General features: G+C 40.1%; 1 protein-coding gene across 1 annotated transcript; it reads right to left on the reverse strand.

The window, feature by feature from the left end:
• Positions 1 to 3,499: 3,499 nt before the first annotated feature.
• MEP1B (meprin A subunit beta) lies at positions 3,500 to 30,973 on the reverse strand. The gene is made up of 15 exons (XM_029230038.1): positions 30,839 to 30,973; positions 28,778 to 28,796; positions 27,881 to 27,925; positions 27,754 to 27,797; positions 24,517 to 24,595; positions 17,506 to 17,623; positions 16,605 to 16,783; positions 14,612 to 14,830; positions 13,759 to 13,911; positions 12,204 to 12,419; positions 9,770 to 10,213; positions 8,086 to 8,265; positions 7,197 to 7,323; positions 6,371 to 6,572; positions 3,500 to 3,660 (listed from the first exon to the last, which is right to left on the reverse strand). The coding sequence occupies exons 1-15, from the start codon at positions 30,899 to 30,901 to the stop codon at positions 3,646 to 3,648; spliced, it is 2,103 nt and encodes a 700-aa protein (XP_029085871.1). The 5' UTR covers positions 30,902 to 30,973; the 3' UTR covers positions 3,500 to 3,645.
• Between the last annotated feature and the right edge of the window lie 41,116 nt (positions 30,974 to 72,089).

The raw sequence follows: 72,089 nt of genomic DNA on the forward strand, positions 1-72,089 counted from the left end.
CAAACCTTTTATAAAAATTAACTCAAAATGTATCACTGAGTTAAATATAAAACAAAAAATATATAAAACATCTTTTTAAACAGGAGAAAATATTCAGGATCTAGGGCTAGACAAAGAGTTCTGAGACTTGGGTATACCAAAAACACAATCCACTAAAAGGAAAAACTGATAAATTGGACTTTATCAAAATTAAAAACTTTTGCTCTGCAAAATATCCTTTTAGGAGAATGAAAAGACACGCTGCAGAGTGGCAAAATATGTTTCCAAACCGTACATTCAACAAAGGGACAGATCTAGAATATATTTAAAAGTCTCAAAACGCAATGGTATAAGAGCAAAAAATCCATTTAGAGCATGAGTAAAAGATGTAAAGAGATAGTCCACGGAAGATGATATAGAGATGGCAAATAAGTACATGAAAAGATGTTCAGTATCATGCATCACTAGGGAAGTGCAGACTAAAACCACAATGAGATATCACTACACATTTAATCAGAATGGCTAAAATAAAAAATAGTGACAAGGGACTTGCCTGGCGGTCCAGTGGTTAGGACTTGGTGCTTTCACTGCTGAGGCCCGGGTTCAATCCCTGGTCAGGGAACTAAAATCTAAGATCCCACAAGCCATGCAGCGCGGCCAAAAAAAAAAAAAATAGTGACAAGTGAAAGAAGCCAATCTGAAAAGGTGACTTACTATATGATTCCAACTAAAAGATGTTCTGGAAAAGGCAAAACCATGGAGACAGTAAAGAGATTAGTGGTTGTGGGGAGGGGCGGGTAGGGAAAGGGGTGAATAGGCAGAGCACAGAGGATTTTTTAGGGCAGTGAAACTATTCTACAGGACACTGTTGTAGTGGATACATGTCATTATTCACCTGTCAAAACCCACAGAATGTAGAACACCAAGAGTGAATCCTAATGTAAACTATGGACTTTCAGTGATAATAACGTATCAATGTAGATTCATCAATTATAACAAATTTATCTGGTGGGGATATTGATGGTGGGAGAAGCTTGTGTGTATGTGGGCACAAGGGGTATAGGGGATATCTCTCTAAGTTCTGCTCAGTTTTGCTGTGACTCTAAAACTACTCTAAATAATGGAATCTATCAGGGAAAAAAAAAGCGATAACACCCAAGCTGGTAAGGATCAGAGAAACTGCATCACCACTGCTGGTGGGAATGTAAAATGGTATAGGCACAATGCAAATCAGTAGCAGTTTCTTAAAAAACTAAACATGCAACTACCATATGACCCAGCAATGCTCTCCTGGGCATGTATCCCAGAAAAATGCAGAGTTATATCTATATGAAAACCGGTACCTGAATATTTAGAGCAGCTTCATTTGCAATAACCAAAATCTGGAAACAACCCAAATGTCCTGCAACAGGTGGATGATTAAACAAACTGTGGTGCATCCATGGCATGAAATTCTATTCAGCCATCAGAAAGGAACAAATTATTGTACACACAACAACCTGGATGAATTACAGAGAATTATGCCGAGTTAAAAAAAAAAATTAATCCCGAAAATTTCTATACTGCATGGTTCTGTTAATATAACATTTTTAAATGACAAAACTATAAAAATAGAGAACAGATTAATGATTGCCAAGGGCTTTTTGTCCCCCCCCACCCCCCGCCCCGCTCCACTCGCTTGGCATGCGGGATCTTAGTTCCCCAACCAGGGATCCAACCTGCGCCCCCTGCAGTGGAAGCTTGGTGTCCTAACCACTGGACAGCCAGGGAAGTCCCAGATTGCCATGGTTTAAACAGGAGGTGGGAACGAGACAGAAAGGGACTTGGTTATATGAAGGCAATTTGATGGATTTTTGTGGTAATGAAACTGTTCTGTAGTTTGTATCAATATCAACATCCTGGTTGTGACACTGCACTAAAGTTTTGCAAGTTGTCACCGTAGAGGGAAACTAAGTGAAGGGTACACAGGGATCTCTGTATTATTTCTAACAACTGCATGTAAATCTACAATGACCTCAAAATAAAACTTGAATTTTAAAAATTCAATGAAGTCATGTACCTGTCATACAGGGAGGACAGTACTTATTGCCAATGATGAACTTTAAGCTTTCAAGCAAAAATTAGCATTTTGGAAAATTTGTTTCTGACACCATGAGCATCAACTTCCAAGACTTAAAAAACTTTTTTAATGAGACGAGTGGTGACATTAATGTTATGTTTTGATACTGTGTGATGAAATGTACCAAAAGTTGTAAGAGCTACATAAGTCAGTGAACCAATATTTTCTAAATAATCAATGCACGATATGACAAAATCATGCATAGATGAAAGATCCATTCAAAATATGAGATAGACCAATAGGTTTACTGGATGGAGTACCAAAATTCATTGATTTGTTTTCAGATTCCAATTGTATCTAACCTTTAAGAAATTACCATTCGTCCACTTTTAACAAAGGATATTCAAAACGAATATCCGTAATGACTTGGAAAGCTATTCAAATATGCCTCCTTTTTCCAACTACATATCTGTGTAAGTTTAGATTTTCTTTATATTCTTCTACAAAAATAATATATTGCAACAGACTGAATGCAGACACTTATGTAAGAATTCAGCTGTTTTCTATTAAGCCAGATATTAGAGGTTTGCAAAAAATGTAACACAACACACACTCTTTTTGCTAAATTTTCTTTTGTTTTGGAAAATATAGTTATTTTTCAAGAAAATAGTATTTATGTTAACACGTATGGGCTTGTTATTTTTCAAGGATTAATAAAGACATAGTTTTCAATTTTCCTCGTTTGAATGTCTAGTATGGTAAGAACTGATAAATGGAATATTCATATGCAAAAGCTCTTTGAGGCCCTCAATAATTTCTAAAAGTATAAAGGCTCCTGAAACCCAAAACTCTGAGAACTGTTCTAGGAGTTTAAAGTGTTCTTATTGATTGTAGTTGTATGTTCAAACAGATTCTTAACCAGACTCACATACTGTGAGGCTTAAGTCAGAAAAGAAGAGAGGGAATTCCCTGGTGGTCCAGAGGTTAGGACTCTGCACTCTCACTGCTGAGGTCCTGGTTTTGGTCCCTGGTCGGGGAACTAAAATCCCACAAGCCACAAACATGGTCAGTAATAATAATAATAATAAAGGAAACAAGAGAGTGGCCAGTTTTAGAGCTGTGGGGGGCACATTTCCCCAGGGAGAAAGGAGCTGCCCTCTGTCCCTCCCTACATCGGGACAGGACAGCATGGAAATGCTGAGATTCCACATGGAAGATCATTCCCATTGGGTGTGTCCAGTGGGTTTCTAGGGAATCACCTGTGAGGCCAACACACTTGGCCCCCAAAGAGAAGGCAGTCATTTGAAAGCTACCCCCAGTTCTTGCTCTCCGTCTTATAGACAATATTATGCTTCCAGAACAGCCTGAATTTCTTCTCCACCTTTATCTATTTTTATTTTTTATTTTCTTACTCCCCTCCTTTAAAAACAAAAACACAAGCAACATTTCACCAATTAGACCTTTACCAAAATAATGATTTGTAGTATATCCAGCTATGTACAGAGAAGATCCGTCTATAGCAGGTGAAGTGGTTGTAATATATTGTAGGTGAAACCATCATGAAGAATTTTTCATTTCATTTGTTGGCTGTATTGCTGAGTTAATCTTCAAAGTGCATATTGCTAAAAGGGGGAAGAACAATCGATCACTTAATTTCTAAATTTAAAAACTCTCATTGAAATGAATCCAACGAAACAGTCTAATGTTTAAATGAAGTGCCATGAGCAGTCTCCTGGCATCCCTCCCAACTGGCAAGGGGACCCCAGGCTTGTCTCCAGGAACATGCTCTGGCCTATCCCACTTTATTCAGATGCTAAAATATCAGGGTGAGCACAAACTTCAGTCTCAGGAAAAAGGTCATTCCGATTTAAGATTTAAACTAGAGCTGGAGTTTCTGCTATCAGTAAATTTACTGTAGAAATGCCTAGACTAAGGAAAATGTAAGTTGACTCCTTGCTCTTGGGCATGTTTAAATGACCCAGAGGCAAAACAGTTCTGTTTTTATAATATGGTGGCTGTGTGTGTGTGTTTCCACTTAATGGCCCTACCATGTCCCTGATACTCTAATAGTTCTCTCCTTGATTGAATTAACTTCCTTCTTTCTCTTCTCTTTGTTTTATCATTTTCTTTAATTCCAATTTTAGGTCAACAAATCGGCCTTTATAATAGCACTTACATCTACCAGTTTCCAGAGGAATATCTTGGCAGTCCCATCCACCAGCTAACTGGTCCTCTCCTCCCTAACCACTCCCCCACCATTCCTACTCCAGCCCCGGAGTACATCCCTACTAGCCCAGAGGACCATGCCGGTGGGCACAGCTTCCACCAGGTTGACCTACTGGGTCATTGACTGATCTGTCCCTTTTATTTTGAGCCATAGAGTAAGCTGGAAATACCTGTTTTAAAAAACAAAAAACAAAATATATATATATATATATTTTTTTTTTTTTTTTTTTTTTTGCGGTACGCGGGCCTCTCACTGCTGTGGCCTCTCCCGATGTGGAGCACAGGCTCCGGACGCGCAGGCTCAGCAGCCATGGCTCACGGGCCCAGCCGCTCCGCGGCATGTGGGATCCTCCCGGACCGGGGCACGAACCCGTGTTCCCTGCATCGGCAGGCGGACTCTCAACCACTGCGCCACCAGGGAAGCCCAAACCTATATATATTTTAAGTAGTTTTCTAATAAGCTTGTGAAGTAATTGCTCCACTGCCTATGACCAGCTTTAAACATCTTCCTGAGGTTGAGGAAACATGACAGCAGTGTATGAGAATAAAACTATTTGCTTTCTGTTCATTATCATTGTTCATCTTTTGAATAACTTCACAAATGTATTGTCTTTAACAAACAAGTGTCTTTAAACAAATAAGTTTGTCTACTAAAAGAAATCGAAAATTTAAAATACAGCATGCTGGGCTTCCCTGGTGGCGCAGTGGTTGAGAGTCCGCCTGCCGATGCAGGGGACACGGGTTCGTGTCCCGGTCCGGGAAGATCCCACATGCCGCGGAGCGGCTGGGCCCGTGAGCCATGGCCGCTGAGCCTGCGCGTCCGGAGCCTGTGCTCCGCAACGGGAGAGGCCACAACAGTGAGAGGCCCGCGTACCGCAAAAAAATTAATTAATTAATTAATTAATTTAATTAAATACAGCATGTCTTGAATAATCATTTTTTTAAAGAAAATATCCTCACGCTTAAGGTAATTGCAGTATTTTCGGTTTCAGAGATGTGTTAATCGGGCGTGTTTTGTCTTCAGTTTTGCTAGGAATTTTCAGAGACCCTGTTTTGAATGAAATAGAACTGGAAGAATTTTTAAGTTTCACTTTTAAATGATGCTCAGATTTTATTCCATTAGAAGTGCTCTTTTATGAGTGAGAATAGGAATCTGCATATGAAACTGTGCTCTCTGTGACTGGGGTATGTAGTGGGTGCTGGGGTTCTCTGTTAGTCCTGCCCTTCCAAATGAAAGCTTTCCTGCAGGACATGCCCTACCCCAAAGGGTGCTGCCTTGCTTAATTTTCTGCTCCCTCCCCGGGGACAGCCCCAATCCAATGGCTGTTGATGTGGGGAGTACAATGGCCTGGCCCCCTTGCCTCAATTCAGGGCACTCTAAGGGCCCCCCCAGCTCCAGAGCTCGCTGCAGAGGATGCTGAGGCCTCAGCTGCAACCACAGCACAATCCAACCTCGCCCTCTGCCTGGTCCACCTTCCCTCACTCCATCACTGGTGTTCCCAAGAGCACGCACAGTGAACGTCCTGTGTGCAAGTATCCATCTCAAATAGTCCCCAGGGTAATTTCAAGAGTGTATTGCCATTCTAGAGACCTTCTGAGGCAAGACTTTAAAACTTCTACTTGAAAATCTTGCCTTAGAGTTAGTTACCACACATGAAGCCAGAATCATTTGGAAACTTCTTTAATGCAAAAGCCCCAAATGTGCCTAGCACTCCCTTCCTACAAGCCTGAGCTCAACCTTTAGAATGATGACACTTACAGGTCACCTCTCCCCTTAACCAGGAAGGTTGAAATGTGTAGGCAAAATCAGTTGTGCCTTTCAGGAGGGTCACAGACTCCCACCCCAGAAAATTGCACAACCACACAAAATTCTGGGTACAGTTCCAGAAGGATAATAAAATCCCCCGTAAAACCCTCCATGGATCCCAATTTAAGACCTGTTGCTTTATAGTGAACATAACAAGAACTCATAGTCTCAAAGCTGTTGTCCCCAGCATAGGGAGTAGAGAAAATTTTTTTTTTTTTAGTATATATAAAAAGTCCTAATTTGTCTTTATATAATTCCATCAATAGGTTTTGAATAACCAAATATGAGAGTCAACTTACATTTTCCAGAGTCATATTTGTTGTGTTTGAACTTGTCTCTTGATACTTTTTCCTGGTACAGTAGACACTGACAAGGGTGATGACCAGCATCACAGCAAACACAGCAACAGTGGAAGACACGGCAATCACAATGGTGTCTCGAGTTGAGCCTCTCTTTTCACACCTTTCTCCCATGTACCACCAGTCTTCCCCTGACGGACACCTACATGTTCGGAACATGACTCAGAGTTATGAGTTGATATTTTAATCTGAAAATCTTCACCATCGAAGGTGTGAGTCAACACTCAGGTCATTGGCAGATAGAACTATTTGTCACCCATTCTGGACTAGAAGGGTTGGTTAGACTAGCACAGGCAGGGCCAACGGAAAGGAGCAATGGAATTACTCCTAATCTGGGACTTAACACAGCAGCTCCCAGCTGGGAAAGGAAGGTAGCATAGGTACTGGAGAAAATTTAGTTCTCGGTGTCCCAGTCCCTCCACATCCCAGCTATGACCGTGGCCAAGCTCTTCTTAGAATTTAGGTATCTACATCTAGGAAACGAGGACAGTCACAGTAACCACACCAGACCGTTGTGAGGACCTAATAAGATGTGTAACTCATGAGGACTGTTTCAGGCAATTAGAATAACGTGCTACCTTTGCATAAATAATTCTGTCGTTCTGCTGGCAACACAAAGTCCCAAATGGAGAGCAAAAGATAAATATCTTATGAACGGTTTTGAGATGAGAATCAACTGATTTCATTCATATGAAATATCATATGAATCCTACATTGTGGGAATGAAAAAATATGTAACAAAAGAATGGGTAGATTGTATCCTTACCTGCACTCAGCTTTGCCATGATGGAGAATGCAAATGCCATCATTCTCACATTTAAAGTTTGTGCAAAGGTCATTGACGCCCAAGGTCGGGATTGGCTCATTTTGTGTAGTATTAAGGTGGGATATGTCTAAGGAGGGTGAGAGGAGAGCATGGAGGGAAATCAGTTGGGGGTTTAACAAGCATTTGATCTTTAAGTTTCAAAATAAAATGTTCAGGCTTCAGGTTTGTGAGAAATTCAGGTACTCTTGAAGCACCATTCAGTAACGTTTATAGGCAGTGAAAAAATAAACAGGCAGGCTGAAATCTAGAAACAAAGGGAAGCTGAACCAGCCTGCGGGACTACAACTGAACACATGCTTGCCTGGGCCTTGGCATGGAAACAAACAGTATTCCTGGGAAATGTAATTATTGGCTGCCATGGCTGAGAAATTTTAGAAGACAATAGATTAATGCTATTACTGACAAGATATATGTGTGTGTGCACACATCTCTATATATGTATGTATACATATCTGAAAGAGACAATAAAGCCGGATCATTTCCACTCTAATTTTATGTGTTTCTGGTATATTTTTACTTCTGGAGTCCTAGAGTTAAATTCTAGGGTATAATGGCTATACTTCAGCTTATTTCTAAAGAAGTGTTCTGGACTAAAGCTTTCCACTATTGCTCCAGGCAGTGTTAATTAAGTTCTTTATCCTGGAACTGTCCCTGTTTTCATTTAAATTATTTTCATATTGTTAATGATTCATACTAAAAAAAATCTCACTCATGTCCATTCCCTCCCACGTTTCTAATATATCTAAACACGGAATCCAGAAAAACACAGTAAATAATCAACGACCACAAAAAAAAAGCAGCTTAGATAAAATGACTTTTATTGACATACCTTCCACTGTCAGGAGGATATAAACATCATCTCCTTTCATAAAATCTCTGCTTTTCAGCCTCTCATGGGTCATAAAGACACTGTATCCATAGCCCCTACCTCTTTGAAACTGAGTTCCATTAGGGAAAAAATCTTGTACTCCCACTTTGGAAGGCCTGTCCCAAAAATAGTTTCCATTACCTGAAAAAGCAATTTATATTAATGGATTGTGTTTAACATCATCATAGCTTTTGGTGTAGGAAAGCACAAGCAATGTGAAGCACAATTAGGACAGAGCTCAAAATAATTCAGTGATGCTATTGACCTGTAATGTATTCCCTGGCAAGTCACTGGAGTTTCTTCATTTAGACTGTCCTAAAGAAATGAGATGCCATGGCAGAGAGGAGCACATTCTGGAATATGAGTGGAGAGGTATCAAAAGCTTCCTGCATGGGGGTGTCACACTTCTACTGAACAAGCAGTGTAGAAACTCCGTTGCCCATTAGAATCATTCTTTAGTGGCCTTCTGAGTTACAGGTAGTCCTTTTAGCTGAGTTAAATCAATGTGTTACTGAGAGAGTTTTTAATATTAGCACTGAACAATTCACCTCAGTAATTGAATTATTCACCTAACAGAGTAAAGTCCTTCAGGAGTAGAAGACAGTGAGAAGCACTGCTTCTGGGAAAAGGTGGTGACCCACCTAAACTTGAGCCATTTTCAATATCATTCAGGGAGAAATGTTTTGGAAAAAGGTAAAGAAATTCTGAACATCAAATCCCCACACCTCTTTGTGAATACTATTTTTTTTCCTATCAGATTATATATATATATATTTTCCCCAAGCCACTCAGGTCCATTCTTTTCATATACAGAATTCAGATTTGGCAATAATATTCACCTTGCCACAATTCCATTTTTCGCTTTATTATGTTCCCAGAGGGCAAAGGATTATTACAATTAGAAATGTGATCATTGCTTTCTGGGTGCTCTTCTTTTTCAGACTAGAAAGAGGGGGGATGGTGTCACCATTGGCAAGTCCTCCAGAATTCTTTAATAAGAAGTTGCAATCCATTCCCATACCCTTCCCAACACTACGGAGCACCTACTCAACATCTTCGTTCTGATCAAAAACCACCCCCATTACAAAAGCTGAACTGTTTTTGACAATTCAGAGGCAAGACCAGGACAGCATGGGTTAGGAGAACTCAACATCTGAGAGCCTCGCCATACCAGGCCCTTCCACAAACTTCCCTACTTGATCTGTAGAGATACTTTTAACAAATGTGTGGGGTTTTTATTACTGTCCCAGTTTTACTTCTGAGGACACTGGTGTTCCAAGAGATTACCTGCTCAAGGTTACACAGCTAATGAGAAGCAAACCTTGGATTGAATCCAGGTGCGTCGGACTCTAAAACTAAAACACTCCTCGTACAACCCTGGGAATTCAGGTATTGTCATCAGTTTCCAAAAATATAGCCAATATCTTCTCAATTTGTTGGCATCTTTGCTGACAGTTCTGACAGTCTCCTGCCTGGGAGACTCTGTCCACAGCTGCTGAAGCTCTTCCCCTAAATATCTTCTGATCCTTAGATTTGGGGCTCAAAATTCCCTAGCTACCTGGCTATGCAGTCTTTCCTTCCCAAATCATCCATCCCTCCTAGAGCAGTGATTGTGTATTACCAATAAAAAAGATGAGTCACAAACCAGTGGTCATAAATGGGTCTGTAGTTATACTCCGCTTGTTGGACATACGCTGTCGAATGTCAGGATTTTGATCCAAGATGGTCATCGTGACTTGTTGCCAAGGACATGGCCACTCTAATTGATCATCATTGGCTCCAGAGATCAAGTGGAAATACATTCCTACATTAGGCAAACTACTTAGATTCAAGCGAATCTGAAAGGCATAGCCTTTAGAAGAATAAAATGAAGGACTGAAGACAGATCCGCTGGGGCTGCCAATGAGCTGTGTGAAATTCCTTATATGCCAGACATGATGAGGGCACTGTGTTTCTGAAAGATTGATGTCATCAATAGACAGGCCACCCCGTGAGACACCAGCGCCTCTGACGCCTCCAAATACCACTCTAAATTTATTGGTCACTTTCAGTGTTACGTGGTAAAGCTGCCAGCTCCCGATGGGTATATCTGCAAGAGAGACATTATTATTCCAAAGAGGACAAAGGACTATGAATCATGCGCAAATCGACATTAGAGTTCTAACCTTCATGGACAAAGGGTCTTTCTAGACCTACTGCTTCCTGCGGGTATGAGGTCTGGCTTTCTTACGCCTCCAGCTCAGGCCCAGTTACTTCAAGGCATTTCTGTGGGGATGGCGCAGCTCTCTGGAATATCTGGATGCTTATCTAGCTGATTCTTAGATAGAGCACCCTTTCCCAGAGATAGGTGAGCAAACGATAGCATCTAACTCATGAGAGCTCCATGCCCAACTTGCAAGTTACCTCCCATTCAGTTAGTTAAACAGACAAGCAAGCCCAATACTCTACACTTGTACCCCAGATTCCTGTGATACTCAGCCAAAGCCTCCTTTAATCTATTTATACTTTGATCGGAATACTTCCTTCACATGCAAAATTTTTAGTCAACTCTTTGGCAGTATTAAGTATGAATTCACCACACCCTAGAAAGCCCACATCTTGCAACTGACTCGATGTTACATATCTGATATTTGGTACCATCTCCTTTCTTCCCAGACTACACGTCCCCTCCACTATTACTCCTACCCCTAGCTAGCAGCACATTGTATGACATCTTGTCTTATTTTCTGATGTCACATACCCAAATAAGAAGCAGTCCATTTAAAAGTTCTCAGAAGCCTCCCAGGTAGAGAATAGCTCAGGAATTCATGTCAAACTAGTAGTTAACTCAATGCCTTCAAACTTAAATATATTGGCACTTAATGAGAAACATGTTGCTTGAAAATAAGTTAGAAAGATCCAAATTACAGAAAATGCTATTCTCCGTGGAAGGACCCCAGATTGAACAAAAACCTTTCATGAGAGCCTCCACTTCATTTTTACCAGTGCTTTCAGTTTAAATTCTGGACTCCTAAGCAGGTTTCTTAAGTACATTTTGTGCTATTATCTGTTAGTAATAACACCCACAGATTGCTAATATATGTGTAATCAACTACGTGTGTAATAATCTTATTTATAATCTTTTATATATGCACTCGATACATAAAATGTACATGTATAATGCGCGTATATATGTATATACATATACATATAGGAAAACATCATCTATGTTTCAGATTGTTTTTCACTGTTAAACAGGGGCAAAATGGCATGACATATGACATAATGTGGATCAGTTTTATAATAGGTTTTAGTCAATTCATTCAAACCAAGAGGTCACTGTGTGGAGCAGACAGTAATACAGCCGCCAGGCCACAGCCCTTCCCTTCCTCAGCGGACCTTCTGAACCATCTGCTTTAATATGTGATCAATGTGACCCACCTCCCGGACACATGATTAGAAGGAAGGGTGGCCGTCTAATCAGTGTTGCCCTCTCTCCACTCAGAATTGCTCCAGAAGATGCATTTAACTCAAGTCATAACAATTAGAATCCTTTGCTGGAATTTATTTTTCTAGGCTAGAAATTAGAGGAAGAGACCCTTCTCTAGTCTGATGGTACATTTGGTAAAATGTAAGCTGGGAAGTGAAACAGCCAAAGCACCAGTTTTACAGACAAAGCCCATCTGAGATAACAGGAAAGGTCCCCAACCATGTTCAGGGACAGGTCCCATCCTGCCTGAGGCCAGCTCCTCTCTTCTCCATTCTACAATATAGTTATGTTGAGCCAGTAACTCTTCACATTTTGCCTAAGCTAGTTTCCATTATATTTTTATTAGTTGCCAAGAACGGACTTCCCCAGCACCAGAGACTGATCTACAGTTTCTTAAGTGTCACATATTCTGTAGCACAGAAAGGACTCTCATTTTAGCTTCCCAACCACTGCATAAAACAAGTAGGACCAAGTTCTACATTGAAAAGTACTAAGTCCAAAAAAAAGTACTAAGTCCATAGCCCCTACCCTGTTGTAAGTGGTTTTGCATTAAGTAAAGGGTTAAGACTGACTCACTCTAAACCCAAGAATAAGAATCGTGATAGTGTACCTTTTATTTCTTCCACAAGGGTCAGAGTCCTGTTCACACTGGCCGCAGAATATTCCCTGATATAGATGTTCAGTTGGTCATATTCACTTCCACTGTTATATAAAAAAAATTGCAAGCACTGAAATCCTCGTTTAGGGTATAGTATTCTACTTCCCAGCATTGCTGTGGCCCCCTCATTTACAGAGCTCCTGTTGAAATGCATGAAGAAACCAGAACCTGTTAAAGAGGACAAAATGCAGAACTGAGAAAACAGATACCGGATACAGGAATGCGTGTCTCGCGGGCACTCTATTTCCACCTAGTTCCCACTGTATGCAGGGCACTGTTTTGAGCATTTAAATGCAGTTCTTGGAGCAGGCAGTCTATGAAGAAAAGCAACATTAGATCACTTTTTTCTTACTACACATGTTAGTTTTCAAAAATGGGAAAAAGTGTTACCTGTTTGGTTTAGCCTCTCTCTCTCTCTCTCTCCCTCTTTCTCTCTCTCTCTCCACCCGCCCCTTCCCTTCCTCCCTCCTACTGATCTATGTAGAACCACTATCCACTATTCAAATCTACATTTAAAAAATATTTTTAATTGAAATATGTTTGGCATGTACCATTGTGTAAATTTAAGGTACACAACATGTTCATTTGACACATTTATATATTGGCATCTGATTGTCATTGTAGCAATAATTAGCACTTCTATCACAATACATAATATCATTTCTTTTTGGTGGTGGGAATAATTAAGTCTAGTCTCAGCAAGTTTGATGATTATAATACAATAGTGTTGCCTATTTTCACTATGCTGTGCATTAGATCTCTAGGGCTTTTTACTAATTGTTACAAGTTTGTACCTTTAAACAACATCTGTCATGTCCCCACCAATCCCCCAAAAAAGAAAAAGGAAAAGCCCCTCCATGCTCTTAGAGATCTCTACCCCTTCCCAGGTCATCTGAGCTGTCAAGCAATGGCCCTGGGTTCTGAAGGCTAGTTTTACATATTTGCTGCCAGAAATGAGAAAATAAATTAAAATGTGGTGCTTGTAGCCAAATAAATGACTATTTGATTCAAAACAAAATTTCAGTGGAAAAGAATACTCATCTGAGTAAAATTAAATAAATTGTACTTTCTACCTGCATTTAAAGTATTTTTGTAACAGGAACGTGTAATCACAACCAGCTGAAATTCTGAAACTGATTAATTCACAGCCTGGTGCTGTTCACTGAAGTTCTCTTGGATTCTTCAGGCTTCAAGAAAACAACCCCACTTCTCCAGAGAAAAGAGTCCTTTCGGGGAGGGGCAGCCCCTCTTGCTGTGGGCACATACTATGGGTAGAGGCTTCACAGAGCCCAGCGCTGACTCATGGGGAAAAAAAGCAAACTTGGACAGTAAAAAGCAAAGAAATTAACCATATCCTTATAAGGCACAGAACCAATTCCTGAGCAGCACGAGTGGGTTATCATTAATAATTCTAATAAAAATAAGAACTCAAATCCCAGTATTTCACAGCAAAGAAAGAGGCTAGAACCACTGAGAGTAAAAGCTGGAAGTATCTCACTCCTGTTACCTTTGCACCGGCCCATGTTGGAGTGATCACTCTCTGGCCCCTCGGGAACCTGGGAGACCCGTTGCCAGTCAGCACTATCTTCTGAACTTTGAATCATACCACACACATTTTCCAGTTCAAAATCGCACGACTCCATAAAGCTCAAGGAAGAGGCTACCAAAGCAAAAAGACAATTATTGACGCTCATATATAACATGATAATCTAAGTAGTAAAAACTGAGATTATCCTGAAGCACTAGGAATTCTAGGATGACATTAAAGGGGACTTGTCACTGATTCTGAGTGATGGTGGCTTCAAGATCTCTTGATATCTGCAAAACCAAGACAATCGACCAACTGTGTAGTTCTGTATAAGCTGCCTGCCCCAAGTCTTGTTTATCAGGTTAACTAATTATAGAAACCTGAGTCTACACTCCCCTAGTTATTCAGAGTAATAAACCACAACCTGGATTATTTGATCCCATTTATATTATGACTGCACACCTCATTTGGGCTGAAAAGAGTTTTGAATATCAAGTTGGTCCACATGTGCATTAGTAACAGGTTCAAAAACTTGAGTGGGTCATGCTCATGCTGCTATAGGACTCCGTTTGTTTTTATATCTAAAGCCCAGAACTTGTGAGAAGAAAAATGCTGCTTCCATGTTGTAGTCTGGTATCTGGGGGCTATTCTGTTTTGTTTTGTTTTCTTTCTTTCAGAATATCAAACTTCAACTATCAAACTATTATTATCAAACAATTATCTAACTATAATTTCAGAAAACCCAGCAATGCTTGGCAAAATGGCACAGAACAGAATGTTTTCCTACAGAGCAGAGAGGAGGAGAAGTCATTTCGAAGAACCTGTCACATACAGCAGTTATACAGTTGATTCAACTTTAAGATATCAGAGTCACTGAAATCCATTCGTTGGCCAATCACATCCATGAAGTCTGGGATTCTTGTCACAATTGTTGGTTCTGATCCATTCTGGAATGCAGTTTTACTATAGTGCATCACTGAGCTGTAATCATAGGGAACATTCAGGGAGTCTGTTTGTCGGTCATCATAGGATTCAAAATTGCTCTTTTTGCCTAAATGATAGATAAAAATCTTTAATTACTTGATGTTCACAAAATTTAGTTTATCTTACTCCAAACACTGTTAACTTAGAAATAAAGACTATAATAAACAGTGCAACCTTGGCTACAACCGACACTCTATGGTATTTCAAGAGTGTTTCATATATTCCTATCTTAGAATAGACTATTCAAACTTAGAATTGTGATACCAGCTGTCATGCTGAACTTATCTAAGGTTTCATTTCAGCTCAAAGTTGGACTTTAGCATTTGGCCTAAGGTTCTAAGAACTGCTAATGGAAAGAAGGATTCTAAAAAGTGTTGTTGAAACACTCAGGGTCATTGGCAATGAGGAGAGGTAGAGTATCCTCAGTGGATGGAGATGAAAATAAGAGGACTTTGGGAGGTGTGGTGGGGTAGGACCTGGGAATGATAACGTGGTCATCAGAAAGGATTGACGTCGTCAGTGATTTCTTAGTTATCTTAGTTATTCTTAGTTTCTGGAACACGTGTAGATGTATGTAAATAAATACATTTAGAGAAGATTCCTGACCGCTTAGCATCATACCAATGGGCCACTGACTGCAGTGTGAAATCGAATGATTTTGCGGACACAACAAGGTAGATTTGATCAACAAAGCATAAAGATGTGTTATCAAGTCGAGGCAGAAGTTTCTAACAGAAATAAGACATTGGAAATCTTAAAGAGTGAGGCCATAGATTAAAGCTCAACACTTCTCTTGTTCTAGAAATCTTTCAGTTGGCTTCAGTGCCTTCCCCCAGACTCTGGGTAGGGGTGAGGCCAGGGGCAGGTAATGTGATGTTAGAATTGTGATGTCAGGGGCCCTCAGCGCAAAGCAGCCCTCACTGGCCTCACTTGATAGCGATGCCATCCTTCCCCTCCCCCTCCCCCCCCCACACCCCCGCCATACCCTATGGAGGCACGATGGACAGGGAAACTAAGTGTCCCTGCAGAAAATGTGAGTTCTAGTCGGACAGGGTTATTAAAACCTTTCTGACTTTGAGCACAAAGTCACGAAAAGTTCAGGCTGTTGCAGTGTTTCCCAACATGGGCTCCAAAGAACAATAAATCCGGGAGATCAGCTCAGTGCTTTGTGACCACCTAGAGGGGTGGGACAGGGAGGGAGGGAGGGAAACGCAGGAGGGAGGAGATATGGGGATGTATGTATATGTATAGCTGATTCACTTTGTTATACAGCAGAAACTAGCACACCATTGTAAAGCAATTATACTCCAATAAAGATGTTAAAAAAATAAAAAATAAAAAAAATTTTAAGAAAAGAACAATAAATCCAAACACTCCACAAAAAGAAAAAAAAAAAAAGCATGATCAAGTCATTTTAGGAAATGCTCCTCTTGGAGATTTACAATTCATGTTAGTCTAGCAAAGACACTAAACAGTACAGCAGTGTAAATAACTCTAAGTTTAATTTCTTTTAACTTAGGATTTCCCAGATTAATTTTGGGAAATCAGATTCCTTTCCTCACAACCCCCCTGAACAAATTGTGCAATGGCACTACATAAAATAATCTTCGGGAAACACTGGTTTCTAAGATCACATCCAGCTCAAACTGGGGTTCTGGAATACTGTTCCCCAAAAACCTTCAGGCACTTCAGCTCCTATTGAATTACAGCCAAATCAAGTAAGATCAAAACATCAGAGTTTTCCCATTATTAATAGACAGCACCAATGGCAGAAGAGGGCACATGTTTAGAAATTCAGTATTTAACTTAAAAAACAATGTAAGAAAACAAGATAAATGTACCTGAAATAATTCTGTCCCAAATTATGCTGACATAGTCATCCCGATCAGACCGAGACTGTTCATGCCAGAATCCCAGTGCGTGGAGAAACTCATGTTGCACTGTTGCTATTCTGTCACAGCCCTTTCCGATGGAGAGTTCTTGCTTCCCAATGCGCCTATTTCCCACTGAAGACCAGCAGCTTACAGGAGGGTTTACAGAAGGGGGAGAGGGTTTTATATTGATGCAGGTGGAGGTCCTAAGGCAAAATCCCTAATGCCTAATGCACTTAGGTACCCACCTAGATCCTTCACTTATGTTTGGACACCATGTATTTCTCTCAAAACCCCAGTGCAGTATGAAAAGCCTTCCAGACCAGATGACCTTTGGGGAACTTGGGCTGTGACACCAAATGTTTAAAAAGGACTGAGTCATCCTCCAGGCAGCCAAGTCCTGATCTTTTCTGGCAATTTCAAAATTTTTCAGATGGTCCTTGAATAAGGGTTTTATAGGTATAGCAACCATTCAGAACTGCTAACCTTGAGTCAAATAACTATCACCTTCTTAACTGAAGTAGTAAGAGTTCTTAGGTTAAAATAAATTTAAATATACATGTGCACATGCATACAGATGGGTTTTACTTGAAGGCAGAAATAAGGAGTATAGAAACGACAAACAGGTTGAAGTTCACAGAGTCATAGGGTGGATGGCATGCGATCCCACCTTCCTTGTCTTAACGTTGGCAGTCTGGTTGCATGTATGAAAATATTCTTTTATGGCTAAAGAAAACAGATCCAGCAAACAGCAATGGAAGCCCCCGACCCCCCCCCTCCAAGGTTAGGGTCGAGGGCAACTGCTGTGATGTAATGCCCCAGCCATAACAGTTCTCATCAGAGCACTTAGAAGACCAACTCTTCAACTTACCCACTGCCCTTGAACACTGATATATAGTTGGGTTCTCCAGACCAAGGCTTGAAGTCAATGCATGTTTTTAGGCGATAGCGTTCAAATGCATTGAGGATAACTCCCCTGGCATTCATTTCTGAAGGAAGAAAACAAACAAAAATAAACTTATTAAAATTACCACCATTGAACAGTTCACCATGGAAACAGGCCATGCAATATATTGTTTATCATGCGTTAGCCCCTCCATGAATATTTAGTGTTTTATTTTTTAAAAACTTAGTATACAGCACCAATCAAGTATCACATGCAATTAATTGGTTGTTCTTCAGGTAGCTTTTTTTCACCCCATATATATTTCCCTGGAGTCATTAGAGGTGCAAATAGCAAAAAAGGCATTTCCTTACCTCAGAGAACATATACATTGGTTCGCAGGCAACCAAAATGAACAATCACTGTCACATGCTTCATCTAAGAAGCTATAATATGTATTTAAAGCCTCACAGCAGAGTTTTTAATCTGAGGACCTTGAGATGAGAGGGACCATGAATATGTTGAAATAGTAGACAAAGAATTACGTCTATATCTATATATATCTATCTCTGCAAAGTGCATTTTCTGGGGAGAGCATTCATAAGATTCGCAAGTGAGTTCCGGGTCCAAAACACAAATAAGAACCATTGCTTTCAAGTTGAGTGATGCTAACAGGTTAGATAGAATCGAGCTCAAAGACGGCAGAGGTGTGAAAGCAGAAAAGACGTTCAGGAAAAGAAGCTCAGAGGGCAACCCGGAGGAAGGAGCTATATCAGGTGCATATGGAGAGACAGTCACAGCTGGGGTCAAGTACGGTGAAGTGAAGGATGGTGTCTGCCGGGAGGTGGGAGACAGTATGGCAGAGAAGATGGTGTGTGGACTTTGGAACAAGACACAGCTAAGTTCTCCCCTATCCTCACCACTTATTTTTTTTTTTTTTTTTTTTTTTTGCGGTACGCGGGCCTCTCACTGCTGTGGCCTCTCCCGTTGTGGAGCACAGGCTCGAGACGCGCAGGCTCAGCGGCCATGGCTCGCGGGCCCAGCCGCTCCACGGCATGTGGGATCTTCCCGGACCGGGGCACGAACCCGCGTCCCCTGCATCGGCAGGTGGACTCTCAACCACTGCGCCATCAGGGAAGCCCCACCACTTATTTTTGATGCATAATCTTTGCCAATTTAATTTACCCTTAGAGCTTTGGTATTATCATCAGATCATCTAAGTGGGAAATTAAAATCAGCTTCACAGGGATATTGTGAGGATAGCAGAGAAAGTAGAGGTGAAGTTCCAAGTACAGTAGTCTCCCTTTATCTGTAGTTTTGCTTTCTGCAGTTTCGGTTACCTGCAGTTAACCGAGATCCAAAAATATTAAATGGAAAACTCCAGAAATAAGCAATTCATAATTTTTAAGTTGCACGCCACTCTGAGAGCTTGATGAAACCTTGTGCCATGCCGCTCCATCCCACCAGGGACTCCCCAACCCTGGACATCCATTATCTGCTCCCAACACCCGATCATCAACATCACCATGGGTCAGTGACCCAGCATCACCCGAAGCAGAAGATCCTCCGCTGATGTGTCATCAGAAGGTCAATAGTAGCCTAACGTTACATCACAATGCCTGCGTCATTCGCCTCATTTCATCTCATGATGCAGGCATTTTATCATCTCACATCATCACAAGAAGGGTTAGTACAGTACAATAAGATATTTTGAGAGAGAGAGACCACATTCACTTAACTTTTATTACAGTGTATTATAATTGTTCTCTTTTCTTATTAGTTACTATCTCTTCCTGTGCCTAATTTATCAATTAAACTTTATCATAGGTATGTAGTATAGGAAAAAACATGCTATATATAGGATTTGGTACTACCCACAGCTTCAGGCATCCACTGGGGGTCTTGGAACATATGCCCCGAGCATAAGGGGGCTCTACTGTAAAGTGAGCATTTATCCAATGTTTATTTCCTTCCTACCTTCTTACATGTCCATTGCACAAATATTTAAAGACATTATTCAGAAAGCCTCTGTCTAGGTGAAAGTAAAGAACAAGATACATGTGGGACCTAAAATCCATGAATCTATAAGAGGCACTCAGAATTCAACCTTTTACAATATCACACAAATAATACATGTTCATTGTAAGTTAGAAAATATAAACAACAAGAAAGAAATTATAAAATCTTACCCAGAAATAATCAACCACATTTATCATACTTTTTTCTTATGAATACGTACATACATAATATACATATTTTTATAAAAAATAAAGTCACAGCCTACATAATATATTATAAACTATTTTTTCACTAAATAATATATCTTAAAATCTTCCTTCCTCAGTAAGTATTATTCTTTGGGGGTTTTTTGTTTTTTTTTTTTGCGGTACGCGGGCCTCTCACTGTTGTGGCCTCTCTCTTTGCGGAGCACCGGCTCCGGACGCGCAGGCTCAGCGGCCATGGCTCACGGGCCCAACCGCTCCGCGGCATGTGGGATCTTCCCGGACCGGGGCACGAACCCGTGTCCCCTGCATCGGCAGGCGGACTCTCAACCACTGCGCCACCAGGGAAGCCCAGTAAGTATTGTTTTTACCATTTTAATGGCCACATTATATGACGGTAAGATACATAACTAACTTCCTATTGTCAAATATTTAAATTGTTTCCAAATTTTCTGTATTGTAAGTATCACATTTGGGTCACTATTTCAGATCTATCACTTCCTTAAAGTAAGGCATGATGATACCAACCACCACATGACTTTTTGAACTGAACGTAAAAGGAGCTTGCTTGCCTTCGATTTTTATCAAAGCTTAATGAGGATAGTCTCTATCCTGCGTTGAATTGTTTGGAGACTCAAATAAGGGAAAAAATGTGAAAGTTTCGTAAAAAGTATAGCTTTCTACCAAGATAAGATCCTTATTTACCCTGTGCCTTTATTTACCAAGGGCTTTAATTCACTTTGCATCACAGATGCAGAAGAGCTCCACCAGGTATCCTGTTACCTAAATCCCCAGGCTCCGAAGAACAAGGCAGGTCCCAGACAAGCCTAGGAGTTAAGCAAGCAGCTGTTTAGAATTATCTTCTCCTTGTTAGCCCCTTCCTGCTCCTAGCACCTTGGTCTTCATTTCTATTCCCACCTTTTACCCCTTTCCTCCTCTCCCTACTTCCCCCACCACTCACTTCAAATCTGGCACTCAGGCAAGCAACTGTAACTCACTCACAGGAAGCTATACACCGTTGCTTCAAGTTTCACCCCTTTCAGGTGAGTTGCATCTTAACAGCCAGATAATACCTGAGGCTTAAGCTAAAAGACTAAAGCCCTACTGGCAGCATTTCATATGGAAAACAGTTTGGAGTTTTCTCAAAAGACTAAAAATAGAACTACCATATGACCCAGCAATTCCATTCCTAAGTATATATCCAAAAAAACCAAAAACACTAATTTGAAAAGATGCATGCACCCCAAATGTTCATAGCAGTACTATTGACAATTGCCAAGATATGGAAGCAACCTAAGTGTCCATCAACAGATGAATGGATAAAGAAGTGTGGTATATGTATATACACAATGGAGTACCACTCAGCCATAAAAAAGAATGAAATTTTGCCTTTTGTAGCAACATGGATGGACTTGGAGGGCATTATGCTAAGTGAAATAAGTCAAATACTGTATGATGTCACTTGTATGTGGAGTCTAAAAAGTAGGACAAACTAGTGAATATAACAAAAAAAGAAACAGACTTACAGATATAGAGAACTAGTGGTTACCAGTGGGGAGAGGGAAGGGGGGAGGGGTAATATAGGGGGAGGGGACTAAGAGGTACAAACTATTAGGTATAAAATAAGCTACAAGGATCTATTGTACAACATGGGGAATATAGCCAATATTTTATAATAAGCATAAATGTAGTATAACCCATAAAAATTGTGAAGCACTATATTGTACACCTGTAACATATAATATTGTACATCAACTATATTTCAATTTTAAAAAAGCAAAAAATTTTTAAAAAAGAAACAGGTACATAAAGCTCATAAGGTTAGGATAACTTTGGTTAAAATACATGGCAAAAATAGCCTAAGAGATACAGTCAAATTAAAGCTCACTGATCTTTCATGGAACACAGGAGAATAAAGTTTTTAAGCTATATATACATACATATATATGTGTATATATGTATGTATATGTATTATACACATACATATATATGATTTTGAAACAAAAGTATTTTAAATTTTTTAATCAAAAGATTAAAATCAAAAATAAATATTTAAATAAGGAGAGGTTGGTAAAAGGGTACAAACTTTCAACTGTAAAATAAATAAGATCTGAGAATCTAATGTAAAACATGGTGACTATAGTCGATAGTACTGTATTGCATAATGGAAATTTGCTAAGAGAGTAGAACATAAATGTTCTCACACACAAAAAAAGGAGAAATACGTGAGGTGATGGATGTGTTAGTTAACTCGATGTGGGAATCCTTTCACAATGTATACATATGTCCAATCACCACAGTTACAATTTAAGTATCTTATAATTTTATGTCAATTATACCTCAATAAAGCCGAAATTTTTAAAATTTTAATAAAATGTTTCAGATTTTCTCCAGTTCCAAAAGCCAATGAACATCATTCTCTCCTGATGTTACACAAGCTCTTTATAGCTTCTAATCCTATTAATTACTGTTGCTTTGGCTTTTTCTACTGTACTCTTGGTTTTTCATCTGTTTAATGGCCATTCTTCCCTTCTCAAAAATCTCTATCAGGGCTTCCCTGGTGGCTCAGTGGTTGAGAGTCCGCCTGCCGATGCAGGGGACACGGGTTCGTTCCCCGGTCCGGGAAGATCCCACATGCCGCGGGGCGGCTGGGCCCGTGAGACATGGCCGCTGAGCCTGTGTGTCCGGGGCCTGTGCTCCGCAATGGGAGAGGCCACAACAGTCAGAGGTCCACGTACCGCAAAAAAAAAAAAAAAAAAAAAATCTCTATCAGATCTCCCATCTATATCAATGCCAAAAAGTTGCTCTCCCAGGCTGAATTCCATTCTGTGCCATCTTCTTACACAATACAATCTTCCTGGGTCATCCAATAAGATCCATTATTTATGAAGTACTCATTATACGCAAGGCACTATGTGAGAATCTCATCCATATCCATAGCTTCAACCATCTCCTATACCCTTAATAACTCCCTGTTAGATTTCTCTATCTTGAATGACCAGATCAGACACCAAGCCATTATATGATATCTCCACCACAGTGAGCCTGATGCATTTCAAATTCTGCATGCCCAAAACCAATTTCCACCACATTTCTCTATCCTACCCTCTCCAAGACATATTCCCTATTCTTGTTAAAGGTGTTACCATCCACCCAGGTGTCTAAGACATAATCTTGGACACTAGCACTTCTTGCCCTAGACTCACCTTCTTCTTGATCTCTTGGAGCCAATCACCAAATCTAATTGTCTCCTAAGCCTCTCTTAAAATTATCCCCTCTTGTCTATCCTCGCTGAGAGAGTCTTGGTTCAGAAACTCTTTAATCTTTCCCTGAATTTCTTCAAGAATCTAACAGATCTTCTTACTCTCTTTCTGTCCCACTGATAATACATCTTCTGTACTGCAACCAGAGTGATAACAATCTCACTTCTGCATTAAAACCTTTAGCGGCTGCACATACCACTGGTATACACACCACGTTCTTTAACATGGGGAAGACTCAAGTCCTTCCCAATCTGAAGTCTGCCTATCTGTTCAACTTCATTATCTCCCCGCTCTCAACCTACTTCCCAGCAGGGGTTTTCTTCCTTTCCCCGTGCCTTTGCACATAGTGATCCATCTGCCTAGAGCGTGCTTCCCTTGCTATTAGAGGCTGCACTAGCCCCCATAGTTCCTTTCTATGAATTAGAAAGGGCCACCTCACTGTACACCAGAAACTAACACAATATTGTAAATCAAATATACTTGAAAGAAAGAAAGAAAGAAAGAAAGAAAGGGAGGGGCACCTCATCTGGGCAGATGTTGCAAGTGCTGGCTTGGCAGGTGGATGAATAGTACTTCATGCAAAGAAATGAATGCTCATGATGAATATAATGCAAACTTAATTTCAGTCCCACTTGTGCCCCCTCCCCAGGCACCTATGTGTGGTGTACAACTTGCACAAGCTTCATGGCAGCCCTACTGCATAGGGTCACCTGCTCCCTAATGCATATGCCTTTATATCTAGGTTGAGTTAAATGTCCTCCAGTGTGCTCCCATAACATTTTGAACATATCACTAATCATTACATTTACTGCCTTCTATTATAATTAGCTTTTGGTTTATCTGAATCTCTACTGAAATGTATGATATTTAAAGAAAAACCTCCCAAATAGCAGTTCCTAAACTGATGCTGGTCAAGGGTATCATTTTTACTAAATGGGGACCATGTTTAGAGCTTTCCATTACAATAAATTTCTAATATAGAATAGCTGTCCTTTCTTTTGGATTAGGCTCTTCTGACTTTTTAGTATTAAAACATTATTTATTTTATAAACAAAAAAGATGATAAAAGATGATAGTGGGTTCTTGTTGTTTAAGTTCCTCAATTGTCCAAATAAAATATTAGTAAAATAGTGACAGTTCCTAAAGTTTTGTTTGGTTGGTTGTTTCATGTTTCAAACTCATATGTAAAGTCTGAACATATATGAAACCACTGCTTTAAAATAAAGACTAGCTCCCTAAAATTTATGTCCCAAGCAACCAATACAGAGTAGGCTCTCCATAAATATTGGTTGAATTCATCCTTTATTGGTCAAAACTCAGCAAACATTTCAGACAAAATCATTTAGGTTCTGTTCATTTTTCATTTTGCTTATTTTTTTTAAAGTGTACTTAGCCACACAAAACAACAAAGAAAAAAACCCTTAAAGGCCATGTGAGTCTTCCCTTGGAAATACTGTCATCATATTCTGTCAGGAACATACATTAGTTGTGGGCACTCCAAAGTGCATACTAACCCAAGCTATCGTCTAGAACATATGGAATAGTATGAGGCCATCTATATCTTTCTCCAACGATGGAATTTCTTTCTTGTACCTGTCAAAATTAAGTGGGAAAGGATTCATTGAATGTATCAGTCAAACATTTATGAAACAATCAATAGTTAATCTAGAAATAAAGGAAGTTTTAAGCTTTCCCAGCCAGCCTAAACAAATTGCCAGGGTGTGTGCGTGCACGTACACATGTGTGTGTACACCTACTTTTATCATATTATAACAAAGGTTTAGGAGGAAATCACTAATTTCTGGGTTTTTTTTCTTTCTTTCTTTCTTTCTTTTTTATTTCTGGGTTTTTTAATAAGGAGAATGATAAGCATTAATATTTCCTTTAATCCTATCATTTCACTTCAATTATTCATATTTTTACATATCCTTGTAATAGCACAAGTTCGTGGGCCTGACGCATAGTGAGGCCAAACAATCTGAAACATCAGAGTTTGGAGCAGAGAAAGGTTTATTGCAGGGCCATGCAAGGAGATGGGTGGCTCAGGCCCCAAAAAACCCCGAGCTCCCCAAAGTGTTTCAGCAAAGCACTTTTAAAGGCCAGGTGAGGGAGGGTGGTTACAGGGTATGTGATCAGCTTATGCACAATTCTCTGATTGGCTGATGGGAAATCACTAATTTCTATCATTAATTTTGTTGATAAAGTTGAAGCAAAATCATGTAAATAATGATTGTTGGAAAACTGGACAATAAATATGGTAGATTCATAGACTAGTTTCTTTACTAGAGATTAAAAATATACAAGAAGGAAGTGATAGCAAAACCTCAATCATCTTGATCTCAGAATATCAGAAAAAAAATCACACATGAGCTGGACCAAAGTTTTCAAACAATTTTAAAGTACTTGAAATTTTTTTTTTCCTGGTCCATTCATCCTTCATCAAGTATTTTTTTTAACATCTTTATTGGAGTATAATTGCTTTAAAATAGTGTGTTAGTTTCTGCTTTAACAAAGCAGAATCAGCTATACATATAACAAAGTGAATCAGCTATACATATACATATATCCCCATATCTCCTCCCTCTTGTGTCTCCCTCCCAACTTTTATAATAGAAAGCTAATAATGTTTCATTAATGTATTCATCCAGCCAGCAAAATGAACACTGTTCAAGAGAACAGAGATCCATTGGTAACCAAACTACCAATGTCTCTACCTTCCTAGAGCTCTTTCTAGTAGAGGAGACAAACAGCATGTAAGAAAACAGTCTAAGGACTTCCCTGGTGGCACAGAGGATAAGACTGCACACTCCCAATGCAGGGGGACTGGGTTCGATCCCTGGTCAGGGAACTAGATCCCACCTGCATGCCACAACTAAGAGTTCACATGCCATGACTAAGAGTCCACACGCTGCAACTAACAAGCCAGTGAGCCACAGCTAAGGAGCTGGTGAGTCACAACTAAGGAGCCCACCTGCCACAACTAAGACCCCATGCAACCAAATAAATATATTTTTTAAGTTTAAACAGGATATATTTAATAGTAGCAGAGGAAATGAAAAAGGGAGATGTGGACAAGAATAAAGGGATTAGGGGAGTGTATTAGATAAAGAGGTCAGGACAGGACTCTTTGCAAGGATGACATTGAAGGTGAAATGAGAGTGATAAGAAAGAGCCAGTATTGAAAGGGGCTCTGGAAAGATCATTCCAGACAGAGGAAACAGTAGTTGTTCTGCTCTGAGGTAGGAATATGCTTGGTATATTTTGCATGTTTGAGGCCAGTGGCCTAAGGAGATGAGATCAAAGAAGAGAGGAGATGGGAGGAGAGATAGGCAGGAGTTAAATCATGCAAAGTCCTAAAGGCTGTGGGTAAATCTGGATATTATTCTAAATATGGTAGGAAGCCGTTGAGTTTCAAGCCAGGAAGCGAAATGGTGGTGTTGCTTATTTAAAAGTTCACTTTGCTGTAGGGGATAGGGGACAGGGACAGGGTGGAAAAGATTCTAGGAGGGCAACATTTGAAGCAGATAAATTAGGAGAAAAGTGGATTCTTTGGAGTATATATACTTTGGAGATAGAAATGATAGAACTTGCTGATGGAGTGGATGGTGGGGTGAGGGAAATGGAAGAAGCAAAGGTGACTCCTAGGTTTTTTACTTATTCAGTGGAGTGGGGAGAGGGAGTGGTGATTATTTTACTAAGAGGGAAAACTAGGGAGGAACAGCTTGTATGAGAAATCAGAGTTTAGTTGAGGACACATTATGTTTGAGGTATCTTGTAGACATTCCAATGGAACTGATGGATTAGTATTGGGATAGACAAGTCAGGAGCTCAGGGGAAGGAATGAACCAGAGTTATACATTGGGAGTCATCAGCACAGAGATGACAAGCCCTGGTACAGGGTAGGATCAAGGAGAGAAGAGCAGACCAAGGACTAAACCTCAGACACTGCAGCTCTGTTTCTTGAGTTGAAGTTCACAGTGGGGGTTGAGGAATGTTTAAGCTCCCTTAAACTACATGTAAGGTACCTGTGTTCATCTGTGTGCCATGATGGCTAGGTAAGAACCAGTACTCTTTTTTTTTTTTTTGCAGTACGTGGGCCTCTCACTGTTGTGGCCTCTCCTGTTGCGGAGCACAGGCTCCGGACGCGCAGGCTCAGCGGCCATGGCTCACGGGCCCAGCCACTCCGCAGCATGTGGGATCTTCCCAGACCGGGGCACGAACCCGTGTCCCCTGCATCGGCAGGCGGACTCTCAACCACTGAGCCACCAGGGAAGCCCCAGAACCAGTACTCTTTATGATAGTTTGGGAAGATCTTTATGTGGCAACTCTATTCTCAGCTGTCAGAGTAGGAGTCACAAAACCTTTCTCTTATGGTAAAAACCTGATTCATTGAATTTACAAATTCAGTTTAATTTTGCTTCAACTGGCTTTAATCAGTGAGGTTCTATTTAAAAATGAAAATATCATATTGTTCCCATAATGAAAATCAGTCAGATCAATAAGACCAAAGCATACCAGGTGAGTGACGGTGGGTTTAACCACACAGAAATCTGAGTAATGAATGATGAAGATACTATTATATGAATCCCTTAGAGTATAAAGTATTCATTGACTAAATGTGTCAACTATGATTCTACACCCTTAGAGATAGTTGGGCTTAACAAAGCCCATGTTGTCCCATCATTCTCAGATACTCTATTTTAGCTTGCAGTGGTTAATTGAAGGTCTTTCCTTGCATTGTTTCAACTCACCCCATCAAGTCTGATGTCTCCCTCAAAAAGATCCAGTCCCAAATCTAAGAGGGAAGGTAAAAATTTGTGTTAGCAAATTGGATTCAAACTCCCCACTTAATAAAGAATTAAAAAAAAATCCACAAACCTTCATTGATATCAAATATATCCTGGTCAATTCCACCATCTACATCTTTAACAAAAAGAATAAAAACACATTGAACATTGTGTTTATGAAAGAAGAAAATCTTTATCAATTACCAATTAGAAGTAAGCAAGGTTCTTTTGCCTCAGATAAGAGAGTACCAGGTTCTGATTCAACATACATTGATTCATTGATTGATTGATCGATTGATTGAGACCTCCCATGAGCCAGGCTTGGGGCTATGGGGCTTTTGCATATATACTCTTGTTTTACCCATGTCCCTTGTATGCCAAATAACTTCAGGAATAAGAAATTGGTCATTCCATATAATATTAAGCTTAATTTGAAAGACTAGATTAGATGACTAGATTAAATAGGAAGCAAATATTTAAATTTGGTCAAACCAGTACAATCTATCCATATATTTATATTCCTTGCTAATAGTGTACCTTGGAACTCTCAAGCAAAATTCCTAATTTATATTTGAATTATTCTTAAGTTGCAAAGGGGTAGATAATATGGCCAAGTCTCTAACTGTACAACTGAATAGGACAGACATCAGGTCCATTTGATTTGACACAAAATAACAAAAATAATAATAGTAGGCATTTTATGGGATGCCGATATGTCAGTCACTGTGTTTGGACTTTCTTATACCACCACTTATTTTTTTTTTTTGCTGAGTAGATGGAACGCCGGAGCAGAAACAATAAAACGTTCCTCAATAAGTCAAAAGAAGCCAGCGCTTGATCAAAGTTCAATGCAATTATGCAATAATGCATCTGCAATTATGCACTGTGCTTAGCATTAAATGTGTCCTAAGTTCTTCTGTTCTGTTGTTCTATTATTCACATAAACTTTTTTTACTATAACATAGGGCAAAACTCAAAATAGACTCACCAAAGATTTCTGGGGTTGGCTGGGAAACAAACACATACAAAAGATATATTATTATGATGCCCACGAAATAAATGGTCTCATTGATTCCAATTTATATCTAACCATTTCTGGGGTTTTCTTTTTTCCCTAATATTATGGATAACTTTCTGGAAAAATCCCAAGAGAACTAAATCAGAGTCTAAGATAACTTTTTGACCCAAGGGTCTTCTCATTTCATATAAAAAATGAAACAGCCTGTTGTATGGATTTGAAGGTGAAAGAAACAAGAAACCAACTTCACAGGTTGAAAAGAAGGCAGAACATAAGAGTCCTGCCCTCAATTAAGGGTTCACTTTAAACATGATTTAAAGTGAACATGATTCTAAAGAATTCATGGAGCTATGCTTGAAAAACCTAATAATTTATTCCCAATATTGAAATATTATTATAATTTTTCATGATCCTTTAAAAAGAAAATTTTATTGAAGACCTCATTAACCATGGTTTACTTTCACATTTCTCTCAAGACTCCACCTTCAAAGTCAATACCAAATACTCCAGAAAAAAAATCTATGGCTATACTTTGCAAGTGGGAAAAAAAAAAAAACTTCTGAAAACAGATTCGCTACAGGTGATGAAATGAAACCCAGACCACATACACAATGGCAAAAACTAAGTAAACCTGATATTTCTTAGTGAAGTCTAGTTTAAAAAGCTCATGGGACTGGTAGACAGTAGGTCTGGGTTTTATTCCTGCTTCTACCAACTAACAGCAAGTCAGTTCACCTTCCTGATACTCAGAATATCTGTATAATATGGTCAGTGCCTGCTTTGCCTGGGTATTATGATGGTTATATGATGTAATGTGAAAGAACTTGGTAAACTTTGTCATACAACTGTAAGGTACAATTTTATTTAAATACTTACCTGTAGATACTAGAATATAGATACTAGAATCAGTTGGGGTGTTTGACAAGCATGGGAATAACTGGTTGGATGATGACCATCCTTTTTGATATTAATTAGTGCCTTGATTGCCTCACATTTGGCCACACACAGGCACACACTCACAGAGGAATGCCAACACACCTCCTGAAAAAAGTCATCAAGTATTTGTTTATAATTACAGTTTTAATAAGTCTTCAATAGTATCTCCTGTTCTCACTGCTGTAGTTCTGTTCACAGAATATCAGCTCAACATAATAATTGTTATTTAAAAATCACAACTAAAGGTTCCCCCCCCAGTCACTTGAAACTTCATTTAAAACCTGATTATGAAAAAACAAAAAAAACACAAAAACGTGATTATGGTTACCAGGGGATAAGGGGGGGAGGGATAAATTGGGAGATTGGGATTGACATACACACATATACACATATCTATATAAGATAAATAACTAATAAGAACCTGCTGTATAGCACAGGGGACTTACTCAATACTCTGTAATGGCCTATATGGGAAAAGAATCTTAAAAATAAATAAATAAAGAGTGGCTCTCTATATATGTATAACTGATTCACTCTGCTGTACACCTGAAACTAACACAACATTGTAAATCAACTACACGCCGATAAAAATTAAAATAAATAAATAAAACAAACCTCAAGTTGGTTTGTGGTACCAACTACCTGTCACTGTAGAAAGATAGGTCTAACCTGATGAAGAAGCAGAAAAGAAATCCCATGCTACAAAACGTAAGTATTTGCTGTGCCTGTGACATTCATCATTCACTCCGTCATGTCTCACATTACTGTAACAGCAATATGTGTCACATTCCGCAGTAAAAATGGAATGATTTTCAAATTTCACATTTTCCATCTTATGAAAAGAAAACTTGTTACACAGCAATGAAACTGAAGATAAAACATAACTTTATGTCAGTGTCCCTGACTTTTCTTCTGGTGGGTCTTCTTCTCACTCCCAGTACCCTGCCTGTCCCTGCTCGCCAAAAAGAAACGTTTATTTCATTGACACTTTGAAATTCCTTAAAAAACAAAAAACGAACGAACAGGTTGTTCTTTAATAATCGGTATCAACTACCCCCAATTTTTCTAATTGTTTTCCATACATTGTTTTCTTACCAAGCCAAAAACCCGGAGGAGGGCAGCAAAGAAAAGAAATGAAGGCAGATACCAAGAATCCATGCTGTCACTTCCAGCTGAAAGTTGCAAACTATGAAATTCAGAGTAGCATTTACTTTTTAAAAGGCAAACATCATAACGTATAGCCTTTGATCTTAATGATCCATCTGGCAGGTCAGCCCACTGCAGTAGTAATACCTCCAATCAAAAAGTTAAAGTCCAGTATCCTTAACACTGTTCTGCAGAGTTTATTGGTTGTTATTTTGTGTGTGGGTTTTTTTTTTTCTCCTGTGTCAACACTCAATAGCCAAGTGCCTGGCTGAGACCTGTTAATAAGTTCTCTAATGTATAATATTGGTCCCCAAGATTATTAAGTGCCATTTGAGGGAAAAAAATCCAATTAATTTCTAAACTCAATCTTTCAAATGGAAACATTTGTGAAGCTTCTGCCCTTGTAGCCCTGAGCTGCTTTAATATATCCATGTATGTCCATGACTGTTTATTGTTCATTCATTTAATAAAAATGTATTGAATTACAATACAAAATCCATTAATGTCCTAGAAACTTGGCATATTTGATATTCACATATAAAGTGGCAATAGCAAAACAGCAACATACATCTCTCCTGAAAATTCCCATCAAGCAAAGTCAAGTGGGAGTTAAAGACTGGGAAGGGTCACTGGTTTTCTGAAAAACTAGTGTCCCCAACCCATCTCTCAATTCTTTCTTTTTCCTCTTGGGGTAATTTCTCTTTAGAGACAACCTACTCTCTCATTTCCCACACTTTCACTCTCAACTTAAGTGTGACGCAGGGTAATATTTTTGAAATACGAATTTTTCCCCTCAGTATTTCCTTCCCCACTCAAGATTGGTCTTTGCTCCATTCTGTGCTAATAAAAAGGATATGAAAAGACATGTAGGGGCTTCCCTGGTGGCTCAGTGGTTAAAAACCCACCTGCCAATGCAGGGGACATGGGTTTGAGCCCTGGTCTGGGAAGATCCCACATGCCACGGAGCAACGAAGCCCGTGCGCCACAACTACTGAAGCCTGCATGCCTAGAGCCTATGCTCCTCAACAAGAGAAGCCACTGCAATGAGAAGGCTGCGCACCACAACGAAGGGTAGCCCTCGCTCACCACAGCTAGAGAAAGCCCACATGCAGCAACAAAGACCCAACACAGCCAAAAAATAATTAAGTAATTAATTTTTCTAAAAAAGACTAAAAAAAAGATCCAAGGAAACAGCAATACTCTACAAAAGAAAGCATGTCTTCAGCGGAGGAGAATAACTCCTAAGAAGCCAAGAGTGGCCCAGAAGTATCAAAGAAAGCTACCAGGTCTGAGGGGCCAAATGGATAGGAATAAGCCCAGAGATTAACCCACGCGCATACAGTCACCTAATTTATGACAAAGGAGGCAAGAACATACAATGGAGAAAAGACAGCCTCTTCAGTAAGTGGTGCTGGAGAAATCTGGAGAGCTACATGTAAAAGAACGAATTTAGAACACTACCTAACACCATACACAGAAATAAACTCAAAATGGATTAAAGACCTAAATGTAAGACGAGACACTATAAAACTCTCAGAGGAAAACATAGGAAAAACACTCTTTGACATAAACCACAGCAAGATCTTTTTTGACCCACCTCCTAGAGTAACAGAAATAAAAACAAAGATAAACAAATGGGACTTAATTAAACTTAAAAGCTTTTGCACAGCAAAGGAAACCATAAACAAGACAAAAAGAAAACCCTCAGAATGGGAGAAAATATTTGCAAATGAAACAACAGACAAAGGATTAATCTCCAAAATATACGAACAACCCATGGAGCTCAATATCAAAAAAACAAACAATCCAATTAAAAAATGGGCGGAAGACCTAAATAGACATTTCACCAAGAAAGATACACAGATGGCCAAGAGGCACATGAAAAGATGCTGAACATCACTAATTATTAGAGAAATGCAAATCAAAACTACAATGAGATATCACCTCAAACCAGTCAGAATGGCCATTATCAAAATCTCTAGAAACAATAAATGCTGGAAAGGGTGTGGTGAAAAGGGAACCCTCCTGCACTGTTGGTGGGAATGTAAGTTGATACAACCACTATAGAAAGCAGTATGGAGGTTCTCTAAAAAACTAAAACTAGAACTACCATATGACCCAGCAATCCTGCTACTGGGCATGTAGCCTGATAAAAGCATAATTCAAAACCAGACATGTATCACAGTGTTCACTGCAGCTCTATTTACAATAGCCAGGACCTGGAAGCAACCTAAGTGTCCACTGACAGATGAATGGATAAAGAAGATGCAGCACATATATACAATGTAATATTACTCAGCCATAAAAAGAAATGAAGTTGAGTTATTTGTAGTGAGGTGGATGGACCTAGAGTCTGTCATAAAGAGTGAAGTAAGTCAGAAAGAGAAAAACAAATACTGTATGCTAACACGTATATATGGAATCTAAAAAAAATGGTACTGATGCACCTAGTGGCAGGGCAGGAATAAAGATGTAGACGTAGAGAATGGACTTGAGGACACAGGTTGGGAGGGGGAAGCTAGGGCAAAGTGAGAGTAGCATCGACATATATATACTACCGAATGTAAAATAGTTAGCCAGTGGGAAGCAGGAGCATGACACAGGGAGACCAGCTCGGTGCTTTGCGATGACCTAGAGGGGTGGGATAGGGAGGGTGGGAGGGAGGCTCAAGAGGGAGGGGATATGGAGACATATGTATGCATATGGCTGATTCGCTTTGTTGTACAACAGAAACTAACACAGTATCATGAAGCAATTATACTCCAATAAAGATCTATTTAAAAAAAAAAAAAAGAATGTCTCCACAGCAGACTGCACAGAATGACAACAAGGGACCAGAGAGAGGGATGGATGTTTCAGAGGATGCTTGTGAGGACACATGACATCAGGAGCAGATGGGACCTCAGCTGTTAAGTTTAGGCACAAGCCTAGGGGTAAAAGATGGAAATTCTGAATTGGCTGCGATTAAATATCTCCCACTTATGTGGATAGGGACCCAAAATAATAGTTATGGTTACAAAAAAATAAAGGTATTTATTATATACATCTCTTTTTGTGAGCTGAGATGTGAAACTGAGACTCCTGACTGCATTCTATGTGTCGGGACAAGGAGCTCACATTCGAAGTTAGCAAATTGGAAGCAGGCAGATAAGAAGCAACAGTTCCTACAGGACTGTTGGAGTCTGTTTTGGACCCTAATTACAGAATATGGACAGCGCCTTGCTACGAATCTCACAGAGAGTCATGGAGGCATGGCTGAAATCCAAATATAATGTGTTTTGACTACAGTTAATGGATATCTTTTACATTTCCTTCTTTCTGTGGTTGTCAGTGATGCTCTTTAATGCAGAAGCTACACTTGGCTTGTCTAACACACCTCCAGTTTCCCTCACTTGTACCCCACCCCTAGGAAACTTTTTCAAGCTCATCATGGAATCTGAAGTTGGATCCCAGGAAAATGTCTGCCTCCGGTTGCTGGTCCTCCTCTGGTCTTCCTTTCTCCCAGGTAATATGGAAGGAACAAGCATCTGTGAACAGGAGACCCAGTGCTGGAGATTCTAGGCCTTATGGATTGCTCTGAAAGCCTCTTAAACTCCAGGAAAGCATATTTCTCTGAGGAATGTGATTCTCAAGATCCCCATGGAATATGAGTACATTCTAGACCTGAGGGTAGCAGACCATGAGTGTAAAAAACTTCTTAACAGGAAATAGTACAGAGAGATTGCAACAAAGATCCAAAAGACTTTGTATCTTTCTTCTTGTAGTGCCTGTTTCCGTCACCCTGACTCTCCTTCCCCCCCGCAAAAAAATAGTTTTCCAGGAACAGAGTTATAGATACAGAGAATAAACAGGTGGTTGCCAGAGGAGATGAGGTGGGGGAAAGAAATAAATAGGTGAGAGAGATTAAGAGGTGTGGACTTCCAGCTGCAAAATAAATGAGTCATGGGTATGAAGTGTACAGTTCGGGGAATATAGTCAATAACTATGTAATATGTTTATCTGGTGACAGGTGATAACTAGACGTGTAGTGGCGATCATTTTGAAATGTATAGAAATATTGAATCACTATGTTGTGCAACAGGAACTAACAAGGTCAAGTACACTTCAAAAACAAACAAACTCATAGAAAAAGACATCGGATTTGTGGTACCCAGAGGCAGAGAGTGGGAGGAGGGGGAATTGGATGAAGGCAGCCAAAAGGCACAAACTTCCAGGTATGAGATAAATAAGATCTGCTTTCACCTTCTGAGAGGGTCCACATTCTGTCCATGGAATGTGTATCTCTCTAAATAAACTTGCTTTCACTTAAAAAAAAAAAAGATAATTAATACTAGGGAGCTTCCCTGGTGGCACAGTGATTAAGAATCTGCTTGCCAATGCAGGGGACACGGGTTTGAGCCCTGGTCCGGGAAGATACCACATGCCACGGAGCAACTAAGCCCGTGCACCACAACTACTGAGCCTGCGCTCTAGAACCTGCGAACCACAACTACCGAACCCGCGTGCCACAACTACTGAGCCTGTGTGCCACAACTACTGAAGCCCTCACGCCTAGAGCCCGTACTCCGCAACAAGAGAAGCCACTGCAATGAGAAGCCTGCTAGTCACAACTAGAGAAAGCCCACGCACAGAAACGAAGACCAACCCAGTGCGGCCAAAAATAAAATAAATAAATAAATTTATTAAAAATAATAATAATAATTAATAAATAAGTACTAGGGATGTAATGTACAACATGGTAAATATAATGAACGTTGCTATGAGTTCTATATGAAAGTTAAGAGAGTAAACCCTAAGAGTTCTCATCACAAGGAAAACTATTTTTTTCTGCTTCTTTAATTTTGTATCTACGTGAGATGATGGGTGCTCACCAAACACCGTGATAATTATTTCACAGTGTATGTAACTCAAATCATTATGTATGTAGGCAAATCACCTTAAGCTTACACAGTGCTGTATGTCAATTATATCACAATAAAACTGGATGAAAAAAAAGTTTTGTAAGTTATTTCATTAATTTCCCAATGCTAACTTTTTATGAAATCTTATAAGCACTTCTATAACATACTGGGGAGGTACATAAATTTAAATTTAATTAAATGGATCTAGGAAAAAGGAAAAGAATGGGGGGGTGTGGTGACTAGAGAAGTCCCTGGGCAGCTAGGGGGACACAAATTCAATAGGGGTCCAGCCAAGTGAAGGGCAGAAGAGCTCCTAGGACATCTGCACACCCTGGTGCTGAACAGACTAAATCATGTCCTTCACACAGATCTTCTAAGCCCCTCCCCACATTACCATCTCTTACCCCATTTTCAAAATTGTGGTAAGTTACTGTAGTAGTCAGAGTTCTCCAGGGAAACAGAACCGATAGGATGTATATATAGATAGAGAAAGAAATTTATTTTAAGGAATTGGCTCACATCATTGTGGAGGCTTGCCAGTCCAAACTCTGCAGAGTGGGCCGGCAGGTTGGAGACCAAGAGAAAAGTTGATGTTGCAGTTTGAGTTCAAAGGCAGTCTGCTGGCAGGATCTCCTCTTCTTCTGGGGACCTCTGTCTTTTGTCTCTTCAACCCTTCAACTGATTAGATGAGGCTCACCCACAGTACGGAGAGTAATCTGCTACTCAAAGGCTACTGATTTACATGTTAACATCATCTAAAAATATTTTCACAGGGACATTTAGGCTTATATTTGACCAAATATCTGGATACTGTGGTCTAGCCAGGTTAACACAGGAAATGAATCATCCTGTGATGGTTACCTTTTTACTGCTCTTCTTTTATTGCCAGACTCTTCATGATCACCTGTTTATGGGATGGCTACTGGTCATGCTAGAGGTGACTACTGTTGCCACTTAATACAAGTGGCTTGATTGTCAGCTACACCCCTGGCTGAAGACAAAGATGTTATGTATCATAGTTCACAAGGACCATGAATGACAATGCAGTCACACCTTTGATCAAAGGACTGGGAGTAACCTTTGAGATGTCAAGAAGCCAGCTGGCTGAGGGAGTGAGGAACAATTCTATTCTTACACAGAATGATCCTTCTTCAAATCTCTGCACTGGTTTCATAGAGGGAGCTCTTCTGCTAAGAGGCAGCCCACAAAGAAACTGAGGGGGGGAAATCGCTGCAGCATGATGAGATAAACAGCGTCCTGCCATCACTACAAAAGGATCAACAGGTGGCTCAGAAAGTTCTGCAACCCTAATCTAGTTCAGCTGGCCTGGTGCCGTTAAGAATTCACCGCAAGCTCCAACAGGTCCAGAGTGGGCATCCACTGATACCCGTCCATCTACTTCATGAGATTGCTCAAGAGTTTTAATGCCCTCAAACTCCAGTCCAGTTTACTCCTCCTGTAGCTCAGGCCTGCAAACACCTGGAAGAAGGGATGAATCATTCCTTCTTCATGCTTTGGTTGCACTTATGTATGGTACTCATTACCCAAAAGTATAGTTATTATTTACAAATCTTCCTCTCCCGAGTAACTAACTGAAATCAGTCTCATTGAAATTTGTAACTCCAATACTTGGCACTTAATAGGTGCTTGGTAAACATTTGTTGGGAGAAATGGGAATGAACTATGGAAAATCAGTATCTAGAAAATGCTCTAATTTCTGTAAGCCTACCCCAATGCCATTAGGCGCATAGCATTTTTTTATGGGCACAGAGGCCAACAAAACCACATGTTTTTGTCCTGAGTGTTTTTGTCCAATAAGAACAAACATTTCCCACTGGGAAGAAATGTAAGGCTTTGTTGTGATCTATTGCTACGGGTTTCCTGTGTACACATCAACGCTTCATGGTTTGGTTGGGCCAAATCAGACTTACGTGCAAAATGACATAAGAGTACTTCCCGAGGGTGGGGTTGTGTATGCCCGACACTAACACAGTTTAAAAGCCACTCGTCAATATGAATGTATTCAGTGTAAGCTCACTCCATTCATTTTCAAGAAAATTTCAGCCGAATACCCAATAACCATAGTTTGTCAGTTGTTCTTTAAGTAAATATGGTGTTTTTTCATGGAATGAGAAAAGCAGCTAAATCAGTTCACATCTCAAGCAATCACATAAGTGCTTTTCCTCAAAAACATGTAAGTTGAGAGCATGGATCATTGGCTATTTGGGTCAGCTAAGGTGACACTGTTATAGGCCCTGAGATACAATCACTAAAGTGCAACTAATCTGGTTTAACAACTAGCAGGTGGCACTTTCCATGTGCCCAACACAATGTGCGTCATCCAGCCTGTTTTCCCCTGCGTTGGCTTTTTGTTTCATTTTGTTTTACAGTGTCCTGCAGAAGTAAGCCACCCAGACGTGTACTAAAATGACAACTACTTTACAAAGAATATGTAAATGACACTACCTGCTGTGCAACAACAGAAAGAGAGCATGAGGTAAACAAGGTCCCACACGGTGCGCAAGACCGGACTGGTGCACAGGGGGATGAACTTGACTTTGCTACATTGGGTTGTTCAAGTGTCTGGTGTCGATGGCACTGCTTAAGCCTTTGCTGCTTCTGGTAGGAGAAATCTTGCTGGGCAGAAGCAAAGGAAATTTGAGAGACTTGTCTTCTTTCTTCCTTTCATTTTCTGGGCTCCAGTTTTTAACTTGCAATAACATTAAGCCTGGGTCACTTTAACCACAAAAATTACTGAGAAAGAAAAGCTTGAGTGTATGATTCACTTCATTGTCGTCGACTGTGAATAGAAGGGATCTCTGAAGCACTCAGCCGGTGTGTCTGGCTCCTGGTCCTTTTTTTTTTTTTTTTGCGGTACGTGGGCCTCTCACTGTTGTGTCCTCTCCCGTTGCGGAGCACAGGCTCCGGACGCGCAGGCTCAGCGGCCATGGCTCACGGGCCCAGCCGCTCCACGGCACGTGGGATCCTCCCGGACCGGGGCACGAACCCGTGTTCCCTGCATCGGCAGGCGGACTCCCAACCACTGCGCCACCAGGGAAACCCTCCTGGTCCTTCTTGTCATGTGTGCATTCCTTTGCAGCTGTCCCCTAACTTCTTCTCTTGAAACCCATTTTCATTCTGAAAAGTGATTAAGGACCCCCAAAGAAATTTTACTGTTCTGAGCTACCTATCAATATTGACCTTATTAAAAACTAAAACTGAGGGAATTCTGCAGTGGTCCAGTGGATAGGAATCTGTGCTGTCATTGCTGAGGGCCCTGGTTCAATCCCTGATCAGGGAATTAAAATCCATAAGCGACGCAGCATGACCAAAAAGGAAAAAAAAAAAAAATTAAAACTGAGAAAAAATTTTAAATGCATATAATTCATTTTAAAATAACAATTTAGGACTTCCCTGTGGCGCAGTGGTTGAGAGTCCGCCTGCTGATTCAGGGGACACGGGTTCGTGCCCCGGTCCGGAGCGGCTGAGAGGCCCGTGTGCCGCAAAAAAAAAAACAAACAAAAAAAACAATTTAAAACCCAGTGTATGTTAACATAAATAATATACTTTAATGAAAAATAAGTACATATTAAAAGACAAAAATAAATTAGTGAGAAGAGTGGCATCGTTTTCTGTCTGCAAATCTCTTAATGTCTGGCTTAATAGAAGACAGTTGGATTCTCAGATGCACTTCTGTGTTCAAGTCCTTGCTACGTATTGTTATGATTAAAGTATATGAAGAAAATTTGGCCTCAAACAGAAATGTCAGTTGAAAAAGGAAGGAGTGTTTTAATAGCTTTTTTGGGATAATTGTGGCTGACCTTCTCAAATACTATACCCAAACTTGACAAGCTGTAGTTTCTTAAACCACATCAATGAACTTTTCGTATTCTGTTATATTAAAATCCGTTGGTCCATCTTGCATTTTGAATGGATCCTCTACTTATGCACTGTAACATCATTCATCTTTTAGAAAATCTAGATCTTCCAAACATTAACACATTTAATTGTACCTTATTAGATAAGTCTCTTTGTTAACATCACCGTCAATCTCATCAGAAATGTTTATAAGTATTTGGGAAACTGTCAAATTCGTGATGGCAGATACAAGATTTCCACAATTCTAACTTTCTTTTGAAAGCTCCATTATTATCATTGACAATAAATACTGCTAGTTGGTTTCCTGGACATTTTAGGCTCATTCCATTCATTTGCCAAAAAATTTCTGTCAAATACCTAATAACCATAGTTTTGTCTGTCAGTTGTTCTTTAAGTAAATATGGTGTTCCAGGAAAAAAACAACTAGTTCAGCTCACATCTCAAGCAATCACACCAATAATTTTCCTCAAGACAAAGATTGTATTTTGGAATGTAGCAAAAGTGCCCTGTGTGAACTTTCCACGTTGTCACACATAAAGTTACAAAGATGTGCACTCAAAGGTCTAGATTTGACAAAATTACTTTTTATAGCTTCATCAGGACATTTTAAAGGTAGACTGTTTTGTGGTTGTTTTTTACTGCAAGTGCCTGGCAGTAAAGAATACAATGACTGCTGTCCCAGTGCCTTTGCGTCAAGGTGCATTGTCAACACAGTCAAAAAAAAAAAAAAGGCCAAAATGTCAGTATTTTATGAAAATAGTTTGACCTGTGGAGCCCTAAAAGGGTCTAAGGGACACTCAGGGGCCTGTGGTTCACACTTTGAGAACCGTTGCCTTATAGTGAGGGGAAAGATAGAATGAGACTCAAAAAGACTGGGATTTAAACCCTTAGCTAAGAACTTCAGCTACTTATTAGCTACCTGAGCATGGGAAAGAAACTCTCTGAGTCTCAACTTTCTTACGTGTAAAATAGAAATAATAAAATAAATGGGCATGGTTAGCATGTTTTAAAAATTATATGTATAGGACTCCCCTGGTGGCGCAGTGGTTGAGAGTCCACCTGCCGATGCAGGGGACACGGGTTCGTGCCCCGGTCCGGGAAGATCCCACATGCCACGGAGCGGCTGGGCCCGTGAGCCATGGCCGCTGAGCCTGTGTGTCCGGAGCCTGTGCTCCGCAACGGGAGAGGCCCGCGTACCCCCAAAAAAAAAAAAAAAAAGAAAAAAAATTATATGCATAAAGTTAGTGCCTAGAATATAGACCAAACTAGGGTATGAACCAGAGATGTGTGTATAAGGGAGTTCATGAACAAAGGAAAATATGGAAAACTACACTGTTCTTTACTTAACATATTCATACATTCATTCCAAAATATTTACAGAGAGCCACAGCCAGACACTGTGCTCGGTGATGGGGATACAGAAACAAATGACATGAACCCTGCTCTTAAATAGTTTACAGGGGCATTTAAATCACGCAAGCTTCAACCTGATGAGTGCTATCAAAATAGGTATACACCAAGTGCCAGGGTCGAGCAGTAAAATACCTGCTTGTAATCTATGGCTGGATTTAGAAAGCCAGTTTAAAAGGAGAGATGGGCTCTTGGGGCAATCTGAGTGGAGAAGACTACAGAAAGCCTGGTTTTGACAGGGTTTGCTGGTCACCAAAGTGCCTAGTGGGCTAAGAAGGAGAGGGGGAGCCCCACCATTCTGAAGTACAAACTGTGCCCTCAGATGGGGAGGAGAGTCACAGCGACAGTGCCACGAGCACCGGATTTTCGGGTCCCCACCACGGTGGTGAGAAGCAGCTGCAGATACTCATACATACCTCATGGGAATCTCCAGCTATAGCTACATAGTGCTCAGCTGTTCTATGACTGAGGACTTCGCTTTGATAGGTGCTGCTGTGGGTTCTGGGCCCTCGAGTTGCTGACTTTGTGTGGTCAGAAGGAGAAGACATTCATGGAGGAGGTGAGATGTGATTCATTGCAGGTTTGGGTAAGAATAAAAGGGAAAGAACAACATTTGCTTCAAGTGTCATAATTTAAGCCGTTGGTCACTGTTTCCATGGAGCTGGCTCCCCGGATGAGAGTTCTGAAGAGTTATGTCTGGGCCTGGGACACAAAAGAATGACACCTCACCTCACAGATGCAGCAGATGAAGTCATCATTGTTTTCAGACAAAGCAGACAGGACATACAGGCTACTGTTCCATCTTCATCTGAGAGAGGAAAAAGAGAGATAATGAATTACCATGGTAATGTGTCATCTCACATGTGGGCTTAAGGAATTCACTACCTGCAGTAGACATTTCAGGGCTGAGGACTACAAGACAAGAGTAACCAGCATATCTCACAAACTGGCCCTAAAACCAGTCCCGCATAGTGAAGTGACTTGAATTGCTTTAGCTACCCTAGAAACTTCTGAGGATGACTCTCTCATGACCCACCTTTATCAGTTTCTGGAAACTTTCTAAAAAGAAAATGTGCTTTCTTGCAACCAGTAGACAAATAAGTCCTGGAGATCTAATACACGATATAGAGATTGTAGAAAACAAAACTGTATTAGAAACATCAAACTTGGGACTTCCCTGGTGGTCCAGTGGGTAAGACTCCACCCTCCCAGTGCAGGGGGCTCAGGTTTGATTCCTGGTAGGGAATCCCACATGCCATGTGGTATGGCCAAGGAAAAAAAAGAGAGAGAAATATCAAACTTGCTAAGAGACTGGATCATAATTACTCCCACCACCACAAAAAAAGAAATAATATGTAACATAATAGAGGTGTTAGCTAATCACATTACAATATATAAATGTATCAGATCAACACATTACACACCTTAATCTTACAAAATATCACATGCCATGCCAACTATGTTTTTTTTATTTTTGGCTGCATTGGGTCTTCGTTGCTGCACACGGGCTTTCTCTAGTTGCAGAAAGCGGGGGCTACTCTTCATTGCGGTGCACAAGCTTCTCATTGCGGTGGCTTCTCTTGTTGTGGAGCAAGGGCTCTAGGCACGTGGGCTTCAGTAGTTGTGGCACGCGGGTTCAGTAGTTGTGGCTCTCAGGCTCTAGAGCACAAGCTCAGTAGTTGTGGCACACAGGCATAGCTGCTCCACGGCATGTTGGGTCCTCCCAGACCAGGGCTCGAACCTGTGGCCCCTGCATTGGCAGGTGGATTCTTAACCACTGCGCCACCAGGGAAGCCCTTTTTTTTTAGGGCTTTGCCGCGGGGCTTGTGGGATCATAGTTCCCCGACCAGGGATCGAACCTGGACCCACAGACGGCAGTGAAAGCACCAAGTCTTAAGCACTGGACTTCCGGGGAATTCCCTATGCATCAACTGTTTTAAAAGAACAAATCCACTGACTGCTCTAAATGGCTCATAACGATCCAATCAACAGATTTCCTGCCCTATTTTATGCCGGTGTTATTCTCAGTGCGTGGGATAATGCAGCGAACTGAACAGATGAAGTCCTGCCTTCACGGAGCTTATGTTCTCATGGGAGAGAAGACAGCTCTCAGATCTGTGACCTTAGAGCACCACATGAGGGAGTGATGTGCACCCTGAAGACATACAATTCAAGGCAAGGAGGTCCAGAGTGACTGAGGGCATTATTTATATGAGTGGTTGGGGAGCGAAAATCTCTTGTTAGATGACATCTTTCCGAAACCAGAAGGACAGAATTTAGTGAGTGGTGGGTATGAAGTTTCAGGATTAGAGACCCTGTAAAACAACACCTTTTAAGAAAATGAATAAACAAAAGTGGCCGGATCAGTTATCAGTTATACAAACAGTGGCATTTCCCAATCAAAAATTGGGGCTGCAAATCAACTCTCTATTAATCTCAAATGTGACCTGAAACACTGCTTAATATTTATTTCTGATCCCCAAAACAGGGTTAAATTTTGGAGAACTGAAGGATAAAATTATTATAATAATCCAATTTCTGTTAAGTTTGCATGGAAACCACTAAGAGAAAATGACTTTTAGGAAAGCCTGAGACAAATAGCTGAGCTGTCTAAAATATTTTAAAATCTCCTTGTAGTTTAATTATTCATCAAACACATGCTATACACCTACAAGTGCTAAGTACTGGGCTGGGCACCAAGGGTCCGGATTTTGAGCCACAGCCCTGTCATCTGAGATTCCACTGCCAAAAGGGATGGTAGACTGGAAACTAATTACTTACATCACATGGCTACAACAGAACATGGCCAAGGTGCGTTAGGAATATAACATCCAGAGAAAGGAGAAACCGAGAGGCTTCTCAGCGAAATCTCATTTACCTTTCCTTATTGCCCTACCACAACTTATTCTTTTTATGTGCCCCAGCAGCTAGCAAAATACCTGGCACACAAGAGGTACTCAACAAATATTTGCTGAACTGAACCAAACCAGGTGACACCTTGACAAAGTTCCTACCCAGGTTCTTCCTCCACCACATCCAGGGTTCTATTCTCATCTTGCCCCAGGCCTCCTCCCACACTACATTCCTTCCTCCCTTCCTTCCTTTCTTCCTTCCTTCAATAAACACGTAGGGACTTCCCTAGCGGTCCAGTGGTTTAGACTCCGTGCTTCCACTGCAGGGGACACAGGTTCGATCCCTGGTTGGGGAACTAAGTTCCCTGGTTGGGGAACTAAAATCCACCATGATTAGGAAAGGGAATAAGGAGTATTGGTAGCAATTTTCAATAGGATTTTCAGGGAAGTAAGACAGAGGGAAGGGGGCAGGGCACAACCTTTAAAAGAATGACATAGCCCTTTAGGATACGACAAATCCTAGTTAGAACAGATTAGGCCCAAGATGGCAGAAGACTCGACTTCCAATAGACCTTGAGCCTCATTATATGCTCATTGTAACACATTACCATATGCTAAACGACACACTCACAGGTGCCATGACAGCTCTGAGGACAACCATAAGAGGCCAGAAAATGGGCCTGGTATTCCTGGAAATCCACACCTCTTCCTCAAAATAGTTGGAATAATCCTCCCACTTATTAGCCTATGAAATTACCCAGCCCGTAAAAACTAACCACCCCATAATTCAGGGCCACTCGCACCTTCTGAGACAGACCACATTCTGTCTATGGAATGTGTGCCTCTCTCAATAAACCTGCTTTCACTTTACTATGGCTCGTTCTTGAATTCTTTCCTGTGCGAAGCCAAGGACCCTCATTGGCGGCCCGTCCCAGGAACTCGCCCGAGACCTGGGACATAACCATCCTCTTGCACCATATTTTCCTGCAACATCTTTACAAAGGAAAAGGAGGAAGGTGGTCTTCTCTCCCTCCCCACTTTTCCTTTGATTATAAAAATGTAGCCCACTTAATTCTTGGGGCAGAGCCCTCTTGCCTGCCCACTTGGATCCTTCACAAGCGTCCTATATTAATAAATCTACTTCTTACCTATCACTTTGCCTCTTGCTGAATTCCTTCTGTACCGAGATATAAAGAAGCTGAGCTTCATTAAATCCTGAGATGAGCTGTTTGGTTTCAGTTGGAAGATTGTGGGTTCCAGTCCCATCTCAGGTGCAGTTTCACAAGGACTTACTAAAAAAGTGATATTTGAATAATAATCTGAAGGAAGTGAGGCAGTAAAACTTCGGGGATTTTTATGAGGAGAAAGTTCCAGGCAGAGGGGACAGCAAATGAAAGACCCCGAGTTGCAGGCATAACTGACATGTTAAAAGAACTACAGGGATGACAGTGTGGCTAGAGTGTGTATGTGAGGGAGAGAGTATCTATAGGGAAGTCAAATGGGTAATGGCCAGATGTCTGTGTGTGTGTGTGGTGGTAGGGAGAGGGCTTGCAGGGCTTTGCCAAAAACTTGGCTTCTACTCTGTGTGTGATAAGCATCCACTGGATGATTCTGAGCAGGGGGATAACAAGATCAAGAATGTCTTAGGGAAATCATTCTGGCTGCTATCTTGGGAACAGACTGAAAGGTCAGCAAATGCAGACTGTAAGGTTATTGCAAAAATCCACAGGGAAGCTGATGACAGCTTAGATCCGGAAAGTAGCAGTGGGGATGGTACCAAGAGGTTGGATTCCTAGACATCTTTTGAAGGTAGGATCAACAGAATTTGGACTGGATGTGGGATATGGGAGAAACGGAGTAATCAATGATGAGTCTAGGTTTGGGGGCTGAGCAACTAGCACAATAGAGTTGCTATTAGCTAAAAGTGGAAAACCTGAAGGACAACTAAGCTTGTATGGGGACGGGGAGAGCAGGAGTTCAGTTTGGACAAATTAAGCTTGAGTTTTCCTTTAGACATCAAATTGAAGATGACCGATCTATGAATAGGAAGTTTAGAGGGCAGGTATAGGTTAAAGGCAGAAATTTGGGGTTAACAGCAAAGAGTATTTAACACCATGAGATTGGATGAGACCACTAAGGTGTAAAATAGAAAAGAGAAAGCCTGCGAGGACTGGACCCTGAGGCCCTACCCACTAAAAGTTCAGGGACGCAAGGAGGAATAAGAAAAGAAACTAAGAGGGAGTGACCAGAGAGGGCCACAGAAGAACCAAGAGAGCATGGCAGCCTCCAAAGCAAGCGACAAAAAGATGGAGCGGGTGATCAATTGAGTCAGACACTGCAGGTAGGTCAAACAGGATGAGAACTGAGGGCTCATCATTGGATTTAGCAAAATGTTATCTTTGGCCACCTTGTTACATACAGTTTTGGGAGACTTGAAGCAATAATAGCCATTCTGGAGTAAGACAAGTAAGAATATAATAGAGAAGTTAGTGACAACGAATACAGACAACTCTTTTGAGGTGTAAGAAGTAGAACAAAAATGGGACATGAGCTAGAGGAAGAATGGGGTCAAGAGAGTTTGGGTTTGGGTTTTATTTGATCCAGAAGTAATAGTGCATTCGTAACACTTTAAGCATGAGCCAGTAGAGAGGGAAAATTTTATGATGGACAGAGAGAGGGGACAATTGCTGGAACGATGCCATTTAGTAGGTGAGTGAGGATGAGACCTGGTACACAAATGGTGAACTTCATCCACAGCAGACCAAGAATGTGTGGTGAGTAGACTGAGTACCTGAAGCAGGTGGGTAGATGGGGGTGAGGAAGAGGTTGTAGAAATTCTCTTATTATTATTGCTAATCTCTCATTTCTGTATAAATGGGATAAAAGTATCAATTGAATAATTTGTTGGGAGAATTAAATAAGTTAATGCATAACACATAGGAGGTGTGTAATAAACGTTAAATATTAAATACTATTACAGGTTAGTCTGGGTGATCTAATCTGCTCTCGTGATATTGAAACTGACCTCCTATCCTTTTTTTTTTTTTTTTTTTTGTGGTACGCGGGCCTCTCCCGTTGCGGAGCACAGGCTCCGGACGCGCAGGCTCAGCGGCCATGGCTCACGGGCCCAGCCGCTCCGCGGCATGTGAGATCTTCCCGGACCGGGGCACGAACCCGTGTCCCCTGCATCGGCAGGCGGACTGTCAACCACTGCGCCACCAGGGAAGCCCTGACCTCCTATCCTTGATTCACATTTAAAATCCTGCTTCTACTGGACATCTCTCAAAATCAACAGATCTAGAACTCAACTCACTTTGTCCCTCTCAGGGCAACTACATCTCCTGCAAGCTCATCACAGCGAATGGCTCCTCCTTCTCCCAGGGCACATCAACCAGGATACCAGTTTTCTGGATCTCCTGCTTTCCCTCATACTCACGCCTGAGCCATTTGGTAAGCAGATAGGGTAGGGGGTTCCCTGGAGAAAGAGAAGCAGGCATGGCTTTCTTGACATAAGAGAAGCCATTTTGGCCTAAGCCATTTTGTGATCTCAGCCTGGCCACAATGCTTACCCCTGAACAGGTCCTTGTAATGACCTTAGGGAACAAAAGAACAAACTGTTATCAGGCAAGAGAAATCACAATAGCAAAGAAAATAAAGCAGTTGTAAAGACTCCCAGTTCTGTTTCAGGGGTAAAGATTAGCCTGAAGCACTTTCTTGAGCTGTTTTGCTGAATTGAAACCCCCTTTGGGCCCTCAACCATCACATCAACTGGAACCCAAGGTAACTGACCCTCCTGACTTCAATCAACTAAAGCTTGGACTCTGTTGATCTTGGCCCCAATACAAATACAAAAATGTATTTTGTCATCCAATTGTAATTGTGTGATAAATCTGTTGGCTGTAATGTTTGAACATTTATATATGCATAGTAGCTACGGATTGTATTTTATAGTATTTGGATGATTTTTTTAAAAAACAAAGTAAAGCACCATCTAAATCTCTCATTATAACCAAACCAATATTCACTGAGTAATCTTTCAAAGTTCAGCCTCTACCAGTCATTACCCTCCTCAAAGACCTTGCGTGTCCCTGGGTACACAAGAACAGACCCTTGAAGCCTGGCTCCTCACGCTCTGCCCCATCGGAGTCTGTCTTATCTCCCACCACACCCTCCATGAACTTCTGCTCTGTCCATCCTGCTCTCCTCACCTTCTCCTAATCACATCTTGCTGAGTGTGTTCCTGGCACTCTGTCCCTCCTATTATGATCTAGGTATGATGCACCTTCCAAAGTCCAAGTCAATGTTAGTCTCCTCTTCCTTGATGTCAATAAAGTGATCTCTCCCTCCTGTGAGATTCGACGGAATTTATTTTGCCATACTTCGTTGGAGATGTTTTTATGGACATATTGTATTTTCCCTCTAAGTTATAAGTCCCTTGAAGTCAGGATGATATAGTACCCTTTGCCCTATATCCATAGTTTGTAGCCTAGTGTGAGTCTGATTTTGCTACATGTGATTTCCATTTGTTAGATACATAAAAGCTATGTTTAAAGTGGTGTACACATGGTTCACTATAAATAACATTTCCACTACTTTAGTAATCCCCTACATTCACATGGTTCAGTGAATAGTTTTTGGACTTCTTTTCGGGCAGGTTGGAGTATAATCAATTTCTATTAAATACCTACTCTGTGTAAGGAACTGGAAATATGAGAGTTCAAACAGCATGTTTGCCCTCATAAACTTTGCCTTCTATCAATCACCTTCACAATACTCTTATTTTTCCTAAAGAATCACAATTGTATTAGAGGAACTGCTGTTTAAATCATTAGAAGGACATGTGGACATGATGACAGTTTGGATCAAAACTAAGGGGTGAACGCTGAGTTTCATAGATCCCTAGACGCAGCAGGTTTACTCTGAGAAAAGGAAGCAAAGTAGGCATTCTCTTCCCCCTTGTTGCCTTCTGCACGTCTACACTGCGTCCCTCTAGGACCCTCTGCACCGTGTGGAATAGTGCACGACCCTCTACACTATGACTGTCTACACTGTGTTGAATCTAGCAGCTCCACTGCTAAGTCTGCCCCTTCCTTTTCCTGGACATTTTATCTCTGTTTCCTTTCAGTTCAGTTCAGCAAACATATATTGAGCACCTACTGTATTCAAGGCATGCTGGAAAGCACTGGTTGCCTGACTTATCAGTATGTTTTATGTTTTCATAATATATAAAATATGTTATATAGAACATATAGAAATTTATATTTGTGTATATTTTTATAAGCAGAGTAGAGTAAAATTTATTAAGAGGATTAGGTTCAAAAGTAAATATATCAGGCGAAAACCAAATAAAATAAAATAACCCTTAGGGAGTGCTTGAATAGTCTATAAACCCTACACACGGGGTACAGAGAAGGTGAGGCCCCCCCTGAAGAAACAGCCAACTCATGCTTGAAACACCTCAGACTCGCTGTGGTGCTTCTTGAGAGTGACACAAGTTAAGTGTATATGTGATGAGAATTTGCTGTGTGTGAGTGTATACGCGTGTGCCTGTCCTTTTTTCTAGGAAAAACAAAATTATAAAGGTGTGTGCAGTAAGTACTACAAATCATGGTCTTTCTCCCTTTCTGGTTCAAATTGCCCAATATGCCTGCTTTCTCTTCTCCACTCTGGCCGTATTCCAAGCAACTGGTCTTTCAGGGTTCTCTCCATAATGTCATAGTTCTAGGCTGCCACCTAGTGGCTGTTTAGACGTATGTGGTTTTCTGTTTGTTTTTGTTTTTATAAATTTATTTATTTATTAATTTACCTTTGGCTGCGTTGGGTCTTCGTTGCTGCGCGCAGGCTTCCTCTAGTTGCGGCGAGTGGGGTCTACTCTTTGTTGCGGTGCGTGGGCTTCTCATCGCAGTGGCTTCTCTTGTTGCAGAGCACGGGCTCAAGGCGTGCAGGCTTCAGTAGTTGTGGCACAGCAGGCTTCAGTAGTTGTGGTGCGTGGGCTCTAGAGCACAGGCTCAGTAGTTGTGGCACACAGGCTTAGTTACTCTGCAGCATGTGGGATCTTCCCAGACCAGGGCTCAAACCCGTGTCCCCTGCATTGGCAGACGGATTCTTAACCACTGCGCCACCAGGGAAGTCCTGACTTCCTGAAGACTGGTTAACCTGAAGACTGGTTAAAAGTATGTGTTTTAACCATTCTTCTTATTGTGCCTCTTGTGATTTGATGCCATCCCTAACACCTTCTGCATTTTCAACACCACCACTAACTCCACCTGGCATTTAGGAACAACGTGTTCCTTCTGTGACAGATGAATAGTAGAAATATGTGCTTCCTTTCCCAGAGCTGCCAGTTTTCCTGTCATAGACTCATGGAAATGGATTACAATCCTTTACATCTTTCAGGATAACAAGTGTCCCAAGAACTTAAAACCATGGCAGGGTTGCACATTACTTCACAGTCTAGACATAATTATGGTTTTCTCCCAAATTACCATGTAATCTTTATTATAAAACCCCAATATCCCACAAGCAATAACAAATTCCTTTCACGAGCATTTATTGAGCACCTATTAGCCACTGCCTGGAGGAAACGCCACCTTGTGAGGAGACGTGAGGGACAATTGCTGTGATGCAATCTTTTTAAACTGGCATCTTCGTCCATTGGGGGCCTGGGAAAGAGCACTCAGGGGCCCCGGAAGGGGTCAGTGATGTCATCACAGAAGAGGCTGGGCTAAGGCTTAAGCCAGAAGGTCAAGGGGCCAAGGTTGAAGGGGTGGGGAGGTGGGGTTAAACATTGCAGGGAGAGGGAACAGCAGCACTGTTTGGTGGGGCACACACAATGCCATTCTGGGATTTTATTCCTAGTTTCATCAGCCCAAGCAGCACTCCAGGATCTTGCTTTTAACAGACTTGTTTAAACGTTCTTAGGAGAACTGAAACCGAGCGGGACCTGTGGGTCCCTCCTGGGTACAAAGCCTTTCCATGTCCCCTGTTTCTAGTTTGTAGGAAAAAGGCTTCAGCCTCTGAGACCTTCCTTGTGTTCCAAAGGGCAGATTCAGTTACTAATTAGGGGAGCGAGGAAATGCAGAAACAAAGGAAAGGCAGTCAAGAAACCAGACAGCAGCTACTAAAGCAGGATCCTGGTTCCTCCTCAAGGGATATACATAACAATATCTTAAGTTCTTCTGTATGGCCCCCACCCAGGTGCAGGATGGTGACTTCAGGCTGAGCGCAAGATCCCTGGAGCACCGCCCTGTTACCTCACCACCAGGCAATGAGAAGAGAGTCACACAACCTGCAGCCCTCACCCCAAATTTTGCCTATAAAAATTCCGCCTTGGGGACTTCCCTGGTGGCGCAGTGGTTAAGAATCCGCCTGCTAACGCAGGGGACATGGGTTCAAGCCCTGATCCAGGAAGAGCCCACATGCTGCAGAACAACTAAGCCTGTGAGCCACAACTACTGAAGCTCACGCACCGAGAGCCCATGCTCCGCAACAAAGAGGAGCCATCGCAATGAGAAGCCGGCGCTCACCACAACTAGAGAAAGCCCGCACACAGCAATGAAGACCCAACACAGCCAAAAAATTTTTAAAAATAAAAAATAAATTTAAAAACTGCCTCAAAAACCATAAAGGAGGTACATGTAAAAGTATGAAATTAGAACACTCCCTAACACCATACACAAAAATAAACTAAAAATGGATTAAAGACCTAAATGTACGGCCAGACACTACCAAACTCTTAGAGGAAAACATAGGCAGAATGCTCTGACATAAATCACAGCAAGATCCTTTTTGACCCACCTCCTAGAGAAATGGAAATAAAAACAGAAATAAACAATGGGACCTAATGAAATTTCAAAGCTTTTGCACAGCAACGGAAACCATAAACAAGACCAAAAGACAACCCTCAGAATGGGAGAAAATATTTGCAAATTAAGCAACTGACAAAGGATTAATCTCCAAAATTTACAAGCAGCTCATGCAGCTCAATAACAAAAAAACAAACCCAATCCAAAAATGGGCACAAGACCTAAATAGACATTTCTCCAAAGAAGATATACAGATTGCCAACAAACACATGAAAGAATGCTCAACATCATTAATCATTAGAGAAATGCAAATCAAAACTACAATGAGATATCATCTCACACCGGTCAGAATGGCCATCATCAAAAAATCGACAAACAATAAATGCTGGAGAGGGTGTGGAGAAAAGGGAACCCTCTTGCACTGTTGGTGGGAATGTAAATTGATACAGCCACTATGGAGAACAGGATGGAGGCTCCTTAAAAAGAACTACCATAGAACCCAGCAATCCCACTACTGGGCATATACCCTGAGAAAACCATAATTCAAAAAGAGTCATGTACCAAAATGTTCATTGCAGTTCTATTTACAATAGCCAGGACATGGAAGCAACCTAAGTGTTCATCAACAGATGAATGGATAAAGAAGATGTGGCATATATATACAATGGAATATTACTCAGGCATAAAAAGAAACGAAATTGAGTTATTTGTAGTGAGGTGGATGGACCTAGAGTCTGTCATACAGAGTGAAGTAAGTCAGAAAGAGAAAAACAAATACCATATGCTAACACATATATATGGAATCTAAGAAAAAAAAAAAAGGTCACGAAGTACCTAGGGGTAAGACGGGAATAAAGACACAGAGCATGGACTTGAGGATATGGGAAGGGGGAAGGGTAAGCTGTGACAAAGTGAGAGAGTGGCATGGACATATATACACTACCAAACGTAAAATAGATAGCTAGTGGGAAGCAGCCGCATAGCACAGGGAGATCAGCTAGGTGGTTTGTGACCACCTAGAGGGGTGGGATAGGGAGGGTGGGAGGGAGGGAGATGCAAGAGGGAAGAGATATGGGAACATATGTATATGTATAACTGATTCACTTTGTTATAAAGCAGAAACTAACACACCGTTGTAAAGCAATTATACTCCAATAAAGATGTTAAAAATAAAAAATTTTAAAAATTAAAAAAATTTTAAAAATTAAAAACCATCGAGGAGTTTGGGTTTTTCAGCCTGAGCCACCCATTCTCCTTGCTTGGCCCTGCAATAAACCTTCCTCTGCTCCAAACTCCAATGTTTTGGTTTGTTTGGCCTCACTGTGCCATGGGCACATGAACTTGCAATCAGCGACACTGGTATATAACCTTGGACCAGTCACCCAAACTCATCTACCTCCACTCAGATTCACCATCTGAAAAGTGGGAATGATATTTGTCCTGACTCATCATCATTGTGAGAATCAAGCAGAACACTGGTCTCCAAATACATTAAAGTTATAGAGTATTTAATAAATATAAGGGTGTTTTTTTTAACTACTTCTCTTTCATAATTCTCCTCTTCAGTTTCTCCTAATTTATAATTCATTCCTTACCTTTCCTTTTTAAACCTTCAAGTTTTCTCTCAAGTTTCTCTATGAAATGCTTTCCACAGTTTCTCTGGATACTGTCTGTTAATTTTTAATGATTATAAGTCTTAATAATTACCTGAAATGAACCCAATTTCTTAAAGGCCCCATAGAGACTATACATCTCAATGTCTTAGTAGCTCAGTAAAGGAAGAGCCAGTACCATTTTTCTTACTCCCACACTCAATACTTTTTGACTGCTTACTACCTGTTAGGTGTAAGGCAATACCAAATGAGTAGCATAACCATAACCCTCAAAAATTTCATAGTGTGGTCTGTTGCAGTGGTTCTTAACACTGGCTGCACAGTAGGATCATGTGGGCCTCTCCCCAAACCAAATAAATCAAAATCTCTGGAGATGGGACCAGGGTATAGTTGTTTTCCCAAAGATTCCCAGGTGATTCTGTTGAACAGGCAGTGTTGAAAACCACTGGTCTAATTGGGAAAGAGACTTATACAAATTAATTGTAATGTTCTGATAGAGGTATAAACAAATTGCTATTGAAGTAATAAATTCTGCTTGGGGACCAAGCAGAATATAAGCTTCACGAAGGCAGAGCTCTTTGCTTTGTTTACTGATACATCTCAAGCACTAGAACACACCTAATGTAAACATTCAATTCATATTGCTGAGCTGTAGCTTTTAAAGTGAATAAATAGAATTTCAGCAAGATAAGGTATGGGAAAGGCATTCAAAGCAGAGGTACTAACAAGAGACATGAGAACAAGTGCAGAGTATGTGGAAAGAATTTCAGCTGACTAAAACCAGGTTGTAGATTCTAACATGGAGACTAGTGGAAAACAACTGTATTGATTTCCAGGCTAAGGAAGTTGTTCTATCTATTGTGTGCAGAAATTGGTAAATATCAAAAGAACAAAAAAGTACACAATTTATAGTTTTCAAAAACTACACGCAAGTTCTAAGGTTATCAAATATTTCTACTTACGCACCAGCATTCCTATAAAAAAGATGACTGCCTCCATTTTTATAGCAGAAGAAAGCTGATAAGTTTAATCTTCCTGTGTTCAAAACTCCACTAAGAGTTCGACCAAAGAAGGAGGGTGGCAGGTGCCTGGATTTCATTATAGAAATACAAAGAAAGATTCAGTTCGAGATTCAATATTGGAAGATGGTGAAAATATATAACATTGTTGGGAATGAATACCTCTTAAATTAAGCAGATTATTAAATTATTAAGGTACAACTGAAAATAATTCTGAATTGAATGTCTTAATAGATTGCAAAGAAATTCTTTAAAGGAAAATTTCTCTTTGGCAGAAGACTGATGAATTAGTGGAGAAAAAATATCAGATTTCAACAAGTTCAAAGGAAGGTAGTAGGATCCCCAGGCCAGAGACTTTAAAAAGAAAAAAGTTCCTAGAAAGGGTATTCTAACAATGTTATCATAAACTGATCCCAATGAGGAAGGACAGGGGGAAATATTTAAAGAAATCAAACTGCATGTTGGAAAGACACCACATTTTAAAAATGGGATCAGTCTCATAAGTGGGACGTATACACAGGATAGATAGCAGTGATGGCCTAAACCTCTCAAGAATCATTTCAAGAAGGTTAGTGCCCAGGATATCTAGGACTCTTGAAAAATTCTGAAGATTTTTAATAGATATGTTTTTAAAAAGAGGGAAGAAATAGAAATAGGTTTTGTTGAGGGCAGAAGGTACAATTTACTCCAGTGGGGTGCTTGAGAATTACCTCGAGGCTGACAGATTGCTGACCCTATCCCCAGAGTTTCTGTATCAAAGGCCTGGGGCAGGGCTTACGAATTTTTTTTCTAACAGATTCCCAAGTAATGCTGATGCCTCTACTCTGGCACCTCACTCGGACACACTCTGAGGTTTAGTGCATGCCTTGGTTTGGCTTCCACAAGAAGTAGACCCTGAGACAAGGATTCAGTGTAAGTAGTGTATTTGGAGGTACCTGTGTAGGGAAGACAGGAAATGAGTGTTCTGGGAGCTTTTAGCAAAACCTAGCCAGTACGGGGCCACCAGGACTGCCTTGAGCAAATAAGGTGAGAAGTGAACTTTCAGATGAATAGATCACACATATCTATATGCGGAAGGGCATCAGAGTAAGGGTGTCCTGTGTTGAAAAGACAGCAGGTTTGAAGACCCTCTGGTGGGAATATGTATGGCAACTTTGGAGGAACAGAATCTACGGCTACAATGCCCTGGTCTCTAGTAAGGAGAGTGGTGTAGATGCAGCTGGCAAGGTTAAGCAAGAAGCAAACTATGTAGGTTTGGAGGCCAACTTAAAAACTTCTGTGTTGTCCCCTTTTTGTGTGAGAACAATGGAAGTTATTGGATGGTTTTAACCAGAAAATGATGAGAAATTCGAGGATGTATACTAAGGGGAACAAAAGGAGATGCAGAAGACTGATAGCATCCCACGAGTAGGGGTGATATCTTTGGGTAGTGGGATGACAGTGAATAGGAAGAAATGTAAAGAAATTTAAGAGATATTTATGAAACAAAATAAACGGGGTTTGATAAGACTTGCATATGTGAGATAAGGAAAAGAGAAAAGCTAAGGATGACTCCCAAGGCTTTTTTAGCCCAAAGAAGTGCTGGAAGCTACTATGATTCTGAGTTTTGGAACACAGAGAACTAGGAATGAGGAGAAGGTAAGTGTGCTCTTAGCTATCATGAGTTTGAGATGCCTGGGAGACAATCAGAGATGCTGAGCAAATAGTTGGCTATGCAGGTCTGGTGCTCAGAGGAGAGGTGCAGATGAAAATTTGAGATTGGTTAACATGAAGATGTTACTTGAAATCTGTATGAATATGATCACCAATGTACAATAAAGGATGAGAATCCTTGACTAGGGATAAAGAATACAGTGAGAAAGAGGAAGGGTAGGACTGAGCCCTGAAGAACTCTAACATTTAAATGCCTGGTCAAAGAAGATCAACCAGCAAAGGAGAGGCATCTAAGGGGAACCAGGAGAGTAGAGTGCCATATATATGACTAGAAAAACGAGTATTTCAGCACAATAAAATTAAACAAGTACTAACTAGCTATGAGACCTCCATCAAGGAAATAAGGGACTTCTCAGCATTAAGGTTCTAGAGATACAAACCCTGACTTCCATCTTTTCTACTGAGGAAAATAACATTTAACTAGAAAGAGTGGCATAAACATAGTTAAAGCTCAAGATACATGAATAAAAGTAAATAGCTGCTTCAGATGAACTCACATCTCTAAGTCCAGATAAATTGCATACCAGGACGATAAGGATGAGAGTGACAACCCCATGACAACGGTGACGATGACAGCTGTTTGCTGAGAGCCTTCCACGTTAAAGCTTCATGTCCAATCTGCAGGTAACATGAAAAGAACATAAAGGATGCCCGTCTTCCAAGATTCTACATCTGCTGAGGTTTGCCTGAACCCGACCCACACCCCACAATACTCATACTTGACTCCTTCTCTTCCTATTGTGTCTGCTTGTGTTGACCAGCATCTCTACCCCACAACCAGTTCATTGGAGTTTATCTCTTCCCTCTTGTCTCAGTGATTTTGAACTGGTCACACATTAACCAACCTCTAGCTTTACCTCAGGATTTTGATTTTTGGGCCTGGGCTCACAGATAACCCAAGACACACAGCCCAGGGGGACCCAGCCCTGTCATGTTTTCAAGGTGGGATAAATATCAATCAATGATGATTATGACAATAATCACTTTACAGTTTTTGACGTTACAAATAATCTTCAAGTAATGACAAAGTCAAGACAAGAGACAAGTAAACTAGGAAGTCCCAGGTTTAGAATAACAAGGACATAGTCTACATTGACTTCATGTGTACATTTCCATCTTTGGATTAAATGATGTAATGTCTCAAACCCTACTCAAAATCTGTTTTAAAATTAATATGCCCTTTCCTGTATTATAATTTTCACAAACCTCAGATCAACTTGCCTCCTTATCATCCTATTGGCCCACATCACATAATAAGCATCAGGGTTATTTATCAGGAATATGAAAGAAACAAGCCTGAAAATAGAATCTTCACTTCTATTTAGACATGTTTGCACTGAAGAACCTCATACTCATGATATCATAGACCTCTATCTAGATCAACCTGTTCCTGATTTTTGGTGCAAGAAATACTTCTTCAGAACCAGAATGTCCTCCCCAAAACCCATGGCCTAAATAACTAATGGAAGAAACAAAAACTTCTCACTTTATTGAAATAATCACACCTTTCGCCAGTGAAGACAATACAACATCTCACATATAGTCCCCCCTTAAGCATCCCTAATAGAACTAATTTTCCAAGGACACAGAAAGGGTACTCTAGACATTATCAGTGAAAATCATGTTACTTGACAAAATTCTAGAATAGCTGACTTGTAAGTAATTAGAAAATAGTAATTAAAGGACCCACTGTATATTCAGTAAATCAAATTGAACTAAAAACATTTCTCATTTTAATGCATTTAATAGACCGGTAGATTAAGAATTGTTAGTCTCATGATCAATACGCAAGGGCAGGAGACTAGGATATTTAGGCATATTTATAAGTAGTTTAATAACTGTTCTCTAAGATTATTGTTTAGTAGATGGAGCCTGTCTAAAGCAGTCTTTAGTGGCTTGCTCCTCAGTTGGCCTTGGTCCTGTACAATAAAGTCAAGAGCTTGCTTACCAAATTTGCAAATAAATCTTGGAGTGATAGCTAATGTTAAATGCCAAAATCAAAATTCAAAACATATAAGTGGCAACAGGGGCCAAAACTAAAAAAGATAAATTCAGTAGTCATAAATGTAAGGTCCTAAATTATAAAAAATATTTTAGAGGTTATAATTGACATAGATTGCCATCGGTGCTCATGTACACTTGAGCAATTTTGATAAAAATGTGGTTTCTAAAACAATGTACATAATAGTACCAAATTACCCTGCATTGATCAGAAGAAAATTTAAAGCACTGTATGGTGATCAAGGAACCAACAATTTAGAGCATTAACAAAATTAAACCAGGACCAGACAATGAAGACCCTAAAACCAGGCCATGAGTAATGATCAAAGAAAATGACTAGGTTTAAACTGAAATGAAATTTTTAAAATTCCTGATATTGCAAGAATGTCTTATTTCACATATTCAAAAGCAGAGGCCATAATTTTGTTATTTATTTTTGATCAGACTAGAGTATGGAATGATGGAGCTATTTTATGGAGATAACTTCAATGGGAAAGAATCATGCCACAGTCTGAAAACATTCTGGAAAAGCTTACTACCTCAGAAAGTGCTCCTCTCAGCTCCATAGTACTAGAATCACAGACTTAACCACTATTTCCTTCTAAATCATCATCTCTGCTCAGCTTAATCTTCTCCATAAACTGCTGGAGTTCTGTAGCTTGTCAACTTGAAGACACAGTTTTAAATTTCAAAAGGCAAGTCACTTTTTGCCCCTGTTAAAAATGCTTTGTTTTAAAAAAAGACCACACACTTTTTGGTTTATTTTGAAAAAAATTCAAACTTACAGAAAATTTACGAGACTATTTACAGTAAGTTCTCATATACCCTTCTTCTACTGTCTTTAGGTGTTAATATTTTGTCACATTTGTTTATCTGTGTGTCTTTCCTTTTCGCCTAACCATTTAAGAACAAATTGCAGGTATCATGACCAAATAGTTCTGATGTATCTCTTAAGAAAAAAGACATATTCTTACATACCCACTTTACATATTGGTGGAGGGATAAACACAAAAACCAATGGAACAGAACAGAGAACCCCAAAAGAGACCCACAAGTACACTCAAGTGATTTTTTTTTTTCAGAAAAGATGCAAAAGCAAATTCGATGCAGGATGGAAAGTCTTTTCAACAAATGGTTGAAAAGAAAAATTTCAACAAATTGCTAAAGCAATTGGACATCCATAAACAAAATAATAAATAAATAGAAGGAACCTCAGCCTAAACCTCATAACTTTACATAAAAATTAATGGATTATAGGTTTAAAGGTAAAACATAAAATTATAAAACTTTTAGAAGAAATCATAGGAAAAAGTCTGTGGGACATAGGGCTAAGTGAAGAGTTCTTACACACAACACTAAAAGTATAATTCATAAAAGAAAAAAATCAATAAATTGAACTTCATCAAAATTTAAAACTTTAGACCTTTTTAAGAAGAAAGAAAAAGAAGCCAAGACTGGGAGAAAATATCTGCAAACCATATATCTGACAAAAGACTTGGATGTAGAATATATAAAGAATTCTCTAAACTCAATAGCAGAGAAACAAATAATCCAATTAGAAAATGGGCAAAAAATATGAATAGATGTTCCACTAAAGAGTATATACAGCTGGCAATTAAACACATTAAAAGATGCAACATTATTAGCCATTAGGAAAATATGAATTAAAACCACAATGAGGGGGCTTCCTTGGTGGCGCAGTGGTTAAGAATCCACCTGCCAATGCAGGAGACATGGGTTCGAGCCCTGGTCCAGGAAGATCCCACATGCCGTGGAGCAACTAAGCCCGTGCACCACAACTACTGAGTCTGCGCTTCTAGAGCCCATGAGCCACAATTACTGAGCCCGCACGCCACAACTCCTGAAGCCCACATGCCTAGAGCCCCTGCTCCACAGCAACAGAAGCCACTGCAATGAGAAGCCCGCGCACCGCAACAAAGAGTAGCCCCCACTCGGCACAACTAGAGAAAGCCTGCAGGCAGCAACGAAGACCCAACGCAGCCAAAAATATTAAAAAACAACAACAACAAAAAAACACAATGAGGGACTTCCCTGGTGGTCCAGTGGTTAAGAATCTACCTTCCAATGCAGAGGACACGGGTTTGATCCTTGGTCAGGGAACTAAGATCCCACATGCCGCAGGGCAACTAAGCCCGCACACCACAGCTAGAGAGCCTGTGCGCCACAACTAGAGAGACTGCATGCCACAACTAGAGAGAAGCCCGTGCACCACAATTAGAGAGAAAGCCCACACACCACAACTAGAGAGCCCGTGCGCTCTGGAGCTCATGCGCTGCAACTACTGAGCCTGTGCACCACAACTAGAGAAGCCCATGCACTGCAACTAGAGAGAAAACCTGCGGACCACAACCAGAGACCCCACGCACCACAACTAGAAAGCCCATGTGCCGCAACTACTGAAGCCTGTGTGCTCTGGAGCCCGCGCACTGCAACAACTGAGGAGCCTGCGCGCCACAACAAAAGATCCCGCATGCCGCAACTAAGACCTGATGCAACCAAATAAAAACCCACAATGAGATATCATCATATACCTATCTGAATGGCTAAAATTTTAAAAATGTTCAAAATACCAAATGCTGGTGAGGATGTGTAGAAACTGAATCTCTCATACATTGCTGGTAAAAAGGTATAGGCCAATCTAGAAAACAGTTTGGCAGTTTCTTATAAAACTACACATACATATCCACAATACAACTACAAATTCAGGAAATTTTAAAATGTCATAATGTTACCTAATATATGGTCAGTATTCAAATTTCACCAGTTGTCCCAGTTACTGTGCTTTATAAGGCAATTCTTCCCACTATGGATCCACACACCCTTAACCATTTAGAAACACGTGGTTTTTGCCATGTACACAGGGTACATTTTAACCTGTATTTTATTTTGTTTTTAGATACTTTTGTAACTATGCCACAAAAATGAATAACAGGTAATGTAGTTACAAAAGCTGAAGTAGTGAGACTTGCCTTTTCAACTTTTCGGGAGAAAGGAAAAAAAATAGATTAAAACTGGCTTAAACGGAGTGCTCACTACATATCAAGCACCGTCTTAATCTTAACAATGACTCTGTGAGGTAGGCCATTGCTACTTCATGGATAGGAAACTGAGATTGTATTATACAGATTAATGACTCACCCAAGGTGACAGTTAATATATGATGGGACTTAGTTTCAAACCCAAGGCTGAATGACAGAGATTAAAAGCTCTATCACTCTGCAAGTCAAAGTTTCCATGAATTTAAATTTACATTACTTTAGGAGAAGACCATATCACTTCAATCAGAGCTTGTTTATTATTTACTTAGACACAGTTTTAACAAGTTTAGTTGCTTGGCTTCCAGACTGGTTCCAAGGTTGAAAAGAAGGCCAAGATTAAATACAGTATCATCACAGACATATCTTTTAAGAAACTGAAAGCAATCTAAACATGCAAAATAGATTAATAGTATATTTATACACTGGCTATATTAAAATATTTTAAATATCATAGAATCTTTGACATTGGAAGATGTCTGATAGAGTTAAATAAAAACTCAGACTATAAAACATACCCATCTTGATGAGAATTACATAAAGTTATACACATAAAACATTCTGACATACACGAAAATTTTAATAATTACCTTAGATGGTAGGTTTATGGGTGCATTATATCTTAGATAGTTTTCATTGTTTTTCAAATTTCTCCATTGGGCGGCTTGCGGGATCCTAGTTCCCCACCCAGGGATCGAACCCATGCTCCCTTCAGTGGAAGCGCAGAGTCCTAACCACTGGACTGCCAGGGAATTCCCCTTAACCTCTTAGAGACAATGTTATGAATTTCAGTATACTACCCATGCCTGAAATTTTGTATAGCTCAAATTCAGAAGGCATATGAAGAAAAGGGGCAACTAGCAAAAGAACATAGGGAATTGGTAGATTTTGAAGGGAAATTCATAGTTCTACAATTGAGTAAAATAGAATTGTCATAGGATCAGGAGTAAAATACCATGTTTACTTTCTGCTTCTCTGCTCACTGGCTATTGTGACCATGAGCAATTAATCCAAATTCTCTGAGCCTCTGTAAAACAGAAACACTATGAACTACATGGACCAATGACTAATACTGCCTTCAAACATCTCTCCAGTTTGACAAAATTCCTTCCTGGGCACCCAGCAGCTCTCAAGGAGACATAGGAAATATACAATTAAACCTTTCTCAAAAGAGTTTAGGCTTCTAGGTCTTTCATTCTCTATTGGACTGGCTTCCTCCTTTTAAAGGGATCATGAGAAAGATTTTCTAAAGCACACTTCAGGGTCTAAAGGTAAATCCTTTAGAGGGAGATGGTAGATCCCTGTGAAGTTCACTGGGTTATAAGCCTAGGCAAGGTCATTCATTGAAGAGGAAACAAAAATAGAAGAGATAGTTATTGAGCACACAAAGTTAATCAAGTTTTCCTTTAAACTAGATTATCATTAATTTATTTAGTATTTGGGGGAAGGGGATGAATATCTTATCCTTTGGAGTGAACACTAAAAAAGGTAAATGAATGAGTAAATGATTAGTCAAAAATAGATCTGAATGGACCATAGATGTATAATAAATCACACTCAAATTAATGCAAGATGCATATATGTATTTTTTTAAATAGGCACAAATGGGATATAATTATTTAGTGATATAAAAAATAAGAAAAAATATAAGGAACCAGGCAAGAAAATAGAATTGATTAAAAAATGCAAAATTCAAAACTGTACTGGTGCAAATGCATACCACAAGATTGGTAGGGGGCAGGTTCACTCAGATGCCCATCCCACCAAGTGAATTAACTTGTAAATCTTCAGAAAGTCTTTATTTACCAAGAAGGAATATACTAAAGTGAGCTATTTTAAAAAGCATTTAAATATTAATTAACATAACAATGTTCAAATGTTGTAAAAAGTATTACGTTTTCAAATCAAAACATTATGCAATACATAAAAACAAAAAATCAATTTCTTGGGAGCTTCAACCTGCCTAATGTAGTATAAAATACTTTCTTTTCTGCAGAATCTATAAAGCACATTTTTGAAGTAAATATTAAAAACCACCAGCTAGCACACAAAAATGAAGTTTCCCACAATAAACAGGTAGGTAGATAGAAGATTGATAGACTTACGGATGAATAGCCAAGAGAAAGACTTCTACTTTAACTACAAAGTTTTTAAAAGAAACTGCATACAATGATACTTAAGGATGCTACCTTTGTAGGATGTTTGCTAGAATTTTTTTTTTAAGGAATAAATTTATGTTAGGAAACAGTACAATATCTTGCTTATATTCTAGGTGAGCAAGAAACAACCACAGGTGGAAAGTGTGTCAGTTCTCCAATAGTATTTTCTATGAAAAGTTTTGTTAACATAATCCAACCATGTAAAAGTTTAGAAAACTAGTATTTTCTTATATTCAGGATTATATACTATAACAAAAAAATTTTTTACACCATACTACATTCATTATGGGTTCATTAAATACGTTATATGAGATTGTTTTTAAAGGGAGATTCTACATTTAAGAATGTACCACATTTTTGAAGGGTAAAAATAATATTATAAAGATTAGGAACAAGACAGGGATGCCCACTCTTGCCATTTGTATTCAACATAGTATTGGAGGCCTGGCGGTCCTGTGGTTAGGATTCCGTGCTTTCACTGCCAAGGGCACGGTTTCAATCCCTGCTCAGGGAATAAGATCCCACAAGCCGTCCAGCACGGCCAAAAAAAAGCCAACAGAGTATTGGAAGTTCTAGCACAGCAATTAAGCAAGAAAAAGAAAAGGCAATCAAAGTGTAAAGAAAGAAGTAAAACTGTCACTATTTGAAGATGACACACTACTATATACAGAAAACCCTAAAAACTCTACCAAAAAACTTAGAAATATACAAATTCAGTAAAGTGGCAAGATACAAAATTAATATATAGAAATATGTGGTGTTTCTATACATTTGTAACAAACTATCAGAGAGAGAAATTAAGAAAACAATCCCATTTACAATTGTATCAAAAAGAATAAAATACTTAGGTATTTAACCAAGGAAGTAAAAGACCTGCACATTTGAAAACTGTAAGACAGAACTTCCCTGGCAGTCCAGTGGTTAAGACTCCATGCTTCCACTGCAGGGGGGGGGGGGGGGGGTTCAATACCTGGTCTGGGAACGAAGATCCCCCATGCCAAGCCATGACGTGTGGCATGCCCCCAACCAAAAAAAAGTGTAAGACAAGATTAAGGAAATTCAAGAAGACAGAAATAAATGAAAACATATTCCGTGCTCATGGATTGGAAGAATATTGTTAAAGTGTCCATACTACCTAACGCAATCTACAGATTCAATGCAATTCTTATACACATTCTAGTGACATTTTTAACAGAAATAGAACAAATTCTAAAATTTGTATGGAACCACAAAGACCCTGAATAGCCAAAGCAATGTTGAGAAAGTAGAACAGAGCTGGAGGTGTCATGATCCCTGATTTCAAACTATACTACGAAGCTATAGTAATCAAAACAGTATGGGATTGGTATAAAAACAGACACACTGATCAATGAAACAGAATAGAGAGTCCAGAAATAAACCCACAAATATATAGACAATTGACTTATGACAAAGGAGCAAAGAACATACAATGGGGAAAAGGACAGTCTCTTTAATAAATTGTGTCGAGAAACTGGGCAGCTACATGCAAAAGAATGAAACTAGACCATTATCTTACACAAAAATTAACACAAAGTGGATTAAAGGCTTGAATGTAAGACCTGAAACCATAAAATTCCTAAAAGAAACATAGGCAGTAACCTCCTTGGCATCAGTCTTAGCAATATCTTTTTAGACCTGACTCCAAAGGCAAAGGAAACAAGCAAAATAAATAAGACTACATCAAACTAAAAAGCTTCTGCACAGCAAAGGAAACCATCAACAAAATGAAAAGGTAACCTATGGAATGGGAGAAGATATTAGCAAATCATATATCTGATGAGAGGTTAATACACAAAATATACAAAGAATTTACACAACTCAACAACAACACAGCAAGCATTTAAAAAACAGGCAGAGGAGAGGAGGAGCTTCAAGATGGCAGAGGAGTAAGACGCGGAGATCACCTTCCTCCCCACAAATACATCAAAAATACATCTACATGTGGAACAACTCCTATAGAACAGCTACTGAACACTGGCAAAAGACCTCAGACCTCCCAAAAGGCAAGAAATTACCCACGTACCTGGGTAGGGCAAAAGAAAAAACAGAGGCAAAAGAATAGGGACGGGACCTACACCAGTGGGAGGGAGCTGTGAAGGAGGAAAGGTTTCCACACACTAGGAAGCCCCTTCGCGGGTGGAGACTGCGGGTGGCGGAGCGGGGGAGCTTCGGGGCCACAGAGGAGAGCACAGCAACAGGGGTGCGGATGGCAAAGCGGAGAGATTCCCGCACAGAGGATCGGTGCCGACCGGCACTCACCAACCCGAGAGGCTTGTCTGCTCACCCACTGGGGCGGGAGTGGGCTGGGAGCTGAGGTTCAGGCTTCTGTCGTATCCCAGAGAGAGGTCTGGGGTTGGCTTCATGAACACAGCCTGAAGGGAGCTACTGCACCACAGCTAGCTGGGAGGGAGTCCGGGAAAAAGTCTGGACCTGCCGAAGAGGCAAGAGACTTTTTCTTGCCTCTTTGTTTCCTGGTGCACGAGGAGAGGGGATTAAGAGCACTGCTTAAAGGAGCTCCAGAGACGGGCGTGAGCCACGGCTAACAGTGCAGATCCCAGAGACGGGCATGGGATGCTAAGTTTTCTGCTGCCGCCACCAAGAACCCTGTGTGCCAGCACAGTTCACTATCCACACCTCCCCTCCCGGGAGCCTGTGCAGCCCGCCACTGCCAGGGTCCCGTGATCCAGGGACAACTTTCCTGGGAGAACACACAGCATGCCTCAGGCTGTTGCAACGTCACACCGGCTTCTGCCACCGCAGGCTCGCCCCGCACTCCGAATCCCTCGTTACCCCCCGGCCTGAGTGAGCCAGAGCCCCCGAATCAGCGGCTCCTTTAACCCCGTCCTGTCTGAGCAAAGAACAGATGCCCTCAGGTGAAATACGCGCAGAGGCGAGGCCAAATCCAAAGTGGAACCCCAGTAGCAATGCGAACAAACGAAAGGGAAATCTCTCCCAGCAGCCTCAGGAGCAGCGGATTAAATCTCCACAATCAACTTGATGTATACTGCATCTGTGGAACACCTGAATAAACAACGAATCATCCCAAATTGAGGAGGTGGACTTTGGGAGAAACGATATATATTTTTTCCCTTGTTCTCTTTTTGTGAGTGTGTATGTGTACGCTTCTGTGTGATTCTATCTGTATAGCTTTGCTTTTACAATTTGTCCTAGAGTTCTGTCTGTCCGTTGTTTTGTTTTGTTTTCTATAGTTTTTAGTGCTTGTTATCATAGGTGGATTTGGTTTTTGGTTTAGATGCTCTCTTCTTTCCTTTTTTTATTATTAAAATTTTTTTTTAATAATTATTTTTTATTTTAATAATTTTACTTTATCATCTTCTTTTTTTTCCTCCCTTTTATTCTGATCTGTGTGGATGTCAGGTTCTTGGTGCTCCAGCCAGGTGTCAGGGCTGCGCCTCTGAGGTGGGAGAGCCAAGTTCAGGACATTGGTCCACAAGAGACCTCCCAGCTCCACGTAATATCAAAAGGCAAAGCTCCCAGAGATCTCCATCTGAACGCCAAGACCCAGCTCCACTCAACGACCAGCAGGCTACAGTGCTGGGCACCCTACGCCAAACAACTAGCAAGACAGGAACACAACCCCACTCATTAGCAGAAAGGCTGCCTAAAATCATCGTAAGGCCATAGACACCCCAAAACACACCACCGGACGTGGACCTGCCCACCAGGAAAACAAGATCCAGTATCATCCACAAGAACACAGGCACTAGTTACCTCCACCAGTAAGCCCACACAACCCACTGAACAAAACTTAGCCACTGGGGGCAGACACCAAAAACAACAGGAACTATGAAACTGCAGCCTGCAAAAAGGAGACCCCAAACACAGTAAGATAAGCAAAATGAGAAGACAGAGCCAATGAAGGAGCAAGGTAAAAACCCACCAGACTTAACAAATGAAGAGGAAAGAGGCAGTTTACCTGAAAAAGAATTCAGAATAATGATAGTAAAGATGATCCACAATCTTGTAAATAGAATGGAGAAAATACAAGAAACGTTTAACAAGGACATAGAAGAACTAAAGAGCAAACAAACAGTGATGAACAACACAATAAATGAAATAAAAAATTCTCTAGAAGGGATCAATAGCAAAATAACTGAGGCAGAAGAACAGATAAGTGAACTGGAAGATAAAATAGTGGAAATAACTACTGCAGAGCAGAATAAAGAAAAAAGAATGAAAAGAACTGAGGACAGTCTCAGAGACCTCTGGGACAACATTAAATGCACCAACATTTGAATAACAGGGGTCCCAGAAGAAGAAGAGAAAAAGAAAGGGACTAGAAAATATTTGAAGAGATTATAGTTGAAACTTCCCTAATATGGGAAAGGAAATAGTTAATCAAGTCCAGGAAGCACAGAGAGTACCATACAGGATAAATCCAAGGAAAAACACGCCAAGACACATATTAAACAAACTATCAAAAATTAAAGACAAAGAAAAAATATTAAAAGCAGCAAGGGAAAAACAACAAATAACACACAAGGGAATCCCCATAAGGTTAAGAGCTGATCTTCCAGCAGAAACCCTGCAAGCCAGAAGGGAGTGGCAGGACATATTTAAAGTGATGAAGGGGAAAAACCTACAACCAAGATTACTCTACCCAGCAAGGATCTCATTCAGATTCGATGGAGAAATTAAAAGCTTTACAGACAAGCAAAAGCTAAGAGAATTCAGCACCACCAAACCAGCTTTACAACAAATGCTAAAGGAACTTCTCTAGGCCAGAAACACAAGAGAAGGAAAGGACCTACAATAACAAACCCAAAACAATTAAGAAAATGGGAATAGGAACATATATATTGATAATTACCTTAAATGAAAATGGATTAAATGCTGCAACCAAAAGACACAGACTGGCTGAATGGATACAAAAACAAGACCCATATATATGCTGTCTACAAGAGGCCCACTTCAGACCTAGGGACACATACAGACTGACAGTGAGGGGATGGAAAAAGATATTCCATGCAAATGGAAATGAAAAGAAAGCTGGAGTGGCAATTCTCATATCAGACAAAATAGACTTTAAAATAAAGACTATTACAAGAAACAAAGGACACTACATAATGATCAAGGGACTGATCAAAGAAGAAGATATAACAATTGTAAATATTTATGCACCCAACATAGGAGCACCTCAATAAATAAGGCAAATGCTAACAGCCATAAAAGGGGAAATCGACAGTAACACAATCATAGTAGCAGATTTTAACGCCCCAGTTTCACCAATGGACAGATCATCAAAAATGAAAATAAATAAGGAAACACAAGCTTTAAATGATACATTAAACAAGATGGACTTAATTGATATTTATAGAACATTCCATCCAAAAACTACAGAATACATTTTCTTCTCAAGTGCTCATGGAACATTCTCCAGTATAGATCATATCATGGGTCACAAATCAAGCCTTGGTAAATTTAAGAAAACTGAAATCATATCAAGTATCTTTTCCTACCACAACGCTATAAGACTAGATATCAATTACAGGAAAAAAATCTGTAAAAAATACAAACACATGGAAGCTAAACAATACAGTACTTAATAACCAAGAGATCACTGAAGAAATCAAAGAGGAAATCAAAAAATACCTAGACGACCCAAAACCTATGGGATGCAGCAAAAGCAGTTCTAAGAGGGAAGTTTATAGCAATACAATCCTACCTCAAGAAACAAGAAACATCTCAAATAAACAACCTAACCTTACACCTAAAGCAATTAGAGAAAGAAGAACAAAAAAACCCCAAAGTTAGCAGAAGGAAAGAAATCATTAAGATCAGATCAGAAATAAATGAAAAAGAAATGAAGGAAACAGTAGCAAAGATCAATAAAACTGAAAGCTGGTTTTTTGAGAAGATAAAGAAAATTGATAAACCATTAGCCAGACTCATCAAGAAAAAAAGGGAGAAGACTCAAATCAATAGAATTAGAAATGAAAAAAGAGGAGTAACAACTGACACTGCAGAAATACCAAGGATCATGAGAGATTACTACAAGCAACTATATGCCAATAAAATGGACAAATGGACAACCTGGAAGAAACGGACAAATTCTTAGCAATGCACAACCTTCTGTGACTGAACCAGGAAGAAATAGAAAATATGAACAGACCAATCACAAGCACTGAAATTGAAACTGTGATTAGAAATCATAAAACAAACAAAAGCCCAGGACCAGATGGCTTCTCAGGCAAATTCTATCAAACATTTAGATAAGAGCTAACACCTATCCCTCTCAAACTCTTACAAAATATAGCAGAGGGAGGAACACTCCCAAAACTCATTTCACGAGGCCACCATCACCCTGATACCAAAACCAGACAAAGATGTCACAAAAAAGAGAACTACAAGCCAGTATCACTGATGAAAATAGATGCAAAGATGCTGAAGAGAATACTAGCAAACAGAATCCAACAGCATATTAAAAGGATCATACACAGCATGATCATGTGGGGTTTATCCCAGAAATGCAAGGATTCAATATACACAAATCAATGTGATACACCATATTAACAAACTGAAGGAGAAAAACCATATGATCATCTCAATTGATGCAGAGAAAGCTTTCGACAAAATTCAACACCCAGGAAGCAGGCATAGACGGAACTTACCTCAACATAATAAAGACCATATATAACAAACCAACAGCCAACATAGTCCTCAATGGTGAAAAACTGAAACCATTTCCACTAAGATCAGGAACAAGACATTGTTGCCCACTCTCACCACTCTTATTCAACATAGTTTTGGAAGTTTTAGCCACAGCAATCAGTGAAGAAAAAGAAATAAAAGGAATCCAAATCGGAAAAGAAGAAATAAAGCTGTCACTGTTTGCATATGACATGATACTATACACAGAGAATCCTAAAGATGCTACCAGAAAACTACTAGAGCTAAACAATGAATTTGGGAAAGTAGCAGGATACAAAATTAATGCACAGAAATCTCTTGCATTCCTATACACTAATGATGAAAAATCTGAAAGTGAAATTAAGAAAACACTCCCATTTACCATTGCAACAAAAAGAATAAAATATCTAGGAATAAACCTACCTAAGGAGACAAAGGACCTGTATGCAGAAAATTATAAGACCCTGATGAAAGAAATTAAAGATGATACAAACAGATGGAGAGATATGCTATGTTCTTGGATTGGAAGAATCAACATTGTGAAAATGACTATACTACCCAATGCAATCTAAAGATGCAATGCAATCCCTATCAAACTACCACTGGCATTTTTCACAGAACTAGAACAAAAAATTCCACAATTTATATGGAAACACAAAACACTCCGAATAGCCAAAGCAGCCCTGAGAAAGAAAAACGGATCTGGAGGAATCAGGCTCCCTGACTTCAGACTGTACTACAAAGCTACAGTAATCAAGATAGTATGGTACTGGCACAAAAACAAAAATATAGATCAATGGAACAGGAAGAAAGTGGAGAGATAAACGCACGCACATATGGCCACCTTATCTTTGATAAAGGAGGGAAGAATATACAATGGAGAAAAGACACCTTCTTCAATAAGTGCTGCTGGGAAAACTGCACAGCTACATGTAGAAGAATGAAATTAGAAAACTTCCTAACACCATACACAAAAATAAACTCAAAATGGATTAAAGACCTAAATGTAAGGCCAGACACTATAAAAGTCTTAGAGGGAAACACAGGCAGAACAATCTATGACATAATTCACAGCAAGATCCTTTTTGACCCACCTCCTAGAGAAATGGAAATAAAAACAAAAATAAACAAATGGGACCTAATTAAACTTCAAAGCTTTTGCACAGCAAACAAAACCATAAACAAGACCAAAAGACAACCCTCAGAATGGGAGAAAATATTTGCAAATGAAGCAACTGACAAAGGATTAATCTCCAAAATTTACAAGGAGCTCATGCAGCTCAATATCAAAAAAAAACAAACAACCCAATCCAAAAATGGGCACAAGACCTAAATAGACATTTCTCCAAAGAAGATATACAGATTGCCAACAAACACATGAAAGAATGCTCAACATCATTAATCATTAGAGAAATGCAAATCAAAACTACAATGAGATATCATCTCACACCGGTCAGAATGGCCATCATCAAAAAATCGACAAACAATAAATGCTGGAGAGGGTGTGGAGAAAAGGGAACCCTCTTGCACTGTTGGTGGGAATGTAAACTGATACAGCCACTATGGAGAACAGGATGGAGGCTCCTTAAAAAGCTAAAAATAGAACTACCATATGACCCAGCAATCCCACTACTGGGCATATACCCTGAGAAAACCATAATTAAAAAACAGTCATGTACCACAATGTTCACTGCAGCTGTATTTACAATAGCCAGGACATGGAAGCAACCTAAGTGTCCATCGACAGATGAATGCATAAAGAAGATGTGGCACATATATACAATGGAATATTACTCAGTCATAAAAAGAAACGAAATTGAGTTATTTGTAATGAGGTGGATGGACCTAGAGTGTGTCATAAAGTGAAGTCAGAAAGAGAAAAACAAATACCATATGCTAACACATACATGTGGAATCTGAAAAACAATAACAAAAAATGGTCATGAAGAACCTAGGGGCAAGATGGGAATAAAGATGAGACCTACTAGAGAATGGACTTGAGGATACGGGGAGGGGAAAGGGTAAGTTGGCACAAAGTGCCAGCGTGGCATGGACATATGTACACTACCAAATGTAAAACAGATAGCTAGTGGGAAGCAGCCACATAGCACAGGGAGATC

The sequence above is a fragment of the Monodon monoceros genome, unplaced genomic scaffold (genome assembly GCF_005190385.1).
Source record: "Monodon monoceros isolate NGI ecotype Baffin Bay Population unplaced genomic scaffold, NGI_Narwhal_1 Super_Scaffold_1, whole genome shotgun sequence".
Lineage (NCBI taxonomy): Eukaryota > Metazoa > Chordata > Mammalia > Artiodactyla > Monodontidae > Monodon > Monodon monoceros.

Bases quoted from the DNA above. Each gene is read 5' to 3' on its own strand.
- MEP1B (XM_029230038.1), bottom strand. From the start codon at position 30,901: ATGGATTCTTGGTATCTGCCTTCATTTCTTTTCTTTGCTGCCCTCCTC. The intron at 17,624-24,516 runs GTTAGTATGCAC...TTCTTCCTTCAG, and splicing joins TGTTCTAGACGATAGCTTGG to AAATGAATGCCAGGGGAGTT. The intron at 10,214-12,203 runs GTACACTATCAC...TCTCTCTTGCAG, and splicing joins CCTTGTGGAAGAAATAAAAG to ATATACCCATCGGGAGCTGG.